This window comes from Lactuca serriola, chromosome 5 (assembly GCF_051521515.1).
Source record: "Lactuca serriola cultivar US96UC23 chromosome 5, Lser_US96UC23_V15, whole genome shotgun sequence".
NCBI lineage: Eukaryota > Viridiplantae > Streptophyta > Magnoliopsida > Asterales > Asteraceae > Lactuca > Lactuca serriola.
In genome coordinates, this window is record NC_136412.1 from 329,048,964 (window position 1) to 329,121,052 (window position 72,089).

Below are 72,089 nucleotides of genomic sequence, written 5' to 3' on the forward strand. Positions count from 1 at the left end.
TATAGAGCAAGTGATGCTCTTTTCTAAAGTTTGGAGTTCGATTTCTCTCTATAGAGAAAAGAGAACTCCGTTTGCAAGATTTTGAGTGAGAATGAGGGAACAGATCTACGAAGAAAGAAGCACTTTTCGCTAAGCACTTATTCGAGTTGGATTAAAAGACAAGTAAGAGGGGTTCCTGATTTCCTTGAAGCTTCGTTAGTTTTAATTTAATCGATCAATTAGTTTATATATATTAAGGGATTAAGGGAAGCGAGCTCCCCCTTTTGACTCCTATTTTTGAAGTGGTCCGCATAGACCCACCAATAACAGTGTCCCACGTAGAAACGTGGGCCCATAAAGTGGTTTGTGTTGCTGATGTGGCAAGTTATTATTGGTGCAGTTATTTAGCGTGGTAGGGGCGGGGTTAAATCATTGACATTACCACCTCGCGGAAACCTAATCGAGACCGTTGTAAGTTTCGTTTTTTTCAATTGGGACACAAAAGTTTTCTGATTCCATGTTTTGGCAATTATTCTTTTTTCTTATTTAAATTTAATATTTTCTTTAAATTGAAATACCTGGAAATAACAAAAAGGGGAAATTTTGTCAATGAAATGAGGTGTTTATGATTGCTTCTTTAGAACAGTAATTTTTTATGTAAAATATTTTATTAATATACGGTACAAAATAAAGTTTAATAAAAATCTAATTAGTTTATTCGGTATTACAATATAATATTAAGATAATGTTATATATATATATATATATATATATATATATATATATATATATATATATATATATATATATATATGTGTGTGTGTGTGTGTGTGTGTGTGAAATTACCAATTTGACAAGAAAAAGGAGACTGCAATATGTATGCTTTTTTAAGAGTTAAATTGTTTAAAAGAGTAATTTTGTTTTTAGATATAATAAACGTTTTCAAATAAATTAGAAAAAAATAACATATCAAAAATTATTTAATTAATTCAGTACATATTTTTAGTTTGTTTTATTGTATACAGACACTCAAAAATACTTATTAGCTTAAAAAACTGCAATAAATTAATATACACATTAAATAATCATCTCTCAAACATCTCGCAGAAAAATTGGATATCAAAGAATATATTGATATATCTAAATTGTTAAAAATATGATACGAGTTTCGAAGACGATTACCGATCTTTGAATTTATACTTGCTTTAAATTAAAATACAAGTATTTAATTGGGAAATATAAGGTCGTGAATCAAGATATTCGATTTGTTTACTGGTGCGTGAAAAATAGATCATGTGCATATAGTGCAGAATAAATAACTTCAATAAGATCTTGCATCAATTAATGATTCTCTTACAAATTCTTATATGAAGAAACCATGACGAAAGTTATTCGGTGGCTGAAATGTATGAGATAAGACTATTGTGGTCGTTATGAAAGTCTAAAAAACTTTAGTAGACAAAATAGTTTTTCTGTTATTTTAATGCAACATAAAGGCAAGAGGTGGAAACTTCCAAGCAAGAGTGGGAAGTGGGAACCCAAATTACAATACTTTCGCTTTCATATGACATAACAACCACCAATGGTGACACAACCGGATCCGCAGCATATGCTTCTTTTATTTACTTTAAAAATACATATATTTTCTGAAGAAAATATATATTAATGTTTTTAAACTAAATAAATCAAATAATATGTGCCATGGTAATATTTAAATATAGGCAAGTTGGATTAAATTAATATTTGACAAAATTATACAAATAGTCTTTACAGTTTCCAAAAGATATATATCACAGCACAACCTTGTAAAATGCCAATTGGTTTTTATGGTTTCAAAATCTTGCATGATGAGTTTTGTTAGGTAAATTCCTTATAAAACACAGTTAAAAAAAAAAATACGAACTTACATATTAAACCATCCTTTGTCTTTTTATGCTTTTATTGTTTCTACACTAATTATTTGTGTACCATCCTCTAAAGAATCTAACATAACCCCCCCCCCCCCCCCACACACACACACACCCACCCACCCACACCCACATCCTCTCTCTCTCTCTCTAACATATCATCGTCATCCCCCTCTTGTTACCATCTTTGACAAATTCTCTAAAGCCAACTCTACTAAAAACATGCAACGACAAAATCTTTTCATTTTTAATTAATCAACACATTTCCATAAATCATGAAACTCCAAAACAATTATTTTCAAATCCATGTTCATTACAACTTTATTTTCAAATATCAGAGTGTCCCATAAAATCGCCTGAGAGAGAGTGCACGCCACGTCATCAAGCTTTGCCCTTGCCCTTGAACTCAGATGAACCTGAAACAAATCCACAAACTGTAAACTAATGCTTAGTGAGTCCCTCAGAGCATATCCCACACACAAACCACATAACACATATCAAATTAGCCATAAGCTACATATATCACATAAGTCATGCATTCAACAAATAAGGAAGCCCTGGAAACCCTCTCGGATCTTACACCGAATGCCACGGGAACCCCTATGTGGTCTTTATCTACCATGGGAAGCCCCACATGGTCTTCCTACCTTGGGAACCCCCACAAGGTCTTCCTACCAAACAAGACATAATGCAAACTATACAAGCAAATATATTAGGATGCCATGGAAACCCTCCAAGGTCTTATACCAAATGCCACGGGAACCCCTACGTGGTCTTCCAGGCAAATGACATACTATCATATCGCATATTCAATCAATAAACTGCATCTCATAAAATGGTACGACCTTGGTGCCTTAGACCCATTGATGTGGTGAGAAGACTCACCTTTGGAATGCTGAACTGGAACGCTGAATCAGATATGTCTCACGCTGCCTCTTCTCAACTACCTATAACCAGCAAGTGATTCACTTAACACCATCCCATAAATTCCCTCAGAGTCAACCCTGGACAAAGTCAAAGTCAAGGTCAACAGTCAATGTTGACCTCAACTCGTCGAGTAGAACCTGCCACTCGTCGAGTTCCTTACATCACTCACCGACTCGCCGAGTCACCCGAGAGACTCGTCGAGTTCCTTGATGTCCACGGCCGTAAACTTCCAACCGAACACCCTTGACCGTGAACCCTTGGTCGTGAACCTTCGACCGTGAACCCTTGGTCGTGAATGAGAAAACCCTCTCGACTCGCCGAGTTACCAGAGCAAGTCGACGAGTTCTCATGTATTCGGTCCTTTCCAGTGAGATTTAAGGTCTCAAAATTCAGATCCATAATCTCCTAGTGAAGATGTCACGTAAAGTTGCAAACTTTACGTGCATACAAGGCCTCACATGGCCAAAACACCAAAACTAACCTTCAAACAAGGTTTTCATGAATGGAGAGGGGATAAGCTTATAAAAAGATGTGACTTTATGATATTTGGGACCTAAGAAGGTCTAGATCTAAAACCATATCCTTGTGATAGGTCCAGATCCAAGCTTGATTCCATCTCTTCAAGGTTAGCCATAACTTCCAAAAAGAAATTAAGGCTTAAGGTAGCAGATTAATACCTCATACGGATGCCCAACACGAAATAGATGCTTGATCTAACACTTCTCCCTTGATACTTCCTCTTCAAACTTGGAATCCTCCCCCAAAATCTCAAAGATAAGCTCCCAATTGTTCTTACTTCACACACTAGAGGGTTTGCGGCGTGAACATTCTTCTATAGTGTTAAGGGAGGCTACTAGGGGGATAATGAAATTTATATAGGGGGAAACCCTGAAATTAGGGTTTTCTCTAAACATCTCTGACTCGCCAAGTCGGGCCTTCCGACTCGCCGAGTCAGTTCCGACCTGCGTCAAAGATGCCACGACCCTACTCGACGAGTTGGACTCCCAACTCGCCGAGTCCATGCATACAATTTCCCCTAAATGGTAAACTCCAACCAATCCTCAAAATAGATGTTACAAGTCTCCCCCACTTGAACTAGGCTTCGTCCACGAAGTCTGCTGAAACGAACAATTCCGGATAGTGCCCTCGCATCTCCTCCTCCGGCTCCCAAGTCCATTCGGAACCCCTTCGATGTTGCCATTGCACCTTTACCAACCTTACTTCCTTGTTCCAAAGAACCTTGGTCTTCCTATCCAGAATCGCAACAAGCTTCTCAATGTAATTCAAACTCTCATCCACTTGAATGTCATCCAACAAGACATCCGCAGCCTCGTCAGTGACAAACTTCCGAAGCTGCGACACATGGAATGTGTTGTGAATCTGACTAAGCTCCTCTAGCAGATCCAAGCAATATGCCACCTTGCCCACCCGGGCCGTGATCCTGAACGTGCCTATATATTGAGGCCCCGACTTGCCCCTCTTTCGAAACATGATGATCCCTTTCCAGATGACACCTTCAGCAACACAAAATCCCTCACCTGAAACTCAAGATCTGATCGTCGCCGGTGAACATAGCTTTTCTGACGGCTCTGCGCGACCTGCAACCGGTCGCACACCTGCAGAATCAACCCAATAGTCTTGAGCATTACTTCAGTGCTTCCCATGACCCGGTGTCCAACATCATCCCAACAAATTGGGGTTTGAAACCTCCGACCATATAACATCTCGAATGGAGCTCGGTCGATACTGGCATGGTAACCGTTATTGTATGAAAACTCTGCCAGTGGGAGGTACGTGTCCCAAATACCTCCAAAATCTAACACGCATGCTCGAAGCATGTCCTCCAGTTTCTGGATTGTCCTCTCAGTATGGCCATCTGTCTGGGGGTGATACGTTGTGCTAAAATATAACTGGATGCCCAGTTCCTCGTGGAACTTCTTCCAAAACCTAGATGTGAATCGAACATCCCTGTTAGAGACTACCGACACTGGCACCCCGTGTCTCGCCACCACCTCTCGTACATAACTATCTGCCAACTTCTCCGCGGATATACTTTCAGAAATCGGAATGAAATGAGCACTCTTCGTCAGTCTATCCACAATCACCCATATGACATCCACACCCCTCTCCGTCCTTGGAAATTTCGTAATGAAGTCCATCGTGATCTCCTCCCACTTCCACATGGGAATGGGTAGTGGTTGGACCTTACCATAAGGCCGCTGATGCTCGACCTTGACCTTCCTGCAAGTCAAGCACCGCTCTACAAACCAAGCAATTTCCCGCTTCATGCAGGACCACCAATAACTCAACCTCAAGTCCCTATACATTTTCGTATCTCCTGGATGTATAGAGAACCTGGACTTATGCGCTTCCTCTAATATCTTCTGTGTCACTCCCCCAGTCGTCGGTACCCACACCCGACCACACTGCGTCAAGAGGCCTCAACTATCCTTGACAAACAAAGGATATTGTCCTCGGATCCTCTCTACTTTCCAATTCTCTTTCTTCACTCCCTCAACCCGAGCCTCTTTGATTATCTCCAACAATGGAGAGATCACCGTCATCCTCAAACACACATTCCCAATCAGGGAACCTGCCGTCTTACGGCTCAAAGCGTCAACCACTACGTTGGCCTTCCTTGGGTGGTATAAAATCTCGCAATCATAGTCTTTTAGCACATCCTACCACCTTCTATGTCGCATGTTGAGGTTTTGCTGGTCCATCAAATACTTCAGACTCGTGTGGTCGGTGTAAATGGTACACAACACTCCATACAAGTAATGCCTCCAAATCTTGAGGGCAAACACTATTGTCCCCAGTTCCAGATCATGAGTAGGATAATTTGCCTCATGCGGCTTCAACCGTCGCGAGGCATATGCTATCACGTGCCCTCTCTACATTAGTACTGCACCTAACCCTGAAATCGATGCGTCACAATACACCACTAGATCATCTAATCCCTCTGATAGTACAAGGATCGGAGCCTCACACAATCTCCGCCTCAAGGTCTCGAAGGCCAACTGCTGATCCGTACCCTATCGAAACGTCACATTCTTCTTGGTCAGATAGGTCAATGGCACAACAATCTTGGAAAATCCTGGATAAATCTTCGGTAATAACCCACTAAACCCAAGAAGCTACGAATCTCTTATGCATTCTTCGGTACTTCCCACTGCATCACAGCCTCAACCTTGGCTGGATCAACCGAAATACCCTCCTGGTTGATGATATGCCCCAAGAATTGTACCTATCACAGCCAGAAATCACACTAGGAGAACTTGGCATACAACTTCTCCGCCCTTAGGGTCTCCAACACCTCCCTTAAGTGCTGCTCGTGCTGCTCCCTGGTCTTAGAATAGACCAGGATATCATCAATAAAACGATCACTGACCGATCCAACATCGGTTTACACACCTTGTTCATGAGATCCATGAATGTTGTTGGGGAATTGGTGTGCCCAAATGACATCACCACAAACTTATAGTGCCCATACCAAGTCCTGAAATCCGTCTTCGGTATGTACTCGTCTCTAATCCTCATCTGATGATACCCTGACCGAAGATCAATCTTGGAAAACCAAGACGCACCCTGCAGCTGATCGAACAAATCATCGATCCTCGGCAACGAATAACAGTTCTTCACCGTTAGCTTGTTTAGTTCCCTATAATCGATACACATCCTATGGGACCCATCCTTCTTTTTCATAAAAAAGATCGGTGCTCCCCACGGGGAACTGCTCGGACGAATGAACCCTTGATCTAACAGCTCCTGAAGTTGTGTAGATAACACCTGCATCTTGGGTGGTGCCTTTGCTATCGGAGCGGCACCCGACACCAAATCAATGTGAAACTCCACCTGCCTCTCCGGAGGCACTCCTGGTAACTCTTCGGGGAAAACATCCCGAAATTCCTGAACAATCGGCACACTACCTACATCCTTCGTGGTCTCTACCCTTGTATCCAAGATATAAGCCAGAAATCTTGAACAACCCTGTTGCAGGAACCTCCTAACCCTCGCAGCCGAATAGAGGGTCGGCCCCTGCGATGCCCTATCACCATGTATCACCAGTTCTCCCCCACTTGGGGTTCGAATCCTCACAAACTGATGCTCACAGTCAATCATGGCCCTGTTGGCCCCCAACCAATCCATTCCGATAATCACTTTCAGCCCTCGCAGCGGTATCGGGACTAGGTCGACATGAAATCTCTCGCCAAGCACATTCAGGACAATCCCAATACACCCTCGCAACACTAACGGTGCGGTCATCTACAATCTCCACCTCGAGCGGGGAATTCAAAGTTCCCGGCGCGTCCCGGAACTTCTTGCTAAGCGCAAGAGATAAGAACGATCGGGTAGCACCCGAATTAAACAAGACATGAGCAGACATACCATTGACCAAAAAGGTCCCTATTCAAGCATATAGTACACATAAGCGAAACAGATACATAGAGCAGAGAAGAATAAATACGTACCAGCCACAAAATCTGGCGCTGCCCGTGCCTCCTCGGTAGTCAGCTAAAATGTGCGGCTCTTCAATGCTGGAGCATCCGCCTTAACAGGGCGCCCATCGATAATCCTCATTGTGGTGGGCGCAGGTGCCGCCACTGCTCCTCCCCCTCCCTGCAATCTCGGACAATCGGCCTTTTTGTGGCCAGTCTGGTTGCAGTGGAAACATATCAAGCTCTTTATGGGGCATTCCCTGTTACGTGGCCCGACTGACCACATGTATAACACACCGGGTTCGACCCCCGGTAAGCTCCCCCATGAGATCTCCCATACTTGGCACACCGGCCACAGCCCTGCTGGCCCTTACTAGATGCATCCGAGGTCTTAAGCTTCTTAGCCTGACCTATTGCTGCCTATGCCTGCTCAGGCTTCCGCTTGGTGCGGAAGTCTAACTCCATATCTTGCTCACAGGCCTTCTCCACCATCTCATTTAGGGTTTTGCACCCCATAAAACTCACAAACTCCCGAATATCATCCCTTAGCATGGAATGATATCGGGTCCGCCTCATTTCCTCATCGGTAGCATACTGCGGGATCAACAAAGCTCACTCTCGAAACTTGGCGGTGATCTCCGCCACAGTCTCGGTGGTTTGCTGCAAGTCATGAAACTCCCCCACTAGTCGTTGCACCTCAACAGGTGGTGCAAACTCTGAATCAAATCGCTGAACAAACTCAGCCCATGTCATCTCAGCCACCCCGGCTGGCGCCACCTGGCTAGTAACCTCGCCCCACCAATCCCGGGCCTTATCCCTCATCATAAAAGAAGCAAACCCAACCTTTGCCGCATCCGGGCAGGAACTCGTGCGCTGAGCGTTCTCGATATCCGCCACCCAGCGTCGGCTGACAATGGGGTCCCTGACCCCGATAAACTCCGGCGCTCGGCACGCCTTGAACTCCCAAAACGAAGGAGTTCGGGCCTCAAACTGGCCCGCATCAATCTCAACTTTGAATGCCCGAAGCCTCTCCTTTCCTTGACCGTCCAAAAAATGACTGGGGTGGCGTCAAGGATACCCCTGGTAACCTCAATTGCAATAAGATCATGCAGCCTCTCATCAATGACATCAGTAGTGTCTCCTGATCCCGCCCCAGATCCAGATCTCGGTCCTGATCCCCCCGCTCCAAATCGTGTCATCACCATGCTGAATTGAAATATCATAAATCACAACGATCAGGATTTCCATATGAGGGATCTTCCCGCACCGTACCTCTTTGAAATCGTCAGATCTAACATTGGTTCGAGTACAGGTCTTGTGCTTCCAGTAGTACAAACGCAATACTACCTTCCACACCTACATGTACCTTTCCCCACTGCTCTACCTGAAGACTCCAATTTGTCCCGCGACCAAACCCTGTCCCACAACTACCGCACACATAAATATTACGCTGTCCTAAGATTTACTCTACTCATATCAATCAAACCACTCATAACAGGTTGCCTTCATGCATGCTGATGTGACCTTGAAGTTGGCTCGATCGGTGTTGCATAGCTAGAGTCTCCGTCGTCTCTGCAAGATCACAAGGAAGACAGGCCATCAGCCGTTTCCCGGGAGGGTGCTCCTAGAAGAACGCTCTGACGGTCAAGTTAGAATGTTTCTAGGGTTTCTTGGGTATGTTCTTAAGAGAGAAGAGCTTACCTCTCGAGTCTGAGAGCGTATCCTTTTATACCTAGCGCTCTTGCCTAGTCTGTACTAGACAAGATCGCTTTGAGGAGAAAAGATCAGGGGCGCTGATTGGAGGGTCGTGCGCCTTCAACCGTCAGGGCACTCTCATTGACCCTGGTGATAATGGCCTGATTCTACTGTTTGTCTCCTGACTGTATCTTTTATCTTGGAGCTAGGAGCGTCCCTTGGCGAGCGTGAGTTTTTAGTCGGGACAACAAAAATGCCTCTTGGCGGGCGCGAGCCCTTTACCTGGGCATTCTTTTCCCGAGAGCGCTGGCGGGCGCTGAGCCTGCTGGAATGCTAGGCTCTTTAGCTAGGCGCGATTCTGTCGTGCTGTCTAAGACACGTCATCAAGTCCCCCAGTCCGGTAGCCGTAGCGTTGCAGCGCTAGTTACGACGTTCTGGACTTGATTAGCTTACATGTGTTGGTTTTCCCTTTACCCGTCGCTCTGTCTTTAATGGCGATGTGACTGCGCATGATGGTTGGCAGTTACGTCATTGTCAGACATTTTGAATGTCTCACCCCTTACGTTTCTTTATAAGAGCGTTTGTAGGGTTTCTTTTTGACTTCACCTCTCCTTCTCTTTTCTTCGTCTTTCCTTTTTCTGAGTTTGCCTTCTTTCTCTTCCGTTATGGCGAGTCTTCCTGGTATCCTTCCTTCCGCTGCTGAATACCGTCAACTCGAGGTTACGTATGGTTTGTCTTCTTTGGAAGGCGTGGAGTTTCCTTCACCAGGTTCCTACATCTCATCCCCCCTGGAAAAACCGGGGTCTATTTGAAAACTGTAGACGCTGGCATCTGTTTCCCGTTGACGGACTTCCAGGAGGAAGTTCTTCAAAAAGATGGTTGCAGCTTGTAGATGTTGACCCCGAATGCTGCTAACAAGGTGTTGGTGTTTGAAATGATTTTTCGGGCCAACGGTTATCTTCCTGACTATTTCGTGCTCAAGTATTTCTTTTGATTCTGCATCACCGAAGACAAGTGCACATTCTCCGTCCGGCTAGGGGGACATGCTTTAGTCCCCGACGGACGGACTTCTAAGAACTGGCAAGACAAATGGCTGTGGTTGAATCAAGACTTGATTGGCAGCGGGCGGTATCGTGCGAATACCTTTGCTGATACTATCCTCAAGCTTTTCCCTCATAATCAGAGCATCGACGATTATCTAAAGAGTGTCCAAGTATTTCTTGGGGACTACTCTGAGGCCCTCCTTTCTGGCATGGGGATGAGCCCCTCCTGGAGGTGTTGTGGGAAAATGGCGGTGTTCTTCTGCTTTGTCGACGGTGAGTGTTTTTCTCTTCCCCTTTCTTTCCTCCTTTTCTTCCTTGTTGCTTTTTGGTGACTAACGCTTCATGTTCTAGCGTCCCCAGGTGTTGAATCATCTTTGTCTATGGATGAGGTTTTGTGAAAGTGTTACCGGGGTAAACTGGAGCATCGTGAGGTGGATCTGGTTGAACACGTGTCTCCGCCTCGCCGAATGGACCGACTTGCCTTAACCGCTGCCCCTTCTGTCCCTCCTATGGGTGAGTCAATGCCGGAGACAAATCCTCTGCATGCCCGCCCTATTTCAGTTGTCATGCCTTTGGGCGGTACTCGCTCCTCTTCTATGGAGAGTAGTGAAGACAGCAAAGAGGGTATTATCGCTGATGTCCGGCGCATGCAAGAAAAGAGGAAAGTTGTTTTGGCGATGGGTAAGCCGATTACCGGTGCACCTAATGCTGCCAAAAGAATTCAAACCAGGCGTAGCTTCTCCCGTCTGTTGAATTCTATTGCTTCCACACCGACCGGTGTGGTTGTGATCCCTGATGACGATGCTCAACAGTCTGAAGGGATCAATGGGGCGTGTGACTAGCCCATTGTTTCATCTGTTTCTCCTATGCCTGTTTAGAGTGCTCCTCTTGTTTCGACAAAACTTTCCCCTGTTAAGGACTCTAGTGATCCCGACCAGGTCCCAATCCATTCGAGCAGTGTTACTGGGGAGAGTTCTATCAAGTCCCCTATCTTTACTCCCTCTTGGAACCTTCACAATGAGTCCCAGTTATCTGTTCGTGCTAACACTATTGAGTTTTCCCGCCATGCTTTCCCTCCAGCCGTTGTTGGTGATATGGAGGCCATGGGCAGACCTGCCCTTGCCCATAACATGGCTTACGCTGCCGTACGGGCCATGCTTTATCTTATCACGGGTTCACGACGCATCCAAGCCCTTGACGAGATAGAGGCCACACATGCCACATGTGAGCCACACATGGTAGGGCTGGAGCGTCGTGTTGCTGAACTTGGTGGGGATCTTCAGCACTCTGAACGGAAATATTAACTCCTTGCTTCTGAGAAGGCTGACCTTGAAGATGCTAGAGCTGCTTTAGAGGCCAAGGTTGACTCCCTTACCCAGGTCAACGAGGGTTTAATGATCCAGGTCGAGAGCCTTGAGCGTGACGCCTCCGATCATGACAAGTTAGTTGCCGCCTTGTAAGCAAATTTCGATGCCTCTCGCTGGGATTTGGATTGGTTAGTGAAGGTAGGTGTTGTACGTATCATGGATAAGCTGATCGAGCATGCAGGTTTCACAAATGCTATAAGTCTCATTCGACATGTTGCCTTTGTTTCTGGGGCTGAGTCCGTTCAGAAGGCGACTGTTGGTGTTGAAGGTGTTTCTGCTTGTCTCTCCTTTGGTCCTGTTGTTAGTGTGAATAAGGCTCTGCTATCATTTGCAAGTATGGACCATGCGTCTTTGTTGGGGCTGGGAGATTTGGATAGTGGGGGCCTTCGGGAATTGTGTGTTTTTGCTGGATCGGAGGATACTCCGAAGGGTATGGTGGTTCAAGGGGAGGAAATTATTCAAGCGGTCCGAGGTATTGCTGGTGAGGGTGGTCGGGTTGTTGAAGGTGATGGTGATTGTAACATTGGTGTAAGTGGTGGGAGCCCCGGTGGTGATGCGATGGGTGTGGTAGTGAGATTGGCTGGGGATGGTGGGAATGATGGTGATGAAGAAAAAGATGTTCCGACGTCATGTGCTACCCCTTCTGGGGTATGAAAATGTTCTTGTTCCTTTGCTTTGCTTTCCTTTTCTGTATTGTTTTTTTTGTTTGGTGGCTTGTTGTTTAGCTATGGTTCTGGATGCCTACTTTTGTTTGCTTCATTTGGGCATGTAATGTGTGGACTTTGTTAAATATTACTTCTTTAATTGCATATGTGACGATGTTTGGCATATTAGATACCAAGTTGTATGTTCTAAGCATTCGTTTTACCTCTATTGGTACCTCAATGCACTGAGCATTTTAGTTCGCCCATATTGTTATTGATACGCTGAATATCGAACCTGGGTGCTCTAAGCACCCAATTATTAAATCTAATGCATCAAACATTTAGACATTTTGCAATAGCTTAGTACACTGAGTATTAAAATTTAGTATATTGACCGTTTATTTACACTGATCATAGGCTCTAATACACTAAGTATGATGATCATGTCACTAAGCATGAAATCAAGTACACTAAGTACTTAGGATGTGGTACGCTGAGCACGACATTGGGCGTCACTAAGTGGTCGGGTCTGCTTTTCACCCTTTTCTTAAAAGAAAAACCTCTTCAGGTTCCTGGCATTCCAGGTTCTTGGTATTTGCCTTCCTTCCATTGTTTCCAAAACATATGCCCCATTATGCTTTGCTTCTATAATCTTATATGGGCCCTCCCATATTGGACCCAGTTTACCTTAGGGTTCGGCTCGACTTGCTTCATTCTTCCTTAACACATATTCGCCCACTCTGAATGCTTTCTCTTTTACCCTCTGATTGTAGTATCATTCCATTGCACGCTTATAAGCGGCCTGGCGTATCTCCGACTTCTCACGCCTTTCTTCAAGGATGTCCAAATTCAGCCTTAAGTCCTGGGCATTGGTCTCCTCATCCGCGCTAACCGTCCTTAGCGTGCCCACCATTATCTCCATGGGAAGTATAGCCTCCGTCCCATATGTTAGGCTAAATGGGGTCTCTTGTGTACATGTTCACAGAGTTGTTCTATATGACCACATCACTGCCGGTATCTCCTCTGCCTAGTTTCCCTTTTCCTTACCCAGCCGTTTCTTGATCCCATTCATGATGGTCTGGTTAGACACTTCTGTCTGTCCGTTCGCCTGTGGGTGTGCCACCGATATGAACCGCTGACTTATCCTTTTATTCGCACACCATTCTCTGAAAGGGTTGTCAGCAAATTGTAAACCGTTGTCACTGACGAGTATCTTAGGTGTTCCAAACCTCGTCATGATATTCTTCCATACAAATTTTATCATGTGCCTCCCGGATATGCACGCTAGTGGTTCTACTTCGATCCAATTTGTGAAGTAATCCACTGCCACCACCATATACTTTAAGTTTCCAGGTGCTTCTGGGAATGGTCCTACAATCTATGCCTCACTGGTAGAATGGCCATGGGCTGGATGTGTTATGCAGCGACACCGGTGGATTTGCCTGGACCGGGGCGTAGGACTGACATTCTTCACATTTCTTAGTCAATCCCATTGCGTTCTGGTGCACAGTGGCCCAGTAAATTCCCATTCGAAGTACCTTACCTATTAAGGCTCGTGCTCCTTCATGTGCACCTGCCTGGCCTGCGTGCGCCTCCTGCAGTGCTTCCATTCCCTTAGCTTGGTCCAAACATTTCAACCATGGCGATGTGAACCCTTTTCGATACAGTTCCCTGTTTATCAGTGCGTATGAGGGTACTTTTATGCGTATTTTCCTACCTTCGCCATGGTCGTCTGGTAGCACTCCCCTTTGCAGGTATTCCATAAATGGTGTCATCCATGTGGGCCCGATGGTCGTTAAGACATTTACCTGTCGCTCATCTATGCTTCTTTCTTTGAGTACTTCTACTAAAACTTTCTTTGATAGATGATCAAAACATGTAGATGCCAACTTATTTAGAGCGTCTGCCCTTCTGTTCTCACTTCGGGGTATTTGCTTAATCGTGAACTGTGTGAAAGATTGGATCAATTGCCTTACTATTCTCACATACCTCTCCATTCTTTGATCTCTTGCCTCAAAACTTTCGTTGATCTGATTCGCAGCTAACCTCGAATCTATTAAGGCCGTTACGACCTTCGCACCTATTTGCTTAGCTAGGCGCAACCCCGCAAGCAAGGCTTCGTACTCAACCTCGTTATTTGAGGTATGGAAGTTGAAACGAAGAGCATAAGTCACTTCCTCTCCCTCTGGGCCAGTCAAGATTAGGCCTGTCCTCGAGCCTTCCTTACTGGATGCCACATTGGTGTACAATGTCCATGAGTGGTTATTAGCCGGGACTTCCTCTACTGCCCAAATTCCTTCTTTGGCCGAGCCTCTTTCATCCGGGATCTTGAGCAAAAAATCAGCCAATGCTTGCCCTTTGATACTTGTCCTTGGACGGTAACTTATGTCATGTTCCCCCAACTCAATTACCCATTTTCCAGCCGGCCCGATGTCTCCGGCTTGAGTAATATTTGTTTAATAGGGCAATTCGTTAAGACCTCGATTTGGTGTGCCTGGAAATAGCGCCTTAAGCGTCGCGCCGCGTAAATGAGCGCCAAAACTAACTTTTCCAAGGTAGGATAGTTTACCCCAGGGCCCTGCAATGTCCTGCTGACGAAGTATACCGGCCTCTGCTCTCCTTCCCTTTCTACAGTCAACACTAAAGATATTGCTTCGTTCGAGGTCGAGAGGTACATTTGCAGTGTTTCTCCCGGAATGGGACTATCCAACGTGGGCAACTTGTGCAACGCTTCCTTAATCTTCTGGAGTGCCGCTTCCGCTACAACCGTCCATTGAAAGTTGTTCTTTTCAATGCAGCCTTTTAGAGTATGGAATAATGGCATTGCCTTGTCGGCGGACTTCGAGATGAATCTACTCAGAGCCGTGAGTGTCCTGTTCAGACCCTGCGTGTCTTTGAGAGTGCCTGGGGGCAGTGTCTCCATAAGTTCATCTACTTTAACTTGGCTGGGTTGAATGCCTTGTTTAGTGACATAGTACCCCAGGAACTGCCCTTCCTCTACTCCAAATGTGCATTTGGTTGGGTTCAATTTCATTTTGACCCTTTCTAGTGTACAAAAGTTTTCCTCGATGTCTTGCAACATTTTGTCTTAATGAGGGCTTTTGATTACCATATCATCGACCTACACTTCGATATTCCTTCCAATTTGTTTGGCAAAAATCGAGTCGACCAGACGCTGGTACGTGGCTCCCGTGTTTTTTAAACCGAAAGGCATCTTAGTGTAACAGAAAGTGTTGTGGTGTGTGTAGAAAGTCGTTTTCTCTTCATCGTCCTTGCTCATCAAAATCTGGTGATATCCTTTATATGCATCCAAAAAACACTTTAGCTTGAACCCTTGTAGCGACTCTACTTTTTGGTCGATCTTCAGGAGGGGATAACAGTCCTTAGGGCATGCTTTGTTCAAGTCAGAAAAATCGATGCACATGCGCCATAGCCCGTCATGCTTGCGCACCATTACCGGATTAGCGATCCAAGTTAGGAAAACTGCTTCCCTCATAATTCCGGCCTCCGCCAGTTTAGCTACTTCCGCGTTAATCGCCCTGTTGCGGTCCCCCCTAAACCCTTTTCTTCTGTTTGACTTCCTTTGTACCTGGTTTGATCATGAGCTTATGTTCGATGACCTTTCTATCCACACCCACCATGTCTGTAGGAGTCCACGCAAACACATGTTTATACCGCTTGAGCAGGCCAATCAATGCTTCTCTTACGTGACTTAGGAGATTGTGGCCAATACCAACCGGCTGATCGGGATATTCTTCGTTGATTACTTCCGTTCCTTTTGCAGGGTCATGTCGCGGTTTCTTGATCTCCTTGGCTATCTATGTTGGTTGCATAACCGTAAATCATTGAAATTCTTTAGGTGGGGTGGCAAGCACTGTGGCTGGACCAGCTGAAGTGTCAAATTTCACGATTCCATGCATGGTTGACGGGACCACTCCTAGTTTTAGGAGGTCTGTCTTTCCTAGGATGATGTTATACTCCACTGAGTGTCGTATAACGACGAAATCAATCAGGACCGTCTTTTTTCGTTGCTTTTCATGGTTGGTTAGCGTCAGGGGGAGGTGAATTATGCCTAGTGGCCATAGGTTGTGGCCGGTGAATCCAACCAGCCTCCCTGTCGTAGGTCTCAGGTTGTCTTTCCAACGATCTGGGAGAAGACGAAAACAATGCTCATATATTATGTCTGCCGAACTCCCCGTGTCGACATAAACTTTGTGTATCGTTACATTTTTGGTGGAGGCATGGATTACCAGCGAGTTATCGCCTCTCCACCCCTCTGTCCGGGGTCTTGCGCGGAGAACGTGAGTGTTCGTGCCGGAGGCCTGGAACCCCATTGGCTAGCGGAATGTTCTTCCCTATTTATTTTGTTACGTATCATGAATATCTCCTTAGGTTGAGCCCCTTCTCGAGACATGCTTTTGGCGTTTTCGGCGTCAAACTTGGCACTCAGGCTTCGTGCTACCTCCACCAGGTCTCTTTTGAGTTTCTTTTCTTCCATTTCCTTCTTGAGTACCGAGCAATTAGCAATATCGTGGGTTTTGCTTTTGTGGTACTCACAGTATCGGCTCTTGGGCGACTTGGCTGGTTGCTGTTTCTTTGATACCGTGTACACATCCGGTCGACGACTCCGCCTGTCGTCCCTAATGAATGGTCGAAATCGCCCTTGAGGCCTTCTTACTTAGCCGAAATGTCGACTTCCCTCGCGAAAATCCATGTGAATTGGGTTGTGGCACTTGGTCTCCATAACATTTTGATATTCCTGCTTTGTTGTTTCGCCTTCTTCTTGCCGCAGGTATCGTTCTACCTTATCCTTTAATTCGGCCCTTGTCTGGGGTTTCTTACCCATGAGATTTTGGGATAAAGGGCCCGGTAAGAGTCCCCACGTGAAGGCGCCGACTATGAGCCCTTCGTCGTGTCCTGGCACATCTAACGTAGCATTTATGAACCTTGTGAAGTATTCTCGTACAGTTTCACCCTCCTTTTGCTTGCAGCCTATTATGGAGTGAGAATCTCCTTTGTACTTATGCAATTGCATAAAGTTAGTGAGAAATAGGTATCTGAGTTGAGCGAAGTTGGAAATGCTGCCTGAATGCAACGTATTGAACCACGTGCCCACGTTGCCGTCGAGAGTCTTCGGAAAATATGTACACCAAAACCTCTCATCGAGCTTCAGTGATGTCATCGTCCACTCATACGTTTCGATATGGCTATCCGGGTCAGTGGTACCGTTATAGGTTTTGAGTGTTGGCAGTTTAGTTGTGTTCAGTATTTCGTAATCTAGCAATTCCTTGACGAATGGAGAGGTAACGCTGTGGGAGAGATAATCTTGGTTTGGGATGGTTAATGCTCCTTGCGGTTGGGGTTGAGGGTTTAAACCGTATGATGACGATACATGGTAGCCTGGACTTGGACCGTAAAAGGGCTGTTGTTGGAATGGCAACTGGAGGGGATAGCCGTAAGGGAAGGGGTGCACCGGTGTGAAAGGGTTAATCGTTGAGGCCTGCTGCAGGTTATGGTTAGAGGCGGTGGTAGGTCTAGTCCATGTACCCACCATAGGGTAGATAGGCGGTGTATGGGCCACCATGGTTTGTGCCAGTGGCGATAATGAAAACATTGGGCATGGTCCAACCGATATCTGGTGTAGCGGTGGTACCGGAAGCTACAGTGGGATATTGAGGACCTGGCTTGATGGTAGATTTCTTGAGTGAATTGGTGATGGGTGCTGCATTGGTGGCACAAAGAATGGCGGCATTTGAAGGGATGCGATTAGCGGTGGCCTCGCCGGTACTGATCTTGGTTGGTGGGTTGAAGGTTGTGAGGCGGTGTTGGTGGTTATTCCTGGGGTTGTCGTGGTTACTGTAGATCTTCCCTTGCCTAGGGTTGCTCTGTTTGCCGCCGTAGGCGGCGGTGTTTCGTCTAACGTTTCCATGGAGTGTATGGGACTAGTCTGACGCCCTTCGTGTCCATCACTGCCATCGGACGCCATTGATCTTCCAGAGTTGTGCTTTTAGTATGTGTTCTTCGTCTCACAAATGGATGGCGCCAAATCATGTGACCTTGAAGTTGGCTCGATCAGTGTTGCACAACTAGAGTCTCCGTCATCTCTGCAAGATTACAAGGAAGACATGACGTCAGCCGTTTCCCGGGAGGGTGCTCCCGGAAGAATGCTCTGACGGTCAAGTTAGAATGTTTCTAGGGTTTCTTAGGTATGTTCTTGAGAGAGAAGAGCTTACCTATTGAGTCTGAGAACATATCCTTTTATACCTAGCGCTCTTGCCCAGTCCGTACTAGACAAGATCGCTTTGAGGAGACAAGATCAAGGGAGATGATTGGAGGGTCGTGCGCCTTCAACCGTTAGGGCGCTCTCATTAGCCCTGGTGATAATGGTCTGATTCTACTGTTTGTCTCCTGACCGTATCTTTTGTCTTGGAGCTAGGAGCGTCCCTTGGCGGGCGCGAGTTTTTAGTTGGGACAACAGAAATGCCTCTTGGCGGGCGCGAGCCCTTTGCCTGGGCATTCTTTTCCCGAGAGCGTTGGCGGGCGCTGAGCCTACTGGCGTGCAAGGCTCTTTAGCTAGGCGCAATTCTGTAGTGCCGTCTTAGGCACATCATCACATGCAAATTGTACACAGAAAAGGATCAAATAGACTTTCGAATAATACACTAGGACCACAACCAAACAAGGAACAGGAAATAAGGCCAAATCAATCATTCTGAGGCTATAAGCTCCTAACCGTATACAATTTTAAAAGCATACAAATGGCAAGTTCCATATAATTAACAAGGCTCACATATCAGTGTAACATGCCTAACATATTGGGGAACCACTTACTTGGCTCGGCTGATCACGCGCATTGCACTCTCATCTTTTCAATTCCTTTTGAAAAACTTTTTTTATTACTTTTTGAAAACGATTTTACCATTTCCTTAGTTTGAGTCTTGACACACCCAAGAGTGTGCCCGAATCCCTCAAACCAAGGTTCTGATACCAACTTGTAACGACCCAAATTTTCAAAGATTTTTTTTTCATTTTTAATTAATCAACACATTTCAATAAATCATGAAACTCCAACACAATTGTTTTCAAATCCATGTTCATTACAACTTTATTTTCAAATTTCAGAGTGTTCCATAAAATCGCCTGAGAGAGAGTGCACGCTACGTCATCAAGCTTCGCCCTTGCCCTTGGACTCAGATGAACCTGAAATAAATCCACAAACTGTAAGCTAATGCTTAGTGAGTCCCCTAGAGCATATCCCACACACAAACCACATAACACATATCAAATTAGCCATAAGCTACATATATCACATAAGCCATGCAGTCAACAAATAAGGAAGCCCTGGAAACCCTCCCGGGTCTTACACCGAATGCCACGGGAACCCCCACGTGGTCTTTTTTTCCATGGGAAGCCCCACATGGTCTTCCTACCTTGGGAACCCCCACAAGGTATTCCTGCCTTCGGAACCCCCACAAGGTCTTCCTACCAAACAAGACATAATGCAAAATATACAAGCAAATGTATTACGATGCCATGGAAACCCTCCAAGGTCTTATACCAAATGCCACAAGAACCCCCACGTGGTCTTCAATGCAAATGACATACTGTCATATCACATATTCAATCAATAAACTGCATCTCATAAAATGGGTCGGCCTTGGTCCCTTAGACCCATTGATATGGTGAGAAGACTCACCTTTGGAATGCTGAACTGGAACGTTGAATTCAGATATGTCCCATGTGTTGGATTAATGTCTAAGTCCATAACTATATTTGGTATGTACTTGACCCGACCCGACATGGTCCATTTGGGTTGCACTTCACCGACACAATTTATATGGATAGTCTTTTGAGAATAGTATATTTATGATTTATATTAATATATTATAAGTTCTAATATATTAATATGGAATCATATTATTTAATTAGTATTGATCAAGAATTAATTTAGAATTAATTAAGTGATCAAAATGAACTAATTAAATATGGACTCTTATATATATATGGAATGGGCCAAGTTCATTTAGGTTGGGCTAAGCTATCATGGATAGTCCATGGAGTTTTAACCCATGGATCCTATAAAATGAAAGGTCATGGGTATTAGGGTTTACATGGATGTAACCCTAATCCTCCATACTATATAAAGAGGCATTTCGCACAATAAATGGCACTAGTGTGTGAGTTCATAAGAGTGGGCCGATTTCAAGTGTGCATGATATTCTCTCAAAGTCTTCCAAGGTGTTTTGGTGATTTGTGATTCCACTTGAGGCTTCCACACTATTGGGACTAAGCTCTTAAAGCTTGAAGACATCAAGCTACATAAAAAGGTATGTCATCTAACTAGAACTTTGTAGTATAGGTGCTTCATAATATGCTAGTTAGGATGAAACCTTGGAATATTTAATATTTGCATGTATAATAGAGAAAACATAGATCCAAGGTTTGTAGGGTTGCATGTACACCATAGGAGTGTTAGAATGCTCAAAACACATCGGTGGTATCAGAGCCAAGGCATGTTTTCTTGTTATACTTGCTTAAACTACTTAAAAATCGAATTTTGGTGCTGTCTGCATAGCAGACTCGCCGAGTCCACTGACGGACTCGCCGAGTCGAAGGCAAAAAGCATCCAACTCGTCGAGTTTGTTCATGCACTCGACGAGTTGGACCCCCAGACACCATATATTCGACTGTTTTGGCTGGAATTGGACTAGGAACATTACCCTAAGTTGTTTTTGGACTAATAAACTTATTTTTGATGTGGTAATGTTCATACTAATCCAATTTCAAAGATAATTGTCAATAGATTCATGTTTTGTATTAGTTTAAGTGTTATGCTAATTTCATGAAAAAGTTTGATTCCAATTATCTTGTTCATATGAGTTGCTTAGATTAGTAGAAAAGGTTGATTGATTATGTGTCTTTGATCCATTTTAATCTAAGAATTGATTCTAAAATGTGTTTGTGTAACTTGTCCTCAAGTTACATGAAAAGTCACATTAAAGTTTCTTAAAACTCATAAAAAGTTGACAATGGTTACAAGATGAAGAGTCTTGTCCTCATTAAATGGTTTTATGATTCCATAACTTGTCCTCAAGTTATGGAGGTTCAAGAGTCACTTCATTAAATGATTAAAATGTGTAACCTTAATTAGTTCCATAAGTTACAAAGAAGAAGAGTTACATTCTTTAATAGTTTAAAGTCTTCCATAACTTGTCCTCAAGTTATGGAACTTGAAGAGTTTTTAATTAAAACTACTTTAAACACATAAGTTATGGAATTAATTAGTTTTGAATATTTTCAAAAGTTGCCCTCAAGTTTTGGAATTTGAAAAGTTCCCTTAGAATTTTAAAAGTTAAAATTCAACCCTTATACTTTATAATATTACAAGTTAATTATATATATATATATATATATATATATATATATATATATATATATATATATATATATATATAAGAGCAAGTCGGTCTATAAGGGGGGTATAAGGTTACTGCCTATAAAATTGCAGTTTAATGGGTGTCCACTCTCACCTACCGCTTCCTTGACTGGTGGAGGGTCGTTAGCCGAACGGGTAGGACAAAGACTATAAATTCTCCCTTCATTAAAAGTATTAATGATAAATACTAAGTAACTAAACCTTTAGTAAATTCCCAATCTTAGTTGTGACATCCCCATTTTCACGGCCAGAAAAAACCAATTTTTTTTATGTTTTATAAAAATTAGAGTACTTCTTTTCATAAAAATGTTGCAGAATTTGTTCCCAGAAAAATACGATAAATATGTTATCAAAACATTTTCGAAGAAACGTATTTTATTCATTTTAAAACGTTTGGGATGTCATTGTCAATACAAGAACATAAGCATATACATAACTTACATTTATTTACACTAGTGATCTACATCTCTTTAATCTCTCAGTGTAATGTCACTTCATATCGACACCTGTGATATAAATAAACTGAGTGGGTCAGGTTGGGAAACCTGGTGAGTACATAGGGTTTTCAACCCACAATAATATAATTATCATGTTTAAACAACCAAATAATCAACCCAATTACCCATCCCCATTATCTTCTTTGTCCTTAAGGATCTACCCTAAGAATCAGCTATTTCTTGTTCATTTATTCCTAAGGAGTATCCTAAGGAATAGGTACGAATTCCATCGTTGTAAATGACACATCTGTCAAGCACAACTGCTAGTTCTGTCACTAGGGCGCAGTTGCCAAAATTGTGACATTCTCTGTGGGGCGCATCTGCTGGAATATTCCTTTAGGCGCATCTGCCGGGGTTATGAGGTTATCTATTAGGCGCTTCTGCCGGTAGAGTCCTTTAGGCGCATCTGCCGGGTTTTATTGATAGTATCGTTTTCGAGAGTCCACTCGCAATACATATCAATGGGTTTTTAGAGTACACCGGTGAACATGTCGTTCACAACACCTACAGGTTGCGAGCCTGCTAGTATTCCACTGGACTGTCTAGAATAGTCTGTGGTTGTCATCCATACTCTACTGAATAACGAGGCCATCATTTGGGAAAAAGGCTTCTCACATCGTCCACCTCTCACCCTCACCTCACGGTCTATTTCACCTCTCAACTCATCATCCAACTCATATTTCATCTACCCACGTCTTACCCCAACATTTTCGTAGATATAAAATACATATACAGCTTAAATCATTTAAAACGTGTATAAAATCGTTCCTCCAGCATAGATAGCAAGTATTCAGATAATATGCACACACACATCACGTAATTTATATAAAATACTTCATATCTATGTGTAAGCTGAAAGTAACTATGCACTCACCTGAAAGGTGGTGACTCAACACTTGGACAGCGCTCCGATACTCTCAAAACAATTTCCTTCGATAAAACCTAATATCAATACCACTAGGTTTTAGTCTAACGATAACCGCGACAAATTAATAGCCTGACTATTATTACTATTATATAAGCGTTAAATAACACTCAATATAACTCATAATAATAGCCCAAATAATTATTTTAAGGACCTAATAACATTACAATAATCATTTGAAAGCTATATTAAAAGTTGCGTAAGCGTAGCTCACTTACAGCGGGTTTTAAAGAAAATTGAGCTTTGCTCGGATCAGCGTTTCGATACTTTTTCTCGGGACTCCGGGAGCCTCGGGGCTTCTTTAGGGTGCTAGGGGGGTTCCCTAGGGTTTAGGAGGGTTTAGGATACTTAGAGAGAGAAAGTAGTGAGAGAAAGAAGAGATTTTGGAGTGAGGAACTCGGCAACCTTCGCACTCCCTTTTATAGGCGCGAGACATCGGACTACGCTGGGCGTAGCCCTTGGTTACGCGGGGCGTAGGCTTCGGATAGGATTGCCACCTCGGTTCCAGCTGTCTCGCACACCGGTCGGATAGGAAGCGAAGGTACACTGGGCGTACTAATCTCGGACGCGGGGCGTAATGCGAGGCTACGTGTCATCATCCGAAGCGAGCACCGTGGTCAGCAAGTGACGGTTGAGATTTGGCCACGTCACCACTCTCCCACAGATTTCGCAATTTCCACTCCCGACTTCTAAAAATCATAACTTTCGCATACGAGCTCCGTTTTTGACGTTCTTTATATGCACGTGAAGGTGGGAACGTACTCTACAACTTTTGTTTAGACTCCGTCAGCTAATTTTGACTCTATTTTAAAAGTTATATTATTAACAGGCCGGGACGAGATTGGTCTGTTAAATTCTCATAACTTCTTCATCCGATGTCCGTTTTCACCCATCTTTTTCTCATTACGCTACTCTTAACGAGATCTTCGATTCTCGTTCAGGTCGTGTTGGCTAAAAGCTGCTTGATCTAACATTCGAATTTCGGGCTGTACACTGGTAATCCGAAACTTCGAAAAATCATAACTTCTTCTTACGAAGTCAGATTTGGGCGTTCTTTTTATCGACACTCTTAGTTTAAAATATTCTACGACTTTCGTTTAGATTGCTAAGGCTAAATCTCGCTCTATCGTAAATTCACTATTTACGCTTCCCGGTGCCGTGCCGTTTCCGTCGCGAAACTTCGACGGGTCATAACTTCTTCGTTATAACTCGGATTTCGGCGTTCTTTATATGTACGGAAACCTTGTAACATATACTACAAATTGGTTGAGATTATTTATTCTTAATAATCTTTTGTCGAAAAGTCGTTTTTGACCCCTATTGCATCTAAATTGACTAGCCCGAATCTGCGGGCGTTACAATTATCTCCCCCTTAGGATGATTACGTCCCGGAATCATCAACGAAACAGGGATCATATAATGACTCCATACGTCATCTCTTCATCCTAGGTATTAATTATAACTTCTATATTCCTTCAAGTCTATCTCTTAGACTTATTGACTGTAAGCAATACTTGATCGTGCACGTGCTCTCCACCTTAGGTTAGACTCCAAATTATGACCTATCATCGTGTGATGCACGTTTAGACTCATGTCTCTTAGAGTTAAATTCTAAAACAGACTATGCCTTCCTTCATGGTCTAATGCGATATAATCACATTTTAACATGTAGCATTTCTAGCTACCAACTTCTTTAACAATGTGTGTGATACTTCTATTGATCGCTTTGATTTCAATCGTTTGGTTTAAGTCGGACGCTACATCAAACTTGGTTCTCTGAACCACGTAAACTACTCATCGTAGTCGGACTCAATGTGATATGACCACTAGGGTCGAAATATCAACAATCTTCTTAGTCATTACTGAAACGATGGTAACAACACACTTGAATAAAAGGAAATCAATTACTAGTTTCTTGGTAACCTTGTGACCTTCCTTGATCCAAGTGTGAGTCCTGTGCTTCCGGTAGTATACCTCTACTACCATTCACACCTACTCATACTCGTCCCAAGTATTGTCCCGCAGTTTTTCCAAGTCACCATACAAGAACATCACATAAGAACTTAACACATCGAAGGTTTTTATTATTCCTTGAAACTATTACATAGGTGTTCAAGTTCACCCTAGACTATGCCTCTAATAGGCTACATCATATGACTCTATGGCTACTTCATAACTCGACCTTCGGATGTCAAGCCTTCACTCCTGAATCCTCGCATTGTCATCTGCTTCGTCAAGGATCATTTGAAATGCTCTTGCCTTCGGCTTTGGCGGCACATTTGGCTTTGTAGCCCCCTCTCTCTTTGGGCTGTCTTTCTTGAAGTGCCCTTCCTCTTTATATTCGTAACACACCCTTTTGTTAAATATACACTCGTTGGCATAATGCCCATGCTTCCCACACTTGAAACAAGTCACCTCCTCACCGCATTTTCCAGAGTGTTTCTTTTTGCACTTCTCGCACCATCTTTCTTCACTCCCTACTCCTCTAAACTTCCTGGTACTGGATTTGCCTCTCTCATCGGGCTTCGTAGACCCCTCAAACTTCCTCTTTTCGCCAACCTCGGTCTTGTTGGCGGTCCTTCCCTTGATCATCTCCTCAACCGACTTGGCAGCCCAGATAGATGCCTCCAAAGTAGGTTCCTGACGTACTGGCACCGCGTACTCCCATGGAAGTCCTTTTGCATACTTGTAGATTTTCGTCAGCTCATCCAGAACAAGACGTAAGGCGAACTCCATCTTTTCTGTGAAGTTGTTGGTGTATTCATCAATAGACATGCTTCCTTTCTTCAAGGTAAGGAATTGGTTTTCTAGCTCGAGCAGATTTTAGGCTGAGCAGTACCTACGTTTGAACTCCACCAAAAACTCTGCCCACATCAGTTGCAGGGGCTCATTGGGGCTTAGAGTCTTCCCCAGAGTGTTCCACCAACGAACCGCGCCTCCTCTGAACTGGCGCACCGCAAACGTGGTTTGTAGTTTGCCTCTGTAACCACACGTCATGAAAGATAACTCCATCTCCGAGATCCAATCCATGACCCCGATCGGATCTTCCTTTCCAGTGAAAGTCGATGGCTTGCAAGTCAGAAAATCCTTGTACTTGCATCCATTCCTCTCGACTCCGTCATCTTGGTTGTTTTGTCGAACTATTGGTGGGTTGACTTGACCAATGGTTCCACTGTAGTTCCCCTCCTCAGTCTGCCCTTCGTTCAACTCGGGCTGTTCGATCTGTATGGTCGCTTCCTCTCGATTTTGTTGGAGCAAACGTCTGGTTTCCTCCATTTGACGATCCAACATCGCCTGGATCATCGCATGCACTCCGGCCATCGTTATTGGCTCAGCAGCGGCCACCACAATCGGTATTTGCTCAATCACTGGGGGATGATCTCGGTTCCCATTTGCATTCACGTTTCCGCTACGGGTCCTTGCCATCTTGATCTATACATCGAATAAGGTGAATCTAGATCTTTATTTAGGATTGACGTTTAAATCATCCTTATCACCCCGAAATGTTTATATGCTAGTTCTAATACCGTAGTTAAATGCTTAGAATCCTAAACACATAAAGTTTCCAAATCCGGTCGGCAATAGACCATAGATCCGAACAAATAAAAACATATCAGGCACAATCATTTAGCACATAAAAGCAATTTAGGCTCAATCCCTAAAATATTCTAGTGCTCACACCTTACAATCATCGCTTAGCATTCAAAGTTTAAGTCTAGAAATAAATCCATATTCCTAGTTCGCTTAAACTAATGCTCTGATACCAACTGTGACATCCCCATTTTCACAGCCAGAAAAGACCGATTTTGTTTATGCTTTATAAAAATGAGAGTACTTCTTTTCATAAAAATGTTGCGAAATTTGTTCCCAGAAAAATACGATAAATACATTGTCAAAACATTTTCGAAGAAACGTATTTTATTCATTTTACAACGTTTGGGATGTCATTGTCAATACAGGAACATAAGCATATACGGAACTTACATTTATTTACACTAGTGATCTACATCTCTTTAATCTCTCAGTGTAATGTCACTTCATATTGACACCTGTGATATAAATAAACTGAGTGGGTCAGGTTGGGAAACCTGGTGAGTACATAGGGTTTTCAACCCACAATAATATAATTATTATGTTTAAACAACCAAATAATCAACCCAATTACCCATCCCCATTATCTTCTTTATCCTTAAGGATCTACCCTAAGAATCAACTATTTCTTGTTCATTTATTCCTAAGGAGTATCCTAAGGAATAGGTACGAATTCCATCGTTGTAAATGACACATCTGTCAAGCACAACTGCTAGTTCTATCACTAGGGCGCAGTTGCCAAAATTGTGACATTCTCTGTGGGGCGCATCTGCTGGAATAGTCCTTTAGGCGCATCTGCCGGGGTTATGAGGTTATCTATTAGGCGCTTCTGCCGGTAGAGTCCTTTAGGCGCATCTGCCGGGTTTTATTGATAGTATCGTTTTCGAGAGTCCACTCGCAATACATATCAATGGGTTTTTAGAGTACACCGGTGAACACGTCGTTCACAACACCTACAGGTTGCGAGCCTGCTAGTATTCCACTGGACTGTCTAGAATAGTCTGTGGTTGTCATCCATACTCTACTGAATAACGGGGCCATCATTTGGGAAAAAGGCTTCTCACATCGTCCACCTCTTACCCTCACCTCACGGTCTATTTCACCTCTCAACTCATCATCCAACTCATATTTCATCTATTACATCTACCCACGTCTTACCCCAACATTTTCGTAGATATAAAATACATATACAGTTTAAATCATTTAAAACGTGTATAAAATCGTTCGTCCAGCATAGATAGCAAGTATTCAGATAATATGCACACACACATCACGTAATTTATATAAAATACTTCATATCTATGTGTAAGCTGAAAGTAACTATGCACTCACCTGAAAGGTGGTGACTCAGCACTTGGACAGCGCTCCGATACTCTCAAAACAATTTCCTTCGATAAAACCTAATATCAATACCACTAGGGTTTAGTCTAACGATAACCGCGACAAATTAATAGCCTGACTATTATTACTATTATATAAGCGTTAAATAACACTCAATATAACTCATAATAATAGCCCAAATAATTATTTTAAGGACCTAATAACATTACAATAATCATTTGAAAGCTATATTAAAAGTTGCGTAAGCGTAGCTCACTTACAGCGGGTTTTAAAGAAAACCGGGCTTTGCTCGGAGCAGCGTTTCGATACTTTTTCTCAGGACTCCGGGAGCCTCGGGGCTTCTTTAGGGTGCTAGGGGGGTTCCCTAGGGTTTAGGATACTTAGAGAGAGAAAGTAGTGAGAGAAAGAAGAGATTTTGGAGTGAGGAACTCGGCAACCTTCGCACTCCCTTTTATAGGCGCGAGACCTCGGACTACGCTGGGCGTAGCCCTTGGTTACGCGGGGCGTAGGCTTCGGATAGGATTCCCACCTCGGTTTCAGCTGTCTCGCACACCGGTCGGATAGGAAGCGAAGGTACTCTGGGCGTAATAATCTCGGACACGGGGCGTAATGCGAGGCTACGTGTCATCATCCGAAGCGAGCACCATGGTCAGTAAGCGACGGCTGAGATTTGGCCACGTCACCACTCTCCCACAGATTTCGCAATTTCCACTCCCGACTTCTAAAAATCATAACTTTCGCATACGAGCTCCGTTTTTGACGTTCTTTATATCCACGTGAAGGTGGGAACGTACTCTACAACTTTTGTTTAGACTCCGTCGGCTAATTTTGACTCTATTTTAAAATTTATATTATTAACAGGCCGGGACAGGATTGGTCTGTTAAATTCTCATAACTTCTTCATCCGATGTCCGTTTTCACCCATCTTTTTCTCGTTACGCTACTCTTAACGATATCTTCGATTCTCGTTCAGGTCGTGTTGGCTAAAAACTGCTCGATCGAACATTCGAATTTCGGGCTGTACACTGGTTATCTGATACTTCGAAAAATCATAACTTCTTCATACGAAGTCAGATTTGGGCGTTCTTTTTATCGACGCTCTTATTTTAACATATTATACGACTTTCGTTTAGATTGCTAAGGCTAAATCTCGCTCTATCGTAAATTCACTATTTACGCTTCCCGGTGCCGTGCCGTTTCCGTCGCGAAACTTCGACGGGTCATAACTTCTTCGTTATAACTCGGATTTCGGCGTTCTTTATATGTACGGAAACCTTGTAACATATACTACAACTTGGTTGAGATTATTTATTCTTAATAATCTTTTGTCGAAAAGTCGTTTTTGACCCCTATTGCCTTTAAATTGACTAGCCCGAATCTGCGGGCGTTACAATTATCTCCCCCTTAGGATGATTACGTCCCGGAATCATCAACGAAACAAGGCTCATATAATGACTCCATACTTCATCTCTTCATCCTAGGTATTAATTATAACTTCTATATTCCTTCAAGTCTATCTCTTAGACTTATTGACTGTAAGCGTGTATGGTTAACCGTCACACTAACTCGTATTTAACAAGGTAGGAAAATGTAACTTAATGTTTATCATAGTATCGATGGAGCGTGTGTGGTTAACCGGCACATCGATTGAGGGGTAAACACTTAAGGGTACCAAGTAATTTGCATGGTTACTTCACACCTTGTTTTGTGATCCTCGGCAACCCAGTCACAAAACCTGAAGGGTGCACTCGAGATTGAAACATGCCATTGAACAGTTCAATGAATCTCAAAAGATCTAGGAGTTTCAATTCCAATAAAAAACTTAATAATTTATTTCGTTTTTCATGGTGGAAATTGGTGATTCGTCATTTACCTACCTTCAAATATTCTATAGCTTGGATTACGACATCCCTCTTCTAAGTTATAAAATATTGTGTTGGGTTCTAGCCTTTATATTTCATATTGGATGTTATATTAAGGACTTTAAATCAACTATCTTGAATATCCCCCAAAAGATGTCTAATTCAGACATTTATGATCTTCCCAAATCTCTCGAAACTTCACCTCCTCCACCTCCTCCAATTATTATTCTCCTTAACCCACAAGTTTAAGGTCACTCAAGCCCTATTAGCAAGCTAGGTCTATGTGTGGTCGCATCTTGGAGATGAAGTCACATATTGACAAGTCGGAAGAGTTGGGTTTCAAAGTCTTGAGAAAGTTGGTGGTTCAATCACTTTCTAAGTCACATAGTGAGTTCCTTTGAGACTCCTATGAAACAGACTTTGACAAGACCCTTAATGATCTTATCAATTTGCTTGGTACTACTGAATCAGCAATGATTTGAAAGGCTAGTAAAGCAAATTTGATTAGAAGATCGACTTCCCAAAACTTTATGGACATTGACAATGATGACACTGGAAATCCAGAAAAAACAGTCTCTTCCGATTTGAAAGGGATTGGCCATAGTCAACTCGGTTGACCAAATATTAAAGAGAAAGGATAAGTCTGAGATTGTCCCATGTACCATTCCCAAAGGGTCCATATGGTTCTATTGCCAAAAGGAAAGGGCATTGGTTGCGAAGCTATCAATTTTACCTGAAAGATCGTAAGGCTAGTAAAGTCAATAAGTTTGACTCTACTTCAGGTAAGGTCCACTATCTAACTCGGTTAAGTTTCTATTATGAGATTCTTATTACAAGATGTGACTGGGTCACATGTTGATGTTTAAGAATCAAAGGAAAAGTGAAGGAAACTTAAAGAAAGAGTATGTTGAATCTGATCGCGAAAATGGGTTTCTATCGCTTGATTGAAGATCGGATTCTTGAGCTACTCTTAAGAGTTATGATAGATTGCTAGGAAACATGTAATAGTATAGTTTTCATTTAAAGTTGCATTGTAAGGAAAAGTTTTTTCCGCATTTTATAAATAAATAAAAGTTTGTTTTGTTTTATTTTATATCTCCTTGCAATGACATTTATGAAAACGTGATGTTTGTATGTTTCTAGCAATATTGGAAATATGAATTTGGTTCTTTCTTTTGTGGCAGTGTCTAAATTTACCAAATAAGGAAAGTTTCTCATCACCCAAGTTTTCAGTTGGATAGAAACGTGGAATCATACAAGTTGTACAGTATGATGAATGAGAACTTTCAGCTTTGGAAAATTAAGACTAGTTCCGGGTTCACATGTATATGTGACTCAAGAGAAGGTCTAAAGGATCAAGTACACTTTCTTGTGCACTTGTCAAAGTCCACCACAAAAGATGGATAAGACTATTCATCATGATTTACTAAGGTTTAGTAAATATGATTATACTTACAAGCTTAAGTATAATTCTGAGACATTTGAAAAATTTTCAATGTATGATAGAACGAATAAGAAGAATCAAATTAGGCAGAAGGATAAAAGTTTCTCAAATCTGAAAAGATGGAAGAGTACTTTAGTATCGTGTTATATGATCATCTTAATGATTAAGAGACCTTATCACAATTCATCCTCTAAGTGCATTCGGATATCTAAGAAGAGGAGCTATGAATTGTTGAAGTGGTCAAATCAAGAAGATGAGTCATACTTCGTTTCAAAACAAGTCTTAGAGTCAAACTCCAAGACTGTAAGTTGAGTGACATATCTTAAAGAAAGGTTTAAAACACTTGTCAAATGTAAGAGTAAAAGTGTCCTACTCTTGTACATTTGAAATTGCTAAGTTGTGATGTTTTGGATAAAACAAATACCAACTTAGGCCAATTGTGTGAAGTGTTTGTCTTGATAAAGAATCCGCACTATCTCTTGAATATTTGGCAAGATTGTCTTATATGTCAAGAGGACAGTGGGAGTCTTAAAGATCCTAAAAAGAATTTCAAGATCTAATTAAGAATAAAAAACCTTTAGTTGACATATTTCTATTTTTGTGCCTATTCCAATTAAGTTGGCTATATATTTGAGTTCTACATGTTCTCAATTGCTTGCATAGGTACTTGGAATCAATGGCAGGCTCTTGAGCTGCCAGGTGGCAAGAAGTTAAGATTGCACAAGTTCAATCCATATGAGTTAGGATTTATCACTAACCTAGTCTTGTGATTATGGTTTGACAAATTCACATGGATAAGAACACATACACCATAAAATCTAAGTGTCATAATGTTTCTCTCCGATTCATGAAAATGATGGTGAGTAAATTCTTTCACTAAGTAGATTTTCAGTAGATAAAAATTGTGATATTTGCACATCTCAAAGTTGTTAGTGGAGCATGCGTGGTTAATCGGCACACTAACATTCACTTATGATAAATGGCAAATAGTCTAAACAATTGAGACTATGATTACGGCATCCCTTTTCATAGTTCTGAAATTGTTTAGACACACCTGTGATCTATCTAAGATAAGGTGTAGGATTTTTATAAAGTCTTATCAAGGAAATCTCGTATCAGAAGTTTGAACTTTGGTAAAAAAGTCAATAAAGTATTGATTTCTAGAAGTCCAGCTGATTTCTGAGTACATGTCAAAGCTAGTGGGAGAATAAGAGTTATGCTAATAATCATCATGTTTGTGGGAGCATGATAATTATGATAAGAATTGCAAGTTAGCAATGTTAATTATAGAAAAACAAAAGTTTCAATTCATGAAGTGGCAGGGGTTGAAAAAGTTGTTTTGCTATAATTAAGGGAGAGGAAATTATACTTCATTTCAATTCTAAAAAGCTTAGATTCAGTTTATAATCATTCTAAAGAGCTTATATTGAGGTTTTAATAACCTTTAGTCAAGAATATATATATATATATATATATATATATATATATATATATATATATATATGAATTTCATGTTGGATTGGTTCAACTTAAGAAAATTCTATATATTGCGTTCTCAAAATTCGATTATGATTACGACATCCCTTTTCGTAGTCAAAATTTGAGAATATGGCAAACAAAAAATTATTATGGCAAAAGACAAGTCTAGAACCATGTCTTTATGTGAAACATCATGAATTGTGTCCCATTTACTTTGGGTACAAGATCGATTACATGTGCTATAATATTTATCCTTTCTGAATTTTCCAAATGCCTTGGGGCATTAAGGAGGAAAATGTCTAGAATTGGATATGACTAAAGTGATTAAGCAATTGTCGAGGACAATATAAGGTTTACCAACGATTGGTTGCTCAAGGACAGTTGGAAGTATACTGTTAATATTGGAAGGACCATATTGACATAGTCTGAAAAGAGGCAACTCTTATTCAGAAGTGGTAGTCAAAATGGAAATATAGAGTTGTCTTCATAGGTGGAAACAATCTGTGTAAGATTAAAGAAACTTAATGCAAGAAACATGTTCAAAGCAATGCGCTTTGAATCTGAGACATCGTTTCCATGGAACTGCTCTCCATTGGGATACTCTGTAATGATTGTTGCCAAGCCTTTGTGGCTTTGTGCATAATCATTACAAGAGGAACAGTGCATATCAGTTTAAAATCTAAATAGATTTCGATAAATGATAGGAATTTGGAATTCTTACATTTAAGACAAGGAATTGGGAATGTGAAAAGAGAATCATTGAAATTATGTTCAATTGATCTAATTCACAAAGAAAAGGATCATAGACAAACATAGAGTTCATACTTGGTGTATGGCAAAACTATTGTTTAGAAAAACATAGTGTACATGCTTGGAGCATGGGACACCCAGTGTTTTTAATTCAAGTATAAAGTTGATAAAACCGAAACAATGAATAATGAGTAATCAGTATGGTGATAAATAGAAAGTGTTTTATTTATATTCATAGGTTTTGATGCCATATTAGATTCATTTATTCTTGTGTTTCACTTTGCATGTTTTGACTTTGTAAGTCGCTAAAATGCCTGTGTATCAATAAGATCCGTTTGATGGTGCGGAATCCCAATCAAACGAATGATGTCAGATCAAATAGAAGAGAAGGAGAAGAAGAATAATATGAATCTCTGTATGAATTGATTAGAATTAAAGTTCCAGATACAAAAGATTCACACACAAAATGCTCTCTAGTTTCTCTCTTCTCTCGTTCATCAATCCGTTCCTTACACCCTAACACCTATACTTATACAAGGGGAACATGGGCTTGGTGGACATGGGCCGTAAATGGGTTTATGACCGTAAACACGTATACGGCCATAAACACCAAGTTGTTTACGGTCCAAGACACAAAAATACATTTTCATAGAAAAGTAAAGTATAAACCTTATTTTTGACCCAATAATCTCCCCCTTGGTTTATAAATTTCTTTTCTAAATGACCCAACAAGCTCCCCCTAAAAAGTAGCTGGCTTTTCTTGTTAATCTTCAGTTGGAGAATTGCTTGAGTGTTTATCTTCGATGACTTCACATATTCAAGATGTACTTGATGAATCTTCAATGAGTGACTTCATCTTGAGCACTTGAGATTTTCTTCAAGATTTGACATTGAACGCACATTGGGTGAGGATTCTTGATGTACCGATTCTTAAAAGATAGCGCTTTCAGCTTGAGAATCTTCAGAGAGAACAAATCTTCTGGATCACTTCAGCAGGTTTAAGATAGTAGCAGACTCATTGAGGAGGCTTCAATGCAATCCGTCACATAATCTTCAAGTGCAGCTTCACCTTGCTTCTGGAGTTGACAAATTGAATGTTGAAAGAATAATCTTCATTTCTTGCTCTTTCGAATAAGAATTCTTCGATGATCACGGATGAAGCATTGGCTTAGAAATCTTCAACACAAACTCCATGAGTCTTATCTATACCTGAAATAACTTTTCAAGACAAAACAAAACTAAAAGAAAACTTAAAACAGAAATAACACTATTTTTGGATTTTTTAATTTTCTGATTTTTCTTTGATTTTTGATTTTTGATTTTTTTTTAAAATTTAATTCTCCCCTAACATTTAAATTAGAAGAACACTATGAACAACTTAAAAAAACAAAAATAATAGCTAACTTTAAGAGTGATTTGGGATCAAAGTTTTTAGACAACCTTTATCCGTTTATCAATACCTCTCCTTTCGTGAATAGATCTGGTCAATCACCGGTATTGTGGTCCACTTAAACACGAGAAGTTTGTGACAATTTTAGGACAACTTACCAATGACATGACACATTCATATAGATGATTATAATTTTGTTATCATGATTGGCCCTAATTCTTAAATAAAAATTTCTTATGACCAGTTAACTGACTACAACCAGGGATATTGTTGTCCACCTAAATTGCGCAGTGAGACCTACAGACAACCTGTATGTGTTCAATTTTAATTGTACTAGAACGTGTTTCCCGCTTCCTGGCATGCCCCAGTCATCAAGGACTTCCAAAATACTCCTTACACCGGGTGAGCAGACAATTATTAAGAGAGAAGATAGATTTAGAATGCATATGCTGTACATCCAGGTCGGATCTCTTCCAATCACGCAAAGGATGAAACATATGACTAACTGAAGTTTTAGGGGGATTGTGAAGAGAATGTTGCATATACTATGTAGCAGGTTGGATTATGAGTCATGCAAAGGAGACAGTATGTGGCTGACAGATAGAAAGAATTGCAGCGAGAGAAGATGCAGATAGATAGAATTGCATATGTTACAGTCCAGGTCGGATCTCTCGATCACGCAGAGGAGGCAACATATGACTAACAGACATAAAGCAAGAAAATAACCTTCTACAGACCTAGTTTATCGGAATTCCCCAGTCACCCCATCCAACCGGAATTAAGGACAAAATCCGCACATTGAGGAAAAGTGAATCCACAGTTCTAGATACAGGTTATTTTAATGTGACCGGTAGATTCCCATGTATATCTCCTTGCTGAACCTATCCGAGCGTTGTATTGTCAGGAAAAATGGATCTGTCTAGGTCAAGATTTTTCAAGTCTCTAGATTCCTTAAGTTCATCTATGCCTAGTCAAGTCCATTTTAAATCTTTCGTGCCTACCAACACATTGAACATAGAGCCTAGACAATTCATATTCAGTCCCTTACATAGATTCGGATTGCCTGTTATCACATGATTATATCACTTCCCAAAACATCTCCTGCAAGCACATTCCATTAACACCATATTTTTTGATTTTTTGATTTTCTAATGTTTTTGATTTTTTTGAAATTTTTTTAATTAAAATTTTCTAATTTTTGTTTTGTTTTTATTTCTCCCCCTAAATTTGTGCATAGGAGAGAAATGAAAGTAAATGCGCAAATTTAAACTATCCTAAAACAAAAACTAGTCTTTAAAGCGAATCAACTTAAGAAAAGCCCAGGAGTATAGAGAAGAAAACGCAAACCGTAATTCACCGATTGAATCCGCATTCAGAAGGTCTGAGAACAGCAAGCATAATCTCAGAACAGATCCGAAAATTCTTCATATTATTAAGCACTAACCCCATTTGTGATCTCTTCCTTTCTTCCTTTCCCACAAAAGGACACATCCTCTCAAACAAAGGTTTGAATGTTGTACAATTGAGAGATGTCCCCTATCATGTGCCAGGAACACTCACTACCAACAAAACGAAGACTGATGATATGCCTCCATAGCTGCTCCGACACAGAGCGGGATCAGTTGGTCTTTGGAACCCAGTCCATTTTGAAACTGGGTAGACCTTTGTCATCAATGTAGGGTACTCTCTCCCATGACATATCCTGTTTATCACAAACAAAAGATGTAGAAATATTAGAATCATTAGGAGATTTGGGAGATTGAACTTTTCGTACCCATCTATATTTGGGTTTAACCCATTTCTTGTTCGATCCGATGAGTGCCTCGACACTTGATTTGGAACTTGAAGCCGGCTGCCGAGACGAATTTGACTTAACCGGTCTTTGTTTCACTGGATCATCTCTTGGATTGGGCTTGTTGGCTGACATTTCCTTCTTGCCCTTGGGATTCGAATGCTTGGCCTTGGGAGTTGAAGTCTTGGCCTTCATGGCATTCCAGTCGGCATTATCTGAACGTGAACTTGAGGGGTTTCTATTGAAAAATCTCCCTTTTGGCGCGTTCTGCCAGCCTTGTGCATAGTAGGGAACGTATGCGCGATTAGGACAATTTCTGGAAATGTGTCTAGGTGTTCCACAGTGAAAACATGTCTTTTTCTTCACTGTGAAGTTGTTTCTTCCTGCCCCTGGTGGCGTATCTATGCCTTGTCTCTTGCTTTTCCCACACGTACAGTTACAACAGGCACTCTGCTTCACTGGAATTGGTGGCTTGTATTTCTCAACGACAGGTTTGTTAGGAGTAATAGAATTTGATGCAACAGATTCTAAGTTCAAAGAGTCATTTGTTTGTTCAGTAGTGTTCTCCTTGTTCTCATCTTCTGCTACTTTACCTGCACATGAAGTAGACACATTAGTATTTTCAACCTGAATACCTCCTGACACAAATCCAGCTGGTTTTCCATATTGAAGATGTGCCTCCCTGTCAATTTCTTCCTATGTCATAGGGATGGATGTGTAGTTATGATTGAAAGGTGGAGGAACACTATCATACCCTAGACCCTTGTTTTGATTATCTTTGAATTTTAATTGGGTTTCAAATAAGGACTCGACTGTCTGACTTGATGCAGTATAATTTTTGAAGTTGACATCTGTTTTTCCACACTTAATTTTCAATGTGTCAAGTTCTTCAGTTACAGCAACATGTTGTCTCTTAATACAATCATAATTTTCACACTTGTTGCTATACTCTTCCGGAAGCTTCCTAAAGTCTTTGTTTTTTGCTTCTAATTTAGCCTTCAGGGGTTTCTATCCTTTCCTGAGTTAATATCCTTCATATCTCAGGTCCTCAACTTCTTTTTTTAATAAATCAATTTGTTCCCGAAGAAATTTATGTTGGATTAATGTCTAAGTCCATAACTATAATTGGTAATACTTGACCTGACCCGACATGGTCCATTTGGGTTGCATGGCATCATGCATTTGGATAGACTATAATGAGAGAAATAACACTTAAGGTTGGTTAATATATTATAAGTACTAATATATTAATAAGATTATTTAATTAGTATTGATCAAGAATTGATCTAAGATTAATTAAGTGATCAAAAGAAGACTGATTAAATATATGGGTTGATTGTGTAAATCATCCATACTTATATAGTGGGCTAATGCTCCATGGATTATCTAGTTGGGCTAAAACCCATATGATGTTTCATGGATGCTCCATGGTGTTTTTGTACCCATGGATCATGGAAATGAAAGGCCATGTCAATTAGGGTTTACATGGTGTAACCCTAACTATATATGCATCTTATTCTTGACCAAAATCGGCACTAGTGTGTGTAAAAGAGGGGCTAGCCGATTTCATGAGTTGTGGATTTCTCTCAAGTCATTCCAAGTGTATTTGGTGTTGTGTGAACCATTTGAGGTGTCACACTTGAGGCACTAGGCACTCAAGCTTCATGAAGACATTATACATCAAAGAGGTATGTATTCTATCTTGTTATATTCATTGTTTTGTATGCTAGATTAGGATAATACCTTGGATGTTCATATTTGTATGTATAATAGAGAAAACATAGATCAAAGGTATTTAGGGTTGCATGTGCACTTATGAGTGTTAGAATGCTCAAAACCCAACAATTTAGTCGTACTTTAATAAGCTGGAGTACATGTAACTTCAGTGACCGGAATGTTTTCAGAACTCATTGTTTTTCTACACTTCAAAGCATCAAGTTCTTCAATTACATCAGCAAGACTAAGATGATTGAGATCTTTTGTCTTCTTGATGATAGCCACGTTTATATCCCACGATTTCGGAAGTGAATTCAATAGCTTTTTGTTTATCTCAAACTTAGACAAGAAGATCCCAACTATATTCATCTCAGTAGTAAGTGTAGTAAATCGCTGCAACTGAGTTTCGAGGGTTTCTCCAGGGATATAATCGAAAATGTTGAAATTTTGTCTTAACATATCCTAACGACTCTCTTTCATGTTTTCAACTCCCTCGTAGACCTTAAAATCAATTAAAAAACACAACTAAAAGCCAAAATCAAACTTAAAAGTCAAACCCTTTGATTATAAACCTCAAAAGTCAAATTTAAAAAGTTAAACTCAAAAGTCAAACCGAAAAGCTAAATTTGAAAATTTAAAAGTTAAACGGAAAAGTCAAAGGTCAAACTTGGAAGTCAAAGTCAAAAATTAAGGTCAAAAGTTAAAAAATAAAAGTCAAAAATTAAAATTTATTAATTTTAATTTATTTTATTATTTATTTATTTATTTTATTTTTTATTTTTTAATTTTGAATGAAAAAGGAATTGAATTTTGGGTTAAAAGTGTCAAATTTTGAAAGTTGAAACCGAGAATAACGGGTTATAGTTTAAATTTCGAAGGAAAGAAACAAGGATTCGGCTAGTTGAGATGGATAAGGCGCTGATATGTTGAGCTGGAGCTCGCGGGTTCGAAACCCGGCACCCTCATAATTGCGTCCTATTTTTTAAATGTGAAGCGATGCATCTGCTTGCGAGGACTCCTTCTGGTCGCGAACTTCGGACACGCTGCTGACCGCAAACTCGGACCGGCCTTGAACTTCGGGAAGCAAACTCCAGACCGTGAACCTCGGGCCGTGAACTCCAAAACCCTAGCCGCCGGCCGCAAACTCCGCCACACCCTCGCAGGTTTCGACCAAAAACACCGATTTTTCGACTTTGAAGCTCCAAAACTCGATCGAAACCCTTTTTTATGAAAAACACGAAGAACAAACCCCCTTATTTTTCAGAGATCTATCCAGAAACGCAAAAATCTTTCGAAAATAAGATCAAATAATTCTCCAAATCTGACAAAATTGAATGATACAACCAAACTCTGATACTAATTGTAAGTCCCTAAAAATGCCTGTGTATCAATCAGATCCGTTTGATGGTGCGGAATCCCAATCAAACGGATGATGTCAGATCAAATAGAAGAGAATGAGAAGAAGAATAATATGAATCTCTGTATGAATTGATTAGAATTAAAGTTCCAGATACAAAAGATTCACACAATAAAATGCTCTCTAGTTTCTCTCTTCTCTCGTTCATCAATCCGTTCCTCACACCCTAAAACCTATATTTATACAAGGGGAACATGGGCTTGGTGGACATGGGCCGTAAATGGGTTTACGGACGTAAACACAGTCGTAAACACGTATACGGCCGTAAACACCAAGTTGTTTACGGTCCAAGACACAAAAATACATTTTCCTAGAAAAGTAAAGTATAAACCGTATTTTTGACCCAACACTACCAAAGGTTCATATTCCTAAATCACCTAATGATTTTAACAATTCTTCATCTTTTGTGTGTGATAATCAGGATATGTCATGGGAGAAAGTACCTTGTGTAGATAATAAAGGTCAACCCAGCTTCGAAATGGATTGGGTTCCAAAGACCAAATAATCCCACACTCTATGCTAGAGCAGCTATGGAGGAATATCATCAGACTTCAGTTTGTTGATAGTGGTTGTTCCAAGAACATGACAAGAGACATCACTCAATTGTACTACATTTAAAACTTCATTGAGAGTATGTGTCCTTTACGGGAAAGGAAGAAAGAAGAGGATCACAAATGGGGATTGTACTTAACGATGTGAAGAATTTTTGGATCTATTCTAGAATTGAGACACAACTAAGATTGAATGTGTTGCTGCATATGTGTGTTGTTGGTGAAATACAGTTTGAGTTTTCTTCTCGATACTTCTAAGTTTCTCTTAAAATGTTTCGTTTCAAAGACAAATTTTTTATTTTTGCTTGCACATTTATTTTCTTTCTTCCCCATGCTCAAATTAAGGGGGAGAAATCAAAATACAAAAAATTTATAAAAACAAAAATCCAAAAATATGTCCTTATAGTTTTTTGTTTGTAGGTGTTAACTGGGAAATGATATGAAGTATAGTGCTAAAGGGCAATTTATGATGCGTGTAATGCACTCAAACTAAATTGTTTAGACTCCGTGTTCAATGCACTGGTAGGCACAAAGGATTCAAATAGACTATAGATGGATTGACAATGAAAGGAATTGACAGTATGGACTTAGAAAGTTTCATTTGGACTGACCATACGATGCTCGGGTAGATTGAGCAGTAAGATAAACAAGGGAACCTACGGGATACATTAAAGTCATATGTATCTAGAATTATGGCTCAATATTTCCTTGATCTATGGACTAATGTCCTTAATTCCGGTACTGATAGGGCGACTGGGGGGTTCCGATAAAGCAGGTCTGTTGGAAATCATTTTCTTGCTTTCAATTTGTTATTCATATGTTGTCTCCTCTACATGATTGGAACATATCCGACCTGGAATGCAACATCTGCAACTCTATCTCTATGCATCTCCTTATCTATGCAATTCTTTCTATTTATTAGCCATATGCTGTCCCTTCTGCGTGATCGGAAGATCTGACTAGGGATACATCATATGCACCCTACTATCTCTCTAACCCTCTATCTATGTTAGTCATATGTTGTTCCCTCTGCGTGATTGGAAGACATCCGACCTGGGATACAACATATGCATTTCTATATCTGATTTCTTTCTTAATGATTGTATACTTACCTAAAGTAAGGAGTTCTTTGGAAGTTCTTGATTGAAGGGGTATGTCGGGAAGTGGGGAACACGTTCTAGTACATCTAAAATTGAACCATTCAAATAGTTTGTCTATAGATCTCGCTGCTGAATTTAAGTGGACAACAATATCCTTGGTCGTCGTCAGCTAAATGGTCCATTTAGGAACATAGGTGCAATGTCTTGTCATTTATATTCTGTCCAACTTGTCAATACCCTTTGTGTTTAAGTGGACCACAATACCGGTGATTGACCAGATCTAAACATGCAACTGTGTGTTGATAAACGATATCAAATTGCTTGACAACTTTGATCCCAAAAGTCTTTGTTTTTTGTTAAATTTGTTCATAGTTTTCCTCTATGCAAAAAATTTAGGGGGAGAATTAAAAAACTTTTAAAAATCAAACAAAAATCATAAAATTACAAAAATTCAAAAATATGTTTATTTATGTTTTTATTTCTTTTTCAGAAAAATCAAAAATCCAAAAATATTTTTGTTTTACTTTTAAGCGTATTTTTTTTGTTTTTACTTCTTAGTGATTTCTATTGCGTGCTAAGTTTTCTTTTAGTTTTGTTTTTATCTCAAAATTTTCTTTGTCTTGAAAAGTGAATTAAAAAATCAGAGAAGTCAAAGGAAGAAGAGACTCAAGGAGACTGTACTTTCACACAGATACTTCGAATAGTTTCTTTCTGAGCCAAGGTTACATCCTTGAACAACTGTGGTGAGAAGGGTCTTTATGATTCTATGATCCACATGGACTTTTTAGTCATTTGTTACTTTTCAAGGCGCAATGGTGATCATTGAAGAATTCTTATTTGAAGGAACAAGAAGTGAAGACTATTATTCAACATTCAACCTTTCAACCCTAGAAACAAGGTAAAGTTGTAGTTGAAGTTATGTGACAGATTGCATTGAAGCCTCCTCAATCAATTTGCTGCTATCTATGAACATGTTGATGTGATACAGAAGAGTTAGTCTCTCTGTTATTCTCTCTGAAGATTCTCAAAGCTGATAGTGTTGATTTTCAAGAATACTTACAAGAAGCCTCCTCACCCAACGTACGTTCAAAGTAAAATTTTTGAAGAAAAGCCCAGTTGTTCAAGATGAAGTTATTCATGTAGAAGATTCATATGTTGATCTTGAAGTCGTGAATAAATCGAAGATTAACGCTGAAGCCAAGCTCAAAGCGAAGATTGAAATGAAAAACAAGATACAAACACAAGGGAGTTTGTTAGGTCATAAGAAAAGAAAGATATAAACCAAGGGGGAGATTTTTGGGTCTAAATTTATGGTTTATACTTTGCTTTTCTAGGCATTTATATTTTTCGGTCTAGGGACGAAAACAGTCTTGGGTTTAGTTGTAGTTTGGAGCGAAATCACATGTGATTTCGGTCTAGCCTTTGGGTTTTAGGTTTGGGTTTTCGGTCCATATATATATATATATATATATATATATATATATATATATATATATATATATATATATATATAGAGAGAGAGAGAGAGAGCCTAAATTAATCAAAGAGGCTCTATAAGATGCAGATTGGGTAAAAGCAATGCAAGAAGAGTTAGTGTTAACACCAGAAGGAGTATCAGTTGTTGGTTCAATATGGGTCTATAGAAACAAGAGTGATGAAGATGGATTCATCATTAGGAACAAAGCCAGACTGGTTGTCAAAGGCTTCTCGCAACAACAAGGCATAGACTATGATGAAACCTGTGCACATGTTGCAAGAATAGAAGCCATTAGGATTTTCTTGGCATTTGTTGCACATAAGAACTTTAAGGTTTACCAAATGGATGTGCAGTGTGCATTCTTGAATGGTGAAATTAATAGGGATGTCTATGTTCAACAACCTCCTGGATTCGAAGATCCAAAGTTCCCAACCCATTGCTATAAGCTTCAAAAGGATGTATATGGATTGAAGCAAGCTCCAAGAGCATGGTATGGAACACTGACCAAATTTTTGGAAGATTCAAAATTTCAACGAGGTTTTATCGATCCCACTCTCTTTAGGAAAATCCACAACAATCATCTGATCATCGTGAAAATCTATGCCGCCGTCATCATATTTGTTTCAACCAACAAGGACCTTAGTGATGAGTTTTCTGACTTGTTGAAAATCTAATTTAGAATGAGTATGATGGGTGATCTCAATTACTTCGTAGGGCTACAAGTGCATCAATCTACTAAAGGAATCTTCATTGGTTAAAATAAGTACATCAAAAACCTGTTGAAGAGATACTCCATGGAGAACACATCAACTGCACAGACACCAATGTCTACATCCTACAAGTTTGATTCAAACCTTAATGGGAAATCTGTAGATCAGAAGCACTATAGAGGAATGATTGGCTCATTACTGTACCTTACAGCTAGTCGACCAAACATCATGTTTTCAACATATATGTGTGCACGCTTTACAGCCAATCCAAAGGAATCACACCTCATGGTAGTGAAAAGAATTTTCAAATATCTGAAAGGAACTATCTCTCTAGGTCTACTTTATCCCGCTAAAAGCAACTTCCATCTCCAAGCCTTTACTGACTCAAATTATGGAGGATGCAAGCTCGAAAGAAAGAGCACTTCTGGTAGCTGTCAATTCTTAGGAGGCAGATTGGTTAGCTGGACTTCAAAGAAGCAAACATGTGTTTCAACCTCTACTACTAAAGCTGAATACGTTGCTGCCACCAGTTGTTGTTCTCAAGTGCTCTGGATGTAAACACAACTGGGATATTATGGATTAAAAATGCAACATATCCCAATCTATTGTGACTCTAAGAGTGAAATTGCAATCTCTCACAATCCAGTCAACCACTCAATGACCAATCACATTAATATCATGTATTACTTCCTAAAAGATAATATTAAAAAAGGTCATATTGAGCTTCATTTTGTTCCTACAGATGAAGAGGCTGCATATGTGTTTCACAAAAGCTCTGGATGAATCCAAGTTCTTACACTTTCTAGGACGACTTGACATGCTTAATCCAGATTCTCTAGGCATTTGAAGTTTTTTTTTTAAGAAAACGTTTTTGTTTGAAAACTCCAAAAATATTTTACTTTTATTTTTATTTTACACAAAAGAAAACTCCAAAAGATTTTACTTTCATTTTATTTATTTTACACAAAAGAAAACTCCAAAAAGATTTTACTTTAGTTTTTATTTTACACAAAAGAAAATTCCAAAAAGATTTTACTTTCATTTTTATTTTACAGAAAATAAAACTCCAAAAAGATTTTACTTTCATTTTTACTTTACACAAGAGAAAACAACAAAAATATTTTTTTATCTTTTGTCTTTAATTTAAACAAAATAAAATACCAAAAAGATTTTATTTTTACTTTTGTTAGGAAAATGCAAGTTGTCATCACAGCTATGCAGATGAAGAAGGTTAGTTGCTCCATACTTTAATGATTTTTCAAAATACTAAATTTTGTGGTTCTTCAGTTTGCTTGAGTACACAACTAATATTGGTACTTCAGTGACCATTAACAAGTTTCATTGTTATACTTAGAGTTATAACATACATAAAGTACTAATGTTATGTGGGATAATTTGAGGCGAACTCTAATGTTTAGTTAAGCCAATGTTTTATAGTATATTTGGGGCTTCCCTGCCCCAGTGAACTCATGAGACATAAATGAGAACTTGTGTAGTTTGAGGGACATAATCAATTTTGATTTGTGAATATGTATACCTAATAAAAAGCCTCTTCGTTAAAACAAAGCGATTCAAGTTCCAATTTTATCTGTTTAATTTCTACACTTGGAGTCTAGTTATATATTTTCAATAAGCTATAGTTCAGGAGTGGAATCAATCTATGACCTTTGGGACTTGATGAGTATTCCCCCCCCCCCCTCCCCCGTGATATATGTATATCTATCCACCTAATTATAAAAGCTTTGATGGATGGGAAGAAATATTGTTTAAAAGAGTTTCATAGATAGTCATGGACTCCATTAGTGACCTAAGTAATTCCGAGCACTCCAATGAATTTCTTAGAAAGTCACGAACTAAAGTACAAATAGAACTAAAGAAAGGAATTATTTTCTTCTGTACTTTGTCAAAGTTAGAGTTATAAGAAAATATTTCAAAAAAATAATAATAAAAAAATTAAAAAAAAAGAGTTCTACAAAAATATAAAGAAGTGTAGTTATATTCTTAGGTCAATTATTATATATAGTATTTTTATTTTAAAGTCATGTGACTTGGAATTTGGCAATACCTTTTGAAACGAAAGGGGTAAATGAAAGGGTATAGGTGGTAGGATTGCCAAAAACGAATGTTGCTCAAAATAAGTGGGGAACGTTTATGAGGATTATCAGTATTTAGGGATTGGGAAGTAACTAGGCCTTAGACATAAATATACGCATTGCGGTGAGACATAATTGGTGAATACAAATTGGGTTATTCCGTGTGATATTAATGAGTTCAAAGGTAATAATTAACAAAGGAAATTATTTACAATGCGAAGTGAAGGATCATACACAAAATTTAGTTGCTTGATAAATATGTAAGTGACAGCAATATAATCCACAATGCTTCTAAATCAGTTATCCTTCTCAGTTTTAATGTTTCCTTAAGAAAATTTATTCCACATGCACACACTTCATCGCATGTTACTATTTCCTTCTCATATTCTCTATCCACATGAAAACACATCACTTTCAAAGATAGATTACTTAGTGTTTTCATTTTCATTCTGTTTAAATCATGCCTTCGAATCTAGGTAAAGCAACTAAGTTAGATAAAAGAATATCACTTACTTGATCATGGAACATCCTTAGCCTAGTGGAGCATATTATGACAATTGGACCATCCTCTTCAAGAAAACCATATGTGCTTGTCTTGGTTCATGGAGCATTCTCGTACATAGTGAAGAAGGAAAAGATCAAAAGCTTTAAACGATATTTGAGAACCTTATTGGACCAACTGAAAGCATCTTGGAGCAACTTCATGCACTTGGACCAACATGGAACAACTTCAGGTACATGGACCATATTCGGAGCAACTGCAATCATCTTGGATCATCTTTGATTCTCTTGGATCAACTTCATTAACTTGGACCAACTAGAAGTACTTTGTAGCAACTTCACGAACTTGAAGGATCTTGACCACTTTGTGACATCCCCAAAATCTCGGCCAGAAAAGACCGATTTTCATTTATGCTTTTAAAATAATTTCAGAGTAAATCCTTTTGATTTGAAAGAGTTGCGGAATTTGTTCCCAAAAACAAAGCATGATAAAACAATGTTTACCAAAGCATTTCATAAAAGAAATGTATTTTCATTATATAATCAAAACTCGGGGTGTCATGTTCCGATACAGACCAATAAGCATAAACAATAACATTACAAGTCATTCAACAAATATATACATATACAGACTTGTAAACAAAACAACTTGATGGTTCATCCATCTTATGCCCTCGCGCCACTTCCTGTAATACAAATAAAACTGAGTGGGTCAGGCTTGGGAGCCTGGTGAGCATATAAGGTTTTCAACCCATAATAAATAATCATATTTAATTTTTCACCAACCAACAATAACCCAATTACCCATTCCCGTTATTCTCACTTTATGTCCCTACGACAACTAACATAAGGGACCTAGTCTAAGAATATTTCATCGGGGCGACAACACATGCTTCGGGGGTTCCTCAACAATATAAGTCAAATAAGGCAACCATGAGGGGGATGGAGTACAGCGAATGAACACCCAAGTTCATTAACACCTACAGGTGGCGAACCTGCTAATGTTTCCACAAGACTGTCTAGAAAACTCCATGGTCGTCATCTAAACTCTGCTAGATGACTAAATCAAACAACAACGAGGCCTCTCATCTGTTTATTACACACCAACTATCTACCCATGTTCTACCCAACATATCAGTAGATAAAATATACATTTTTATACATAGTTTTGAAAACCCGTATAGCATACTTTAATCAAAACATATTCCACATAACAGATGAGGCACACACACACATAACACGTATTTCATAGAGAATAAATCATATCTATGAGATAGAAGAAAGTGAATACACATTCACACATATAAACAACAATATACTTAATACACTCAAACCATACTTGTATTATTATCGTGTTTATGAAAGGTAGTATACACTCACTTGATCAGAAGATGATCGGACAGCACTACGACTTGCAGAAGTAGTAATCCTCAACAGATCTGGAAGATCTTCACAAAAATCAAACTTCTCGCGGGCAGAGCTTCGGCTCGGGAACCGCACTTCTCGGGATCTCGGGACTTGCCTCGGGGCTCGAGAATAATACCGGGGCTTCGGGGTATTTCTGGCACGCAAATCGATGCAAAACGGGAGAGAGAAGAGAGAAAATAGCAAAAGAACTCGGCTGCCCTCGCATCCTATTTATAGGAGGCTGGAGCCTCGGAGTACGCGGGGCGTACAGGTCCGAAATCGTCACTGCTTACGTATCCGAAGTGCTCGAGTGCGAGTGTCGACATTCTTCGGTGTACGCGGGGCGTACACGAGTACGCGGGGCGTACTTCGGATGACTCCGATGACTCCTCTTCGGATAATGCCGGATTTCCATTTAAAATTAAATACAAAATATTTAATAAACTTCGGAAATTCATATCTTCTTCATACGAACTCCGTTTTCGACGTTCTTTATATCCACGCGAAGGTGAGACTACGCTCTACAACTTTCGTTTAGACTCCGTCGGCTAATTTTAACTTTATTTTTATTCTTTATTTTTAATAGGCCGGGACAGAAAAACTTCGTTATAAATTCATAACTTCTTCGTTTGACGTCCGTTTTCGCCTAACATTTTATCGCTTCAATACCAACAACGAGACCTTCGATCCTCGTTTAGATTGCTTCGGCTAAAAACCGCTTGATCTTAAATCGAGTATTTCGGGCTACACACCGCTAAGCCGAAACTTCGATAAATCATAACTTCCTCATACGAAGTCAGATTTGGGCGTTCTTTATATATTCGGAAACCTCGTTTCAACTACTACAACATTAACCAAAGATATCAAGTTTATTTTACACTTAAATTTTGACGCTTATTTTTATCCTTAATTAATCAAACCACATAATTAAGCAATTAAGCACAAAACACATAATCTCAAATAATACAATCTTATTATTTCAAAACGGGTTACAAAGGTTAACCTAAACTATTACATTGCTAAAAATGGCAAGCCCGGAAACACAGGCGTTACAATTCTCTCCACCTTAGAATGATTCCGTCCCCGGAATCGCACATCAACAAACAAATGCGGATAGCGACTCAACATGTCACTCTCCGTCTCCCAGGTGAGATTCGGCCCATTCGTGTGTTTCCATCGGACAAGCACTAACCCAACCATTTTGCGTCGCAACTTCTTAGTCTTTCGGTCAACAATTGCCTCTGGTTCTTCAATCAACCTTTTGTTCTCATCAATTCTCAATTCAGAAATTGGAATTATGTCGGGAACTTCTCCCGTGAACTTCCTCAAATAACACACATGAAAAGTGTTGTGGATTCCATTCAGTTCTTCTGGTAGTTCGAGCTTGTAAGCTTGGTTCCCAATTCTCTGAAGAACTTTAAATGGTCCAATAAACCTTGGACTCAACTTTCCCCTTTTACCAAATCTTATAAGTCCCTTCCACGGCGAGACTTTAAGCAAAACCGAATCTCCAACCTCAAAAGTCATCGGTCTTCGCTTTTTGTCAGCATAACTCTTTTGACGATCCTGAGCTGCTAACATTCTTTCCCTAATTATTTTCAACTTTTCAGCAGTTTGATGAACCATATCCGGTCCCATAAACTGCTTTTCCCCAGCCTCAAGCCAACAAGACGGCGTACGAGACTTCTGTCCATACAAAGCTTGATAAGGCGCCATCTTAATGCTCGAGTGAAAACTATTATTATAGGAAAATTCTACCAATGGTAAATGTTCATCCCAATTACCTAGGAATTCCAAGGTACATGCTCTCAGCATATCTTCAAGTGTTTGTATTGTTCTTTCACTCTGACCATCAGTCTGCGGATGGTAAGCTGTACTTAAACATAACTTGGTACCCATTTCCTCTTGTAGACTTTTCCAAAACCTCGAGGTGAAATGCGCACTCTTAGTGAATCGATCAACGACCACCCAAATCATGCCGTGACCATTCTTTGTTCTGGGCAATTTAGTGACAAAATCCATAGCAATGTCTTCCCACTAACCCATAGGCACATGCAATGGTTCTAAACTGCCGTACGGTTTCTGATGTTGTGTCTTGACTCTCGCACAAGTCACACACTCAGCCACATACTTTGCAACATCAAGCTTCATCGTCGGCCACCAGTAGTAGGGTTTCAGGTCCATATACATTTTAGTGCTACCGGGACGAATCGAGTACATGGTCTTGTGAGCTTCTTCCATCAGAAGATCCCTAATTCCTCCTGACTTAGGTACCCAAATACGATCTTGGAATACCTTCAGTCCATGACTGTTTACACCGAACACCAACGTTTTGCCCAAACGTTCCTCCTTTCGGTCATTCCTTTCAGAAACTTCCTCTTGAGCTTTCTTTATACTTTCCACAATGGTCGAGACAACTTCAATTCTCAATGCTCTTGGCCTTTTCCTTTCAAGATTGACTTTCCGACTGAGAGCATCAGCAACAACATTAGCTTTACCGGGATGGTAAAGTATCTCATAGTCGTAGTCCTTGAGTAATTCTAGCCAGCGTCGTTGCCTCATATTCAATTTTTTCTGATTAAAGAGATATTGAAGACTCTTATGATCAGTGAAAAGTTTGCACTTCGTGCCATAGAGGTAATGCCTCAATATTTTCAGAGCGAAAACTACCGCTGCCAACTCCAAATCATGAGTCGGGTAATTCTTTTCATGCTCCTTCAGCTGTCGAGACGCATATGCTATCACCTTTTCTCTTTGGGTCAAAACACAACCCAATCCAACTCCAGACGCATCGCTATAAACAGCGAAGTCTTCAACTCCATCGGGTAGAGAAAGTATCAGTGCCTCGCATAGCTTCTTCTTTAACTTCTCGAATGCTTCTTTATGCTTATCACTCCAAGCATAAGTAGCTCCTTTGTGGGTCAAAGCTGTCAATGGAGTAGCGATCGAGGAAAAACCTTGGATAAACCTTCGGTAATATCCGGCTAACCCCAAAAAGCTTCGAATCTCCGTGGGACATTTCGGTTGTTCCCAATTCATTACAGCTTCAATCTTTGCTGGATCAACCATTATCCCTTCTTGGTTGACCACGTGACCCAAGAATTGGACTTCACGAATCCAAAAATCACATTTGGAGAACTTTGCATACAGCTTCTCCTGCTTCAAAATTTCTAACACTTCTCGCAAGTGTCTGCCATGCTCCTCCTGGCTTTTCGAGTAAATCAGAATGTTGTCTATGAACACTATCACGGATTTATCAAGGAAAGGATTACAAACCCTATTCATTAAATCCATAAATGTTGCCGGAGCATTGGTTAGTCCAAACGACATAACCAAGAACTCGTAGTGTCCATATCTAGTTCTGAATGCAGTCTTCTCGATATCTTGCTCTCTTACTTTTAGCTGATGATATCCTGACCTAAGATCGATCTTCGAGAAATAGCTCGACCCTTGCAATTGATCAAATAGGTCATCAATACTCGGCAACAGATATCTATTCTTTATTGTTGCCTTGTTCAGCTCTCTGTAATCGATGCACATTCTCATACTTCCATCTTTCTTCTTCACAAATAACACCGGAGCTCCCCAGGGTGATGAACTAGGTCTAATGAAACCTTTGTCCAATAATTCCTGAAGTTGCATCATCAGCTCCTTCATCTCCGTCGGTGCTAATCGGTAAGGTGCTTTTGCTATTGGCGTGGTTCCTGGTAACAAGTCTATTCTGAACTCCACTTGTCTATCAGGTGGTAATCCAGGAAGATCTTCGGGAAATACTTCCGGATAATCACACACCACTGGAATACTCTGCATCACCTTCTTTTCCTTCTTAGCATCAATCACGAATGCTAAATATGATGTACATCCCTTGGTCAAACACTTTCTGGCTTTCATTAGGGAAATGATTCCAAAATTTACTCGCCGTTTGTCCCCATACACCATAAACGAATCTTTCCTGGGCGGGTTTACTTTAACTATCTTCTTCTTGCACAATTTTTTGGCGTCATTGGCGCTAAGCCAATCCATTCCCAACATGATGTCGAAACCGTTAAGCTCGATAGGCAATAATTCCTCGTGAAACTTATTCCCATTAAGGTCGATTAAGATGTTTTTCATACGATGGCTAACAGGTACAAACTTGCCACTAGCAACTTCGACTAATAAAGCATTATCTAGTCTATCAACAGGCAAAGCTAGTTTTCTACCAAACTCATGCGAAATAAAGGAGTAGTTGGCTCCAGAATCAAACAAAATTTGAGCAGGTAATTCGTTTACGAGAAAGGTACCTGAAGCGACATCAGCTTCATCTTTCGCAGCCTCAAGTGTCATCTGGAAGGCTCTCGCCTTCGGCTTTGGTGGAATGTTGGGCTTTGCTGCCTCCTTCTTCTTCGGACAGTCTTTCAAAATATGCCCCTCTTCATTACAACCAAAACACATCATTTTGTTGTTCGGACACTCATTGGAAAAATGTCCAAATTTTCCGCACTTGTAGCAGGTTACATCCTCGCTACATTTCCCAAAGTTCTTTTTCTTGCACTTATCACACCACTTCGCTTCTCCTCCTTTTCCTCCACCAAACTTTTTCGAATCAGATTTTGAAAATTTGCTTTTCTTACCGGAACCAGATGTTCCCTCAAACTTTCTCTTCTCACCAACCTCAACCTTGTCGGTGGTTCTCCCCTTAATCATGTTCTCAACAGACTTGGCAGCCCAGATAGCTGCCTCTAGAGTATGTGCCTGACGTACTGGCACCTCGTACTCCCATGGGAGTCCCTTCGCATACCGGTCCACCTTTGTCAGCTCATCTGGAACGATACGCAAGGCAAACTCCATCTTATCGGTGAAGTTATTGGTGTATTCATCAACTGACATGCTGCCTTTCGTCAATGTCAGGAACTTGTTCTCCAACTCCAACAAATTTTGAGCCGAGCAGAATCTGCGCTTGAACTGCACCAAGAACTCTGCCCATGACAATTGCAGTGGCTCATTAGGGCTCAACGTCTTCCCTAGAGTGTTCCACCAACGAACGGCTCCACCTCGGAACTGACGCACAACATAGATAGTCTGCAACTTGCCTCTGCAGCCACAAGTCATAAAGGCTAACTCCATTTCGGAGATCCAATCCATAACTCCAATCGGATCCTCCTTTCCATTGAAGGTCAATGGTTTGCAAGTTAGAAAGTCCTTGTACTTGCAGCCCATTCCATCGTTCCTTCCATCATGGTTGTTTTGCCTAACTATCGGTGGGTTGGCTTGACCAATAAACCCACTGAAGTTTCCACCTTCCGAGTGCCCTTCATTTAATTCGGGCTCTTCCACACGAATTGACAGTTCTGCATGATTCTGTTGAAGCAACCGTCTAGTTTTATCCATCTGACGATCCAACATCGTTTGAATCATCATTTGCACACCAGCCATGGTTATTGGCTCAGGTGCTGCTGCTACGACATGTACTTGTTCAATCACTGGTGGTTGATTCCTGTTTTCATCAGAATTTCCAACTCCACTTCTTGTTCTCACCATTTTGATCTACACACCGAATAAGGTGAAATTAGATCCTCAATCACGATAGATATTCAAGTCATCCTTATCACTCCGAAATGTTTACATGCTAGTTCTAATATCATAGACGTACGCTTAGAATCCTACACACATAAGGTTTCTAGATCCGGTCGGCAACAGACCATAGATCCGAACAAATAATATCATATATGGCAACATATAACATTTAGCACATAAAAGCATTTTAGGCAACTTTCCTAAAATAAACCAGTGCTCGTGTCTAAAACATAACAGACACACATCTCAAAACTTCACTTAGCATTCTAAGTTTAAGTCTAGAAATCCTACAAATTCCTAGTTCGCTTAAACTAATGCTCTGATACCAACTGTGACATCCCCAAAATCTCGGCCAGAAAAGACCGTTTTTCATTTATGCTTTAAAAATATTTTCAGAGTAAATCCTTTTGATTTGAAAGGGTTGCGGAATTTGTTCCCAAAAACAAAACATGATAAAATAATGTTTACCAAAGCATTTCATAAAAGAAATGTATTTTCATTATAATCAAAACTCGGGGTGTCATGTTCCGATACAGACCAATAAGCATAAACGAATACATTACAAGTCTTTCAACAAATATATACATATACAAACTTGTAATCAAAACAATTGATGGTTCATCCATCTCATGCCCTTGCGCCACTTCCTGTAATACAATTAAAACTGAGTGGGTCAGGTTTGGGAGCCTGGTGAGCATATAGGGTTTTCAACCCACAATAAATAATCATATTTAATTTTTCACCAACCAACAATAACCCAATTACCCATTCCCGTTATTCTCACTTTATGTCCCTACGACAACTAACATAAGGGACCTAGTCTAAGAATATTTCATCGGGGCGACAACACATGCTTCGGGGGTTCCTCAACAATATAAGTCAAATAAGGCAACCATGAGGGGGATGGAGTACAACGAATGAACACCCAAGTTCATTAACACCTACAGGTGGCGAACCTACTAATGTTTCCACAAGACTGTCTAGAAAATTCCGTGGTCGTCATCTAAACTCTGCTAGATGACTAAATCAAACAACAACGAGGCCTCTCATCTGTTTATTACACACCAACTATCTACCCATGTTCTACCCAACATATCAGTAGATAAAATATACATTTTTATACATAGTTTTGAAAACCCGTATAGCATACTTTAATCAAAACATATTCCACATAACAGATGAGGCACACACACACATAACACGTATTTCATAGAGAATAAATCATATCTATGAGATAGAAGAAAGTGAATACACATTCACACATATAAACAACAATATACTTAATACACTCAAACCATACTTGTATTATTATCGTGTTTATGAAAGGTAGTATACACTCACTTGATTAGAAGATGATCGGACAGCACTACGACTTGCAGAAGTAGTAATCCTCAACAGATCTGGAAGATCTTCACAAAAATCGAACTTCTCGCGGGCAGAGCTTCGGCTCGGGAACCGCACTTCTCGGGATCTTCGGGATCTCGGGACTTGCCTCGGGGCTCAAGAATAATACCGGGGCTTCAGGGTATTTCTGGCATGCAAATCGATGCAAAACGGGAGAGAGAAGAGAGAAAATAGCAAAAGAACTCGGCTGCCCTCGCATCCTATTTATAGGAGGCTGGAGCCTCGGAGTACGCGGGGTGTACGCCTGTACGCGGGGCATACAGGTCCGAAATCGTCACTGCTTACGTATCCGAAGTGCTCGAGTGCGAGTGTCGACATTCTTCAGTGTACGCGGGGTGTACTTCGGATGAGTCCGATGACTCCTCTTCGGATAATGCCGGATTTTCCATTTAAAATTAAATACAAAATATTTAATAAACTTCGGAAATTCATATCTTCTTCATACGAACTCCGTTTTCGACATTCTTTATATCCACGCGAAGGTGAGACTACGCTCTACAAATTTCGTTTAGACTCCGTCGGCTAATTTTAACTTTATTTTTATTATTTATTTTTAATAGGCCGGGACAGAAAAACTTCGTTATAAATTCATAACTTCTTCGTTTGACGTCCGTTTTCGCCTAACTTTTTATCGCTTCGATACCAACAACGAGACCTTCGATCCTCGTTTAGATTGCTTCGGCTAAAAACCGCTCGATCTCAAATCGAGTATTTCGGGCTGCACACCGCTAAGCCGAAACTTCGATAAATCATAACTTCCTCATACGAAGTCAGATTTGGGCATTCTTTATATATTCGGAAACCTCGTTTCAACTACTACAACATTAACCAAAGATATCAAGTTTATTTTACAGTTAAATTTTGACGCTTATTTTTATCCTTAATTAATCAAACCACATAATTAAGCAATCAATCACAAAACACACAATACTTAAATAATACAATCTTATTATTTCAAAACGGGTTACAAAGGTTAACCTAGACTATTACATTGCTAAAAATGGCAAGCCCGAAAACACAGGCGTTACACACTTGGACCATCCTCGTCCAACTTGGAGCAACTGCATGCTTGTGGACCATCTTGGACCATATCCACCTCTTTGGACCAACTAGACGAATGAATGAAGCATGTTCATTCATCTTGATCATCTTGAGGCATCTTGGACCATCTTCATCAACTTGATAACTCGGATCATCATGGACCATCACTACTACTTTGGATCAACTGGAAGTCACTTGGACCATCTTAGAACATGTTCACACACCTTAGAACATGTTCAAGCACATTAGAGAATGTTCAAGAACTTGGAGCATCTTCCGCAACTTGTTGCATCACGTCCATGTGGATCATCAAGTCCACATAGAGCATAATAAATATGCCATGCACGTTTTGAATATGTCATACAAATTTTTAATGAGCCATGAAAGTTTCAAGTAGGCCTTGCATGTTTCAAGTAGGCCATGCACGTCTTGAGTAGGTCATGAACACTTCTTATGTGCCATGCACGTCTCTAAGATAGCATCCATACATGCGCCACCTTTTCTTTCTTGATTATCAAGTCATCTTTCTCTCACTCGCGACTAAAGTTGACATTCTCCTATTTATACTTGAGTGTCATCCAAGTCTTCTGGGCCCATAAGTTGGCCTATGCAAGCCTTATCTCAACCCATTAAGAAACCCTAGCAACCTTCACCAATAAATACTTCACTTCTATTTCTCATTCTTGATTTTTCACTCTCTCACAAATTCTTACTCTCATACTCACTTGAAGTAACATCGAACTTCGTTTTGGAGAAAAATCGAAATTTTCTTGAGTTTGGAGCAAGATCACTTCGTGAACAATAGACCTTGGAGCAACTTCGGTTTAGCGCAACTAGCCTCACCTACAATCCAACCTTTGGCGCAACAAGTCTTTTGGCACAATAAGCATCCTTAAATCACAACCACTTGGCGGAATGATATCTCTCGACCTCGTAGCTCCTTGGCGCAAAAGATTCAACCTTAGGTTTGGCGCAACAAGCTCCTTGGCGCAACTGCAGCCTCACACATCCTCTTAGCGCAATAGCAGCTCTTGGTCTCGCAGTCTTCTTGATCCATTCCCTCTTGCACCATCCAACTCCACTTCCTATTGCGTCATCCGACTTCACTCCCTCTTGAACCATCCAACTCCACTCCCTCTTGCGCCATCCGACCCTTTCTTCCCTCTTGACCCTTACAATCCTCAGCCTTTTCCATCCTCTTCGCTTCGGTAACCAACTCCCCCTCGCACCTCTTCTTGCGCCATCCCTCCTTTTTCCATCTCTTGCGCCATAAGTATTCATTGCCCTTTACTCCAACCTTAATCTGTATTTGTGCCTCACTAAAAAATAATCCATCTTCAGCCATTTAAAAAAACCATAGAACCTAATACGACTTCACCTTTGGCGCAACAACCTACAACATGTCCATATCCCTATTGCGCCACATATTTTTTTGCTAACCCTAAAACCGAACACGTCATTATCATACTTTTGCCATACTTGTTGAAACCTAAACCTAATCTTTTTTTTGTGGCACAACAACCTAATCTCGAAAAATCACTTCTTGCACCATATACTTCTTGATTTTTCATTTAGCTCAACATCACTTTTGGCACATCAAACCTCATATTTTTTGGTGCACCTTCTCCCAACCAAACTCAACTTGATCTTGTTCCATACCCTCTTTCACACCATTAACACTATTGCATCTTCTCGAAACCCTACTTGCGCCACAAGCTCTATTCTTGGGCCACACACTTGTTTTTCGGTTCTTGTGCAACACCCATCCTAACCCTATCCGAAACATCTTATAAATACCCCATGGCGCAAATTCTTCATTAATCAACCTCTTGATCTAAATTCGACAACATCTCTCTTGCGCCATTAACACTTTTGCGCCATCTACCCTACAACCAACCCTAATTGTGCCGCTCACAACTATCTTGAGCAACAACAACATCGATCATCACTTGATCATTAACAACCCTCTTGATTATCAACAACCCTTTGTGATCAACAAGTGATTTCATGACCACCAGCTTGCGCCATCATATTTCTATTGTGATCATCAAGCAAGAACCAAGCATACACATACCCTACTTGCTCCATACCCTCAATTTCGAAATCCTAGTGAGCGTCTTGGCCGTCAAAGTCTTGGAACAACATCACTTGATCTCATCATCACTTCTTCCTCCATTCACAAACCCTAGGTGAGCATCATCATTTTTTTTAAAACCCTAATACACGGTTTTTTTTAACCATGGTATTTTTCTTGTTGTTTTGTTCAAACCCTATTTTTTCCTTTTATAGCATTATAAACTACTTGTTGGAGCATCATCATCCAACCTTGTTTCTTTTGTGGATCATCTCCGAACTCTAGGTAAGTATCACAATTCTTATGTGAAACCCTAGTTGTCAAAAGTTAGTTTTATGAGCATCATCGTATGTTGCATGTACATTTTTTTCGTTTGCATGTCCATCGTAGTTAACTTAACATTGATTATTGGATCATCATGTTTTCAATGATTTTCATCACGTGGCCCATTATCATTTTGTGTTGCGTATAACATTCCTTGATCACTGTAGGTAAGTGTTCATTCTCCCTCTTTATACTCTATGATGATCATGATGTAAACTTTCTAATTTTTTTGTTTCTCTTGAAATAACATAGATTTAAATATCTCAAGTGTCATTGTCAAAAGTGTTGCCTTTTCTCTTTGTGTTGCTCATTTATTCAACAAAACATCAACTGGTAAGTCATACCTCTCTTGCTTGTTCACATATCCTTATGTGATAATGATGTCTTTTTTTTGTTGATGATTTGGTGCACTTACTTTGTCACAACTAGAAATTTTGTGCCTTGTAACTATAACAATTTAGTAAAAATTATGAATCAAAGTCTTAAGAGCATGTATGATGCTTACTTTATGACAACAAAATTGACAATCTAATACACCATACAAGCATTGCAAATAGTCAACAAGCAAATGGGAAACCCTAGAAGTTCTTGTTTAGGTCCACTTTGGACTAGGACTTCCTTATTGGGCCCAATGGACCAATAAGCTTCCAATTTGACTATCTTGGGCTTAGAATCCTTAAATGGGCTCTAATTGGACCCACTTTCTTTTATTTCAACATTTTGGGCCATATTGGGCCTAGAATGAAATAAATTCAATATTATGAACCACTATGGGCCATAATTAACCTAAACTAGCCTAACAAAGTATAAAAATCACACTCATATTCTTAGGGCCAACAATCATTCAACCTAACTCTAATGTGGGCTTAGAGGCAATAAAGCCCAAATTTCTCCTTATTCCTCTCCATTCTCGGCCCAAGGCAAACCCAAGAAGAAGGGTTGACTTATGCTAGCCACCTCATTATTATATTGTGGGTATCTAAGCTATTATTCATCATACATCCAAGCCTTACTCACATTCCCATGCACACACTCTCTTCTCCTTCTTTTTCCTTCGGCCGAGAGCAAGAAAGGAACACACACACCTCACAAAACTCTCTCTAAATTACTCAAGAATCATCCCCTCTCTCCATCCAAAAATCTCGAAAGTTTGGCTTGAAGCCTAAGGATCTTCATAAAGAAATTCATCATCTAAGGTAAGTTAATGTCTAACTTATGATCTAACTCCCTCCACTTCATCAAAATCTCTTCTAAATTCATTCAATCTTGTGATCTTGCACCTTAGAAGCTCCTTAAATTCGAGATCTTCCAAGAAAAGGTTGCTAGGGCCGAAATAGCAACAAACTCTTCTTTTTTCTTCTTCAAATCGAAACCACAACTCAAGGTGAGCTTCATACCCCCTATTTTTCGGTTTTTATAAGTTTTGTGGGGGGAGAATACAAGCAAATGTGTAGATCTATGAGTATATGTATGCTTTGTGTGATTTCTATGTTTATTTACATGTTCTTATGTGATTATGGTGTTGGATCTAGTCCAAAAGAACTCAAAACCGAGTTCTACATTATGTTGAATGAAATAAGTATAAATCATGTTATTTCATACAAATCAACTCTAGAAATATAACCAAAATGGTTAATATGAACCTCTATGGGCAAAAATCCCATTTTTGGACTCAAAATGTTACAAATATAAAGTTAAAGGGGCCAAAATGACAAAATACAAATTCTGATGGTTGAGATGAGTCAAAACAGTTTCAACAATGTATTTTCTAGAAATATACTCCTTTGAAGGATCAAAATGTGAAATTTTAAGCATAATGGGCCAAAAATGAACTTTTCGGCCCAATAAAGCCCAAAATGCGAGATTTTCAAATTAGAGGGGCTGAAACTGTATTTTTCTGTAAAACAGGGGACTACTAGTGCTCCAAGTCCTTTTCAAGGGTTAAAAATACTTTTCATATTTAAAAGGGACCAAAGATGCAAATTTTTTCTATTTTGGGCCAAAAGTGTAAAAATTGCGAAAATAAAGGTTTCAGCCGAGAAAACTTCATTTTGAGGGACTAAAACTGTTTTTCAAATAACTTTGAGCTGAAAAATACATTTTCTACAAGTTTTGATACTAAAGTGTCAAGAAAAATGGTTTAAGGACTAAAATAGAAATTTTTTTATACAAAGGGTCAAAAGTGTAAATTTATCCAAAAGAAAAGGGGCTGCAGAAAGTAAAATTCTAATGTTTTAAACAATAAACCCGACATGATGAAATACTAGTACCTCGACTATAGGTGAAATATAATACAACTTCAACACCAAAATCGTTATCAAACGAATTGATTCGGTCTCGAATTAATAACGAATCCGAAATTAATAACACGATGATACTTCAATACACACGCGGAAACCTCGGGAATTCAATACACACGCGGAAATTTTGGGAAGTCAAATACACACGTGGGAATACACCAGACGTCGATACACTGTCTTTGGGCCCGAAAGTTTCAAATCGTGCTTGTTGGGCCTAGCTAGCCCAATGACATGATCTTTAGGCCCGAAGGAAACTCGCTTACATGGAGTTGGGTCCTATATGACCTAATTCCGTGTAAAAGGACTTTTACAGGCTTTGTGCTGTTGGGCCCCAAGGGTCCTCTGGTACTGCTAGTAAAGTCGAGAATTCACCAAATGCGAGTCGGGCTAAGGGCCCTTCGCATTCACGATAGCCTTGAATGACTTATGGGAATATCGGGGGCTTCGCACCCTCTTTTCCTCCTCGGTTGTGGGGCTGTGAGAAGTCCGGGTGATTGGATTAAGTGAATAGTGCGAACGACGCCTAAGGGACCGTTTGTATAGTTGTAAACTAGTCATTTTCATTAATGTGTGTTTATAACAATTCACAATCCGTAATTAATCCAATGTCACCGGGACTCAACGAATACACACCTCGCAACGAAATAACAAAATATAAAACACTTGATTCAAAGTATTAGGAAAACATCGGGTTTTCCTAGGGTTTTCAATTAATATACCTACGAGATGCATACCGAATTTTACAAATTGTACTTTTACATTTATAGAAACAAACAAGCATACTTACGGATCTTCACACTTTTTATACTATGCTCTTTTTAGAAAATATCGGATTTTCTGGTGATTTTCAAAACAATACAAACCACTATATTTCAACCATTACTTATGAACTCACCAACATTTCATATGTTGACGTTTTTTTTTTCAAAATACTTGTATTCTCAGGTAACAGGTAAATCGAAAAGGAAAAATGTACTCAGTAACGTCTTGCTGTTGTTTTAATTAGTATCGAACATTTTACTTTTGGGCATGTAACATTATGGATCAATGTACTGAATGTAAACGCTACCAGTTGTAATATTTCAATGCTTGGTAATGTATGATGTTATGTTTCATGTATATTCATTGTGATGGTATTCAATTTGAGTCACAATAGCCCTTGGACGTTTCCGCCATCTGGTTCGGGGGTGTGACATACTTGTCTATACATATGTTCCTATGGTCAGGTTCCCCTAGTATTGGCTATCATTTTTCTTTGTGCACAATTCTTCTTGTCGCAATCATATTCGGTGAGCTTCATTTTTTTGTTTTGTTTTGCTTTCTTTTTATTGATCATTGATTCACCTTTACATACCATGCTTAGGTTATTTAGTGTTGATCCTTTGATCAAATCTCTCCCGTGAGCATTATACTTATTGGTTCATATATTGCTTTTCGTTCTCACAAGTCTATTACCTTCACTCTTTTTCTTTAAGGTAATGTCTCTTTTCTTATTCTTTTGTGATCTTTAATTTCATGTCTTTTATAAGTTCTTTTAAGATCAATACATATATATATATATATATATATATATATATATATATATATATATATATATATCCATTCACTATTCTACGTGTTCTTGAATTTACATATATAGTTGTCACTTTGTCTCTATGATACCTAATTTTCTGTTAGTTTCTAAAGACATCTTTATTTGATATGCCATAGTCATCATAGGCCATGACTTAGCAATTTTGCTTGATCCTTTCACCTTTACTATGATTTAATAACATCAATTTTTTTCTTTTATATGACATCAAGTCCTTTCTCTTTTATTCCTACATGTAATGTCATTCACTTTTAGGCCTATACTTAGTGAATTTGAATTTGCAGATTCCTGTTAGCTATAGTTGAATCAATAATGCTACTCAAGTCAAAAATTTGTTTAGTTAATGCAAATTCATACATTTTTTTCCTTTTAACACCCCCTAACCCCTCCTTTTTTTGGTATTTAGTTAAGATTATATGCTACTACTCTTTAGCTATATCTCTTTAACTAACAATTAATTCCAATTTTTGTTCTACTTTTTTTCTCTCTCAATACATGGCTTCCAAAGAACGTGGGCACACTTCTAAAGCAAAGGCTTCTCATAAAGCGTCCAAATCTCAAGCAACTGGACCTTCCACTGTGACAAACTCATCATCACCTAAAATCACAATGGTTGCATCCAGCTATATTGCACTTCTTAAAAATCAAGAACAACCTACATAATTCGGTGTTATAGTTGAATATTTACAAAAGTACCCATTGGCATATGCACTCCTTTCTACTTCTCCAACTCCACAATCTCTTGTTTCAGACGTGTTTCAATTTGCCGCCATCTCTCCAATAGCGAATTCAAAACAGCTTGATGTTGAATATGATCTTTTTCGAACTAACTTGGTTCTAACTAAAGAAGAGTTCGCAATCATTTTAGGTCTAAGCAATGGTTCTCACAAACCCTTGATATTTGTCACACCTTCTTCTGCTCAATTGTTGACAATGTTCATGGACATGGGGTACAAATTTGAAGAAAACACTGAACCAAACCTTTCAAGAATTAGGTAAGGTTTCCTTCCCACACCATGGTAGTTCTCAGTTTCGTCCTCACTCGGTGTTTTTTCGGATCAGTTGGTGGACGCAGTTGCGTTACAACAGATCTTTGGGTTGTCATGTATAGGCTTTTCTATGACATCAATGTTGAGTACGCGTCTATTCTTTGGGAAGCTTCCTTACCTTTCTCCCTGCCTCAAAGAATAAGTTCCTGATTCATCATCCTCACTGGTGGTCTATCATTATTCATGATGTCATCAATAATAGCAATCTTACACCATAAGGAACTCCAGAAGGCCCAAAACCACAATTCTTGCGTATGAAAGCATATAGGATTTGTATTGCATCTGATTCTAGGTTTTCACATCCAGTCATTATTCTAGATACTATCTTGGCAAAGCTGGATGAAAATAGTGCCTCTCTACGCTCATATCAAAGATACATCCTGAGAACTACGTCGTCTCCTAAAATGAAGAGGAAGCACTCACATCATGCATCCAAGAAGTCGGCAAAGAAGAAGAAGCGAGCAAAGTCAGACCAACCACCTCCTATCCCATCTCCAACCGTCTCTGATGATAATCTTGGAGTAGAGTTAGATATGCCCTCATCTCCTCCTAAATCTGGTACAACCTCTAAGCCACTCTCTTTCTTAGATTCCTTGTTTCAGGCTCTATCTTATTATGTGAACCATCCTCCCCAACTCCAGTTTCACCAGTAGGCTTTCAGTCGGTTCTTGAAAGTCCAAGCAATCGTGTCTCCTTGGATTATAACTCACTTGAGGACGATGACCAAGATGGTGAAAATCAATCTAAGCTTGAAGATCTTCCTAAAAGCTTTCCAGTACAAGATAATCAAGATGAGGATACTCCAATGCAAACGGGAGACATACTTTCCGGTGAAGGAATGATAGTTGATGATGAACCACATGACATGTCAATTGTGCTATACTCCAAACCATCTACCCGGATATTCAACATTGATCTTGATGATTACTCCCCCTCACCTCAAAAAGAGTATCAAGAACATGACGATACTTAAGAAGCTAAGTTCTCTTATTTCTCACCTGATCCTCCTCAATACGATGGTACTCCAACATATACAAATGAAGCAAATACATCTGAACATGAGCCTGAACGTATTAGACTAATTGCCCAGATGGTAGCTGATGGTATTGAGGAAATTCTCTTTCATACATCTTCTCACTCTGAATATCTGGACAATTTTCAAGGGTATCTTAAATGTATGTCAGATAATGTGTGTATCCTTAATGAGACAATAGAAGCACAGGTGAAAAAACATCAGGTCACTATTGAAGACTTTGAAGGCACAACTTCATATATCAAGGGACTAGTTGTTCATAACATGTGGAGGATCAAATTATAGATCAGAAAATTCACAGCACTATTGAAGATCGTCTATCTCCGATGCATCAGAAGATAAATGACTTTATTTAGTCCTTATCCAGTTTATAGTCTGTCTATGAAGCCAAGTTAGATCATCTACAGAATGATGTTGCTGCTAGAGACCGGTACATTTCCACTCTTGAGATCGAAGTCCATTGTAGAACTATATAAAGCTTCCGCATCATCCTACATCTCTCCCTTTCAAGCATTCAGTGAGCAAGTTCAATGTTAGTTGGATTCATTGGAATCTAAAATTGCAAATCTCTCAAGATCCAATTCCTAGAAAGACAACTACTCATGTGAAATATATCCTCTTCAGAAGACTGTTTACTTCGTAGTCAATGAAGTCAAGGATATGAAAACACACTCTTCTTCTTCTGATATACGTGAACTTCAGCAAAAAGTTGCCTTGACTAATTCCAAGATAGACTTGATCTTGGAAAAGTTATCTAGTTCAAATGACAGGCCACCTGAACCAGAGGGGGAAAAGGTCAACAATTCCAGATCAAGTCAGTCTCCTATCATACATCAAATTCCAGACTCACCAAATGAGTTTGAGAAAAGAAGACAAGAGCAACTAGAGTCGCTCAACACAATGCATGTTGATGAACGATTAAAAGCTCAACAGAAAAGAGCAAAGATGGCAGAGAAAGAAAAGGAACTCTTTCGATAGCAAGGGATCAAGGATCCAACTCTAAAGTTCCAAGAAGGAAAGATGTTTACATCACCAAACCTGTCACCATATCAGAACAAATTGCTCAACCAAATCTTCCTCAAACTGATCCCACAGATAGAGGAAAATAGAAGATTGTCTTCAGGTCTGAGGGATTTAGATAAAGAAGCTCAAATGGAAATAGATGAAGAGTTAGCTAAGCAACTTAAGGCTAAGCAGTTAAAGTCTAAACATAAGGTGTTTCTAAAAAAGAAATCTTCAGATATCCCGCCTGAAGAAAGAAGTACATGGCATGGTGAACAATTTCGAACACGATCTTCTAAAAGAACCATCTTCTTCAATCTTGATAGAGATTCTTATCAGAAGATCAAGGTCATCAAGCCTACAAATTCCTTCACACCTCCTTCAGACCTCACTATAGAAAACTGGGATATTTTTGCACCCCCGAACGGTATGAAGTTCAATTTATGGCCAAGTGCAATTTATCCATTTGAGCCTGATTTAGACATTGAAGAGGTGAAGAAAAGATTCTTCCTGAAGAAACCAATTCAAGTTTTCTCTGCATGGTCAAACTTCAAGATTACTTCAATTAGCAAAATTGACATGCAGAAAATTAGAAAGATGCCATATGCATTCTTTCAAGGGAAAAGGACAAATAACTCTGAATTCATTTTTTCTAAAGTTGATGTCCCTAGAATAAATCAAGCTGATATCAGAGCATTGATAATTTGATTGAAACAGAGGGCGAGTACCGATAAAGCTTATGTAGATGTCCTACAACGCCTAAGTCAATATGTGCTCGGCATGGTTATTGAACTTGGTGTTGACTGGGAGATTGGACAACGAAGAGAAAAGGAAGCTGAGGAACCAAATTTGGATCTAAATATGGAAAATGAGTCACCTGGGAACATACTAAAGAAGCCACACATAGGAATTATATTCTCTTCTAAAGGTCGAATGAGATTTATGAGAATCTCTCAAAAACATCCATTCTCTTCTGAGTTCATTCAAGGCATCATTGGTTTATTACAGAGAACAGGAGATCAAGATAATTCGTTGAGAATGAAGATCATTAAAGAACTTACTTGGTTTTTAAGTTTTCGATAGTGGTTAATAAACTTGAGAAACAAATTTTAGATTGTGTGTTTTTGTTTTGTTTTAAAAACATGTGGATGTTGTTTTCTTTGTGCTACCAGTGATTCATCTTTTTGTTAAAATTCATCTTGCATGTTATTAATTTTATTTATTTTTTAATTTTGTACTCCTTATTTCAGTAACCATCATGTAACGCCGGTGTTTCCGGGCTTGTCATTTTTAGCAATGTAATAGTCTAGGTTAACCTCTGTAACCCATTTTGAAATAATAAGATTGTATTATTTAAGTATTGTGTGTTTTGTGCTTAATTGCTTAATTATGTGGTTTGATTAATTAAGAATAAAAATAAGCGTCAAAATTTAAGTGTAAAATAAACTTAATATCTTTGAATAATGTTGTAGTAGTTGACACGAGGTTTCCGAATATATATAGAACGCCCAAATCTGACTTCGTATGAGGAAGTTATGATTTATCGAAGTTTCGGCTTAGCGGTGAGCAGCATGTTTTACTCGATTTGAGATCGAGGGGTTTTTAGCCGAAGCAATCTAAATGAGAATCGAAGATCTCATTGTTGGTATCGAAGCGATAAAAAGTTAGGCGAGAACGGACGTCAAACGAAGAAGTTATGAATTTATAACGAAGTTTTTCTGTCGCGACCTATTAAAAATAAATAATAAAAATAAAGTCGAAATTAGCCGACGGAGTCTAAACGAAAGTTGTAGAGCGTGGTCTCACCTTCGCGTGGATATAAAGAACGTCGAAAACGGAGTTCGTATGCGAAAGTTATGAATTTACGAAGTTTATTAAATATTTTGTAATTAAAATTAATCTTTTAATCCGGCATTATCCGAAGACGAGTCACCGGTCCGATCCGACGTACGCCCCGCGTACTCCGAAGAGTGTCGACATTTCGGATGACGCATGCAGTGACGATTTCGGAAGCAGTACGCGCTGCGTACTGCAGTACGCCCCGCGTACTCCGAGGCTCCAGCCTCCTATAAATAGGAACCGAAGGCAGCCGAGTCTTTTGCCAATTTCCTCTCTTCTCTCTCCCGTTTTGCATCGTTTTGCGTGCCAGAAATATCCCGAAGCCCCGGTATTGTTCTCAAGCCCCGAGGCAAGTCCCGAGATCCCGAAGATCCCGAGAAGTGCGGTTCCCGAGCCGAAGCTCTGCCCGCGAGAAGTTCGATTTTTGTGAAGATCTTCTAGATCTGCTGAGGATTACTACTTCTGCAAGTCGTAGTGCTGTCCGATCATCTTCTGATCAAGTGAGTGTATACTACCTTTCATAAACACGATAATAATACAAGTTTGGTTCGAGTGTATTAAGTATAATGTTGTTTATAAGTGTGAGTGTGTAGTTACCTTCTTCTAACACATAAATATTAAGTATTTTCTATAAAATACGTGCTATGTGTATAGTATATTGTTGTTTATATGTGTGAATGTGTATTCACTCTCCTCTATCTCATGGATATGATTTATTCTCTATGAGATATGTGCTATGTGTGTGTGCCTCATCTGTTATGTGGATTATGTGTTGATTAAAGCATGCTATACATGTTTTTAAACTATGTATAAAAATGTATATTTTTATCTACTAATATGTTGGGTAGAACATGGGTAGATAGTTGGTGTGTAATAAACAGATGAGAGGCCTCGTTGTTGTTTGGTTTAGTCATCTAGCGGAGTTTAGATGACGACCACGGACTTTTCTAGATAGTCTTGTGGAGGCAGCTAGGCCCAACATTCCACCAAAGCCGAAGGCGAGAGCCTTCCAGATGACACTTGAGGCTGCGAAAGATGAAGCTGATGTCGCTTCAGGTACCTTTCTCGTAAATGAATTACCTGCTCAAATTTTGTTTGATTCTGGAGCCAACTACTCCTTTATTTCGCATGAGTTTGGTAGAAAGCTAGCTTTGCCTATTGATAGACTAGATGATGCTTTATTAGTCGAAGTAGCTAGTGGCAAGTTTGTACCTGTTAGCCATCGTATGAAAAACATCTTAATTGATCTTAATGGGAATAAGTTCCACGAGGAATTATTGCCTATCGAGTTGAATGGTTTCGACATCGTGTTGGGAATGGATTGGCTTAGCGCCAATGATGCTGAAATTTTATGCAAGAAGAAGATAGTTAAAGTAAACCCGCCTGGTAAAGATTCGTTTATGGTGTATGGGGACAAACGCAGAGTGAATTCTGGAATCATTTCTCTAATGAAAGCCAGAAAGTGTTTGACCAAGGGATGTACATCATATTTAGCATTCGTGATTGATGCTAAGAAAGAAAAGAAGGCGATGCAGAGCATTCCAGTGGTGTGTGATTATCCGGAAGTATTTCCAGAAGATCTTCCTGGATTACCACCTGATAGACAATTGGAGTTCAGAATAGACTTGTTACCAGGGACCACGCCAATAGCAAAAGCACCTTATCGATTAGCACCGACGGAGATGAAGGAGCTGATGATGCAACTTCAGGAATTATTGGACAAAGGTTTCATTAGACCTAGTTCATCGCCCTGGGGAACTCCGGTGTTGTTCGTGAAGAAGAAAGATGGAAGTATGAGAATGTGCATCGATTACGGAGAGCTGAATAAGGCAACAATAAAGAATAGATATCCGTTGCCGAGGATTGATGACCTATTTTATCAATTGCAAGGTTCGAGCTATTTCTCGAAGATCGGTCTAAGGTCAGGATATCATCAGCTGAAAGTAAGAGAGCAAGATATCGAGAAGACTGCATTCAGAACTAGATATGGACACTACGAGTTCTTGGTTATGTCGTTTGGACTAACCAATGCTCCGGCAGCGTTCATGGATTTGATGAATAGGGTTTGTAACCCGTTCCTTGATAAATCTGTGATATTGTTCATAGACGACATTCTGATTTACTCGAAAAGCCAGGAGGAGCATGGCAGACACTTGTGAGAAGTGTTAGAAGTTTTGAAGCAGGAGAAGTTGTATGCAAAGTTCTCCAAATGTGATTTTTGGATTCGTGAAGTCCAATTCTTGGGTCACGTGGTCAACCAAGAAGGGATAATGGTTGATCCAGCGAAGATCGAAGCTGTAATGAAGTGGGAACAACCGAAAGTCCCACGGAGATTCGAAGCTTTTTGGGGTTAGCCGGATATTACCGAAGGTTTATCCAAGGTTTTTCCTCGATCGCTACTCCATTGACAGCTTTGACCCACAAAGGAGCTACTTATGCTTGGAGTGATAAGCATAAAGAAGCATTCGAGAAGTTAAAGAAGAAGCTATGCGAGGCACTGATACTTTCTCTACCCGATGGAGTTGAAGACTTCGTTGTTTATAGCGATACGTCTGGGGTTGGATTGGGTTGTGTGTTGACCCAAAGAAAAAAGGTGATAGCATATGCGTCTCGACAGTTGAAGGAGCATGAAAAGAATTACCTGACTCATGATTTGGAGTTGGCAGCGGTAGTTTTCACTCTGAAAATATGGAGGCATTACCTCTATGGAACGAAGTGCAAACTTTTCACTGATCATAAGAGTCTCCAATATCTCTTTAATCAGAAGGAATTGAATATGAGGCAACGACGCTGGCTAGAATTACTTAAAGACTACGATTGTGAGATACTTTACCACCCCGGAAAAGCTAATGTTGTTGTTGATGCTCTCAGTCGGAAAGTCAATCTTGAAAGAAAAAGGCCAAGAGCGTTGAGAATTGAAGTTGTCTCGACAATTGTGGAAAGTATAAAGAAAGCTCAAAGCGAAGCTTCTGAGAAAAACGACCGAAAGGAGGAACGTTTGGGTAAAACGTTGGTGTTTGGTACTAACGGTCATGGACTGAAGGTATTCCAAGATCGTATTTGGGTACCTAAGTCAGGAGGAATTAGGGATCTTCTGATGGAAGAAGCTCACAAAACCATGTACTCAATTCATCCTGGTAGCACTAAAATGTATAGGCACCTGAAATGCTACTACTGGTGGCCGACGATGAAGCTTGATGTTGCAAAGTATGTGGCTGAGTCAAGGCACAACATCAGAAACCTTACGGGAGTTTAGAACCATTGCCTGTGCCTATGGGTAAGTGGGAAGACATTGCTATGGATTTTGTCACTAAACTGCCCAGAACAAAGAATGGTCACGACATGATTTGGGTGGTCGTTGATCGATTCACTAAGAGTGCGCATTTCATAGCAGCCAAGGAGAAATGGTCTATGGAAAAGCTTGCGAATTCTTACGTGAAGGAAATTGTGAGGCTTCACGGTGTTCCGTTAACGATTGTATCGGATCGGGATAGCCGTTTCACCTCAAGGTTTTGGAAAAGTCTACAAGAGGAAATGTGTACCAGGTTATGTTTAAGTACAGCTTACCATCCGCAGACTGATGGTCAGAGTGAAAGAACAATACAAACACTTGAAGATATGCTGAGAGCATGTACCTTGGAATTCCTAGGTAATTGGGATGAACACTTACCTTTGGTAGAATTTTCCTATAATAATAGTTTTCACTCGAGCATTAAGATGGCGCCTTATCAAGCTTTGTATGGACAGAAAGGTCGTACGCCGTCTTGTTGGCTTGAGGCTGGGGAAAAGCAGTTTATGGGACCGGAGATGGTTCATCAAACTGCTGAAAAGTTGAAAATAATTAGGGAAAGAATGTTAGCAGCTCAGGATCGTCAAAAGAGCTATGCTGACAAAAAGCAAAGACCGATGACTTTTGAGGTTGGAGATTCGGTTTTGCTTAAAGTCTCGTTGTGGAAGGGACTTATAAGATTTGGTAAAAGGGGAACGTTGAGTCCAAGGTTTATTGGACCATTTAAAGTTCTTCAGAGAATTGGGAACCAAGCTTACAAGCTCGAACTACTAGAAGAACTGAATGGAATCCACAACACTTTTCATGTGTGTTATTTGAGGAAGTTCACGGGAGAAGTTCCCGACATAATTCCAATTTCTGAATTGAGAATTGATGAGAACAAAAGGTTGATTGAAGAACCAGAGGCAATTGTTGACCGAAAGACTAAGAAGTTGCGATGCAAAATGGTTGGGTTAGTGCTTGTCCGATGGAAACACACGAATGGGCCGAATCTCACCTGGGAGACAGAGAGTGACATGTTGAGTCGCTATCCGCATTTGTTTGTTGATGTGTGATTCCGGGGACGGAATCATTCTAAGGTGGAGAGAATTGTAACGCCGGTGTTTTCGGGCTTGCCATTTTTAGCAATGTAATAGTCTAGGTTAACCTCTGTAACCCGTTTTGAAATAATAAGATTGTATTATTTAAGTATTGTGTGTTTTGTACTTAATTGCTTAATTATGTGGTTTGATTAATTAAGAATAAAAATAAGTGTCAAAATTTAAGTGTAAAATAAACTTAATATCTTTGAATAATGTTTTAGTAGTTGAAACGAGGTTTCTGAATATATATAGAACGCCCAAATCTGACTTCGTATGTGGAAGTTATGATTTATCGAAGTTTCGGCTTAGCGGTGAGCAGCCTGTTTTACTCGATTTGAGATCGAGGGCTTTTTAGCCAAAGCAATCTAAATGAGAATCGAAGATCTCATTGTTGGTATCGAAGCGATAAAAAGTTAGGCGAGAACGGACGTCAAACGAAGAAGTTATGAATTTATAACGAAGTTTTTCTGTCGCGGCCTATTAAAAATAAATAATAAAAATAAATTCGAAATTAGCCGACGGAGTCTAAACGAAAGTTGTAGAGCGTGGTCTCACCTTCGCGTGGATATAAAGAACGTCGAAAACGGAGTTCGTATGCAAAAGTTATGAATTTCCGAAGTTTATTAAATATTTTGTAATTAAAATTAATCTTTTAATCCGGCATTATCCGAAGACGAGTCACCGGTCCGATCCGACGTACGCCCCGCGTACTCCGAAGAGTGTCGACATTTCGGATGACGCATGCAGTGACGATTTCGGAAGCAGTACGCGCTGCGTACTGTAGTACGCCCCGCGTACTTCGAGGCTCCAGCCTCCTATAAATAGGAACCGAAGGCACCCGAGTCTTTTGCCAATTTCCTCTCTTCTCTCTCCCGTTTTGCATCGTTTTGCGTGCCAGAAATATCCCGAAGCCCCGGTATTGTTCTCAAGCCCCGAGGCAAGTCCCGAGATCCCGAAGATCCCGAGAAGTGCGGTTCCCGAGCCGAAGCTCTGCCCGCGAGAAGTTCGATTTTTGTGAAGATCTT

At 40.0% G+C, this 72,089-nt stretch overlaps 3 protein-coding genes across 3 annotated transcripts in view; all 3 read right to left on the reverse strand.

The window, feature by feature from the left end:
* Positions 1-198, reverse strand: part of LOC145055185 (calcium-transporting ATPase 1, endoplasmic reticulum-type-like) — a 4,652-nt gene extending 4,454 nt beyond the window's left edge. Inside the window, exon 1 of the mRNA XM_079003485.1 lies at positions 1-198. This exon is cut by the window's left edge and continues 59 nt beyond it. The gene's annotated coding sequence lies outside the window, so the exon portion shown is untranslated.
* Positions 199-12,776: 12,578 nt separating this feature from the next.
* LOC145050968 (uncharacterized) lies at positions 12,777-13,238 on the reverse strand. The gene is made up of 2 exons (XM_078999134.1): positions 13,049-13,238; positions 12,777-12,967 (listed from the first exon to the last, which is right to left on the reverse strand). The coding sequence occupies exons 1-2, from the start codon at positions 13,236-13,238 to the stop codon at positions 12,777-12,779; spliced, it is 381 nt and encodes a 126-aa protein (XP_078855260.1).
* A 148-nt stretch (positions 13,239-13,386) lies between these two features.
* LOC145050969 (uncharacterized) lies at positions 13,387-17,987 on the reverse strand. The gene is made up of 3 exons (XM_078999135.1): positions 17,682-17,987; positions 15,591-15,819; positions 13,387-14,441 (listed from the first exon to the last, which is right to left on the reverse strand). The coding sequence occupies exons 1-3, from the start codon at positions 17,985-17,987 to the stop codon at positions 13,387-13,389; spliced, it is 1,590 nt and encodes a 529-aa protein (XP_078855261.1).
* Positions 17,988-72,089: the final 54,102 nt, after the last annotated feature.

Excerpts from the sequence above, each read along its gene's own strand:
- LOC145050968 (XM_078999134.1), bottom strand. The coding sequence starts at position 13,238 with ATGACGAGGTTTGGAACACCTAAGATACTCGTCAGTGACAACGGTTTA. Across the intron at positions 12,968-13,048 it reads TGGGATCAAGAAACGGCTGG|AGACCCCATTTAGCCTAACA; the intron begins GTAAGGAAAAGG and ends CATGTACACAAG.
- LOC145050969 (XM_078999135.1), bottom strand. The coding sequence starts at position 17,987 with ATGGCGTCCGATGGCAGTGATGGACACGAAGGGCGTCAGACTAGTCCC. Across the intron at positions 15,820-17,681 it reads GAAATCTACCATCAAGCCAG|ATAGCCAAGGAGATCAAGAA; the intron begins GTCCTCAATATC and ends CAACCAACATAG. Across the intron at positions 14,442-15,590 it reads TAAGCTCATGATCAAACCAG|CCGGAGACATCGGGCCGGCT; the intron begins GTACAAAGGAAG and ends ATATTACTCAAG.